The sequence below is a fragment of the Enhydra lutris genome, unplaced genomic scaffold (assembly GCF_002288905.1).
Source record: "Enhydra lutris kenyoni isolate GAN:26980312 unplaced genomic scaffold, ASM228890v2 scaffoldscaffold48, whole genome shotgun sequence".
NCBI lineage: Eukaryota > Metazoa > Chordata > Mammalia > Carnivora > Mustelidae > Enhydra > Enhydra lutris.
The window spans coordinates 8,017,552-8,089,640 of NW_019154132.1; the positions used below are offsets into that span (position 1 = coordinate 8,017,552).

General features: G+C 37.9%; 2 protein-coding genes across 2 annotated transcripts in view; both read right to left on the minus strand.

Annotated features, from left to right (window-relative positions):
- Positions 1-11,642: 11,642 nt before the first annotated feature.
- On the minus strand, positions 11,643-54,753 carry LOC111156702 (biogenesis of lysosomal organelles complex 1 subunit 5). Its single transcript, XM_022517738.1, has 5 exons — positions 54,628-54,753; positions 47,956-48,038; positions 33,718-33,847; positions 27,781-27,839; positions 11,643-13,166 (listed from the first exon to the last, which is right to left on the minus strand). The coding sequence occupies exons 1-5, from the start codon at positions 54,740-54,742 to the stop codon at positions 12,987-12,989; spliced, it is 567 nt and encodes a 188-aa protein (XP_022373446.1). The 5' UTR covers positions 54,743-54,753; the 3' UTR covers positions 11,643-12,986.
- A 12,531-nt stretch (positions 54,754-67,284) lies between these two features.
- Positions 67,285-72,089, minus strand: part of LOC111156750 (eukaryotic translation elongation factor 1 epsilon 1) — a 21,017-nt gene continuing 16,212 nt past the window's right edge. The window contains exon 4 of the mRNA XM_022517814.1: positions 67,285-67,919. Coding sequence (XP_022373522.1) covers positions 67,779-67,919 — 141 coding nt within the window. The 3' untranslated portion in view covers positions 67,285-67,778. The remainder of the gene's footprint in view (positions 67,920-72,089) is intronic.

Sequence of the window (72,089 nt, forward strand, 5' to 3'; positions counted from 1 at the left end):
GGTGGGTTTAAAAAACTATCATCGTCATCTGAGTATACTTACAGATGTGTGCGGAGTGTGCATGGTGGTGGTAGGGAAGGGTTTCTCTTCTGTCGTTTGGTTCTTATTTTCAATAAATCCTATTAAAAATTCCAAAATCTCTTGCGCACCAGATGAGAAACTGTGACTTCATTTGGAAGGGAGATAGATAACGTTCTGTTTTGAAATAGTAAGTATAACAATGGAAAGGCAAGCAGATTGGTGGGAGCCAGGAGTGGGGATAAAGAAGGATTTGACCTCAACTGTATTAGTCTCTCTCAGGAACTAAGGGATTCCTGCTTCCTCTGGTCCTACCGAGCAACATTACTTTCAGAGCAATAGCAAGAAGGGTTCATTCCAGGTCTCTCAAGTTGAAACTCTGGATACATTTCTCAAAAACAAAAAAATTAAATGTAGTGGCTTATAGCATTACATACTACTGGTACTACTATTGGTACCATGATATTTTGAGACATAATAATAGTTTTTGTGGGCTAGCTAAGAGCTTAATCACTAGGTACATCATTGTTTCCATCTAGAGATTCATTCCAAGTTCCAAACAGATGACCTAAATTTTAGAAAAATATTGGTTAATTGGGAGTGATCGTGTGTGTGTGTGTGTGTGTGTTTGTGTGTGTGTGTGTTTCAAAAAGGTAAGATTTCAAGTTTCTACTTTTGAAGTATATAGTTCACCTTAAAAGCTTTCCTAAGAGATATAGCAAATATTGTAAGTCTGGTGACAAGAGACCAGAAACCCGATGGTGTAGACTAAAAATAATGGAACACATTAATCTAGCCGATGTATTTCTTCATATTCAATCACTGGCAAAACACAAATGCAAATGGCAAGGATAATTCCAATCTCCCTTAACGAAACCCTTAACTAGCTTTGTAATACAAAGTTTCCCTTGTCTAATACACAGTCAGCATGTGTTCTCCGCATGGATATAAAACAGCATAAAACACATTCTTTGTCCTTGAACAATTTAGTCTTCTGGGAAAGGAAACAGGAAATCCTTAAAGAGGGGTAGCTGCTTAATAAAACACCAGCATACTTTCTCACTAATTATATAAAAGCAAAAGATCAAAAAGGTGAAGAGAAGACCGTTTAATATCTTTTTTACTTTCCTAAACTGTGGTGATGATATTCTCCAAAGCAGAAATTCGATTATTTGGGATAACAATTAAGAATGTATATGAAAAGGAAATATCTAAATCCGAAACTGTGCTAGTAATTGGCATACTATAAATAACACATAAACATATCTATATATAAATGTTAAAAATTCCCACTACCTTAAATTCCAAACCAAGATCATCTCTATCCCTACCCTGCCTAGACTAGGCATTGCTGTTTTCAACGACGTTCTCAAAAATCCAAGAGTAGGTTAGTAATTTTCTCTATCAATCAGTCATTCATCTGAATCTACTGAGTAACCTTCCAGTAACTTCTATAGTGCCACTTACTCTAATAATCTCATTAATTATAGGATAAACACAAAATACTCAATTGGAAATGATGTGATAATTTTCTAAGTGATGTCTTTAAGTCCCTGTATAAATTTAGTGATGGAAGCATGACTAAAACCTGTCTTTTGGCTCTCAAACCAGTATTCTTTCCAATTCCTAGTCTTCCCCATCCCTACCTTCAACATCGAAGAGTCTATAAATTATCATTTCAGTTTGCCAGGAATATTTCCATCTATGTTTTTGGTAAACAAGGGTGGAGACCGAGCTTCATTCACTTCTTAATCCTTGATACCTACAGAGGAATAGAGTGGCTTGAATATAGGTGCTCCATAAATGTTTACTGAACTAAATTGAACCAGAGATATTTTGCCATTCTCTTCATTTTCTATGTCCTAATCAATTCAAGTTTCATCTGTATTAATAATAGAATGACTGGGGCGCCTGGGTGGCTCAGTGAGTTAAGCCTCTGCCTTCGGCTCGGGTCATGATCTCAGGGTCCTGGGATCGAGCCCCACATTGGGCTCTCTGCTCAGTGGGGAGCCTGCTTCCCTCCAACCCCACCTGCCTGTCTGCCTACTTGTGATCTCTGTCTCTGTGTCAAATAAATAAATAAAATCTTAAAAGAAAATAACAATGACTCTGTGATTACAAATCGCAAAGATAGTTCCTACCTGGAAGTCACTTATTTTAATCATAAACTACTTGCTTGTATATAATGGTATGTGTGTGTACAGATACATATATACACACAAAAAATGGTCGTTGATCTATTAATATTATGGTCCTTGATATATTATTGTCTTTGTTTTTCTATTTTATCATTATATATGCACAACTTGATTATAAATTTCTTTAAGACTGAGTACTATGTTGACTGTATTTCTCTTGGAATAAAATCCAGGCACTGTACAATGCTCCAGTGAATAAATGTGCATTAAATCTACTTTGGCTTCCATACCAGGTGGGGGGCGGGGAGAACGTGCTGACAACCAGCTCTTCAATTTCTATTATTTTCTACCAACTACATATTTTGGTCTCTAAACACTCATTTAGAAATTATAACTCTACCTTACTTTGGAGGAAAGGACCAAGGGCTTCTCAAAATTCACTTGAAAACATTCCTGGGAATGCTGTTTCTTGATGTGGTTTTGGTTACACAGCTGCAACCTAATCATCTATGTACTACTCTATACTTCAGTAGAAAGTCCAAAATATCACCTGGGGTTTTTTTACTATATACTTTTACTGCTAATAAAACTCTCACATCAATAATATAATGAAAAAATCTGTATGACTGAGACAAGAAGAAAGGAAAAAATATATATAATTCTCACAAATAATCCTAACCCTCCTGAAATCCTGTATGTACCTTCCTACATTCTGGTATTTTTGTTCAGTGATGTAACTTAAATTATCTCTTATACATCTTTGTTCATAGATGGTATACACCCATCTACACAGAGCTCTTAGATGGAGGGGGGAAAATCTGTTACACAGTGACACCTGCTGGTTTTAGTTAGAAATTTGAAATTCCAAGTGAAGGACAGATTCCTTAGCATCAAAAGTTTGCTTAGTAGAATTAAACATTAATGTTTTCCATTTTATTAAATTATTTTTAAGAGAAATTTAATATGCAATTGAGGACATCTTTTAAATTTTGCGACAATGATTTCACTGTAGCTTTATAAACTATTTTCTTAAAAAATGTACATTTCCAAAAAAGCTGCTTAAGCCTTCATACTACATGACATTTTTTAAAAAGTGACTTGACTTGTGGCTTTCTTTTCAAATTCACTACAAATATATTTTAAGGGAATGCATTATTTAAACTCTAAAAACATTTACAAGATATTTTCTTTGTAGAACTGTAATTTTAGCAATATAAGCAGTTCCATAAAAGTTGAGAATTACATCTATGTAATAGAGAAACTTTGAAACACAATCTAGCTAACCTCATACATTGACTCTTTCCTCTCAGCTTTATTGAAATAACTGACATATAACATTACATTACTTTCAGGTGTACAATGTGATTTATGTATATATTGCAAAATGGTCACAGTAAGTTAATATCCACCACTTCACAGCTATAGAATTCTTTTCTTATGATGAGAACTTTTAAGATCTATTCTCTTAGCAACGTTCAAATTCACAATATAGTACGGTTTATTACAGTCACAGTGCTGTACATCTCATGACCTAATTTATTTTCTAACTGAAGGTGTGTGCCTTTTGACCTTCTTTGCTCATTTCACTCACTCCCCACCCCCACACCTCTGGCAACCACTGATCTGTTCAGTTTCTGGGAGTTTGATTTTTTTTTTTTAATTCTACATAAAGGTGAGATCATATAGTACTTGTCTTTCTCTAACTTATTTTACTTATAATGCTCTTAAGGCCCATCCATGTTTTCACAAATGACAAGATTACCTTCTTCTCTATGGCTACTTAATATTTCATTGTGTATATATAATCACATTTTCTTTTTCTATTCAACCATCGATGGATTTAGGTCAATTCCACATCTTGGTTGTGGCAAATACTGCAGTGAACATAGGGGTGCAGATATCTCTTCCAGATAGTGATAAGGTTTCTTTTATATACATACCCAGATGTGGAACTGCTGGATCCTCTGCTAGTTCAAGTTTGAATTTTTGGAGGAACCTCCATACTGTTTTCCACAGTGGCTGCACCAATTTACATTCCTACCATGAGTGCACGAGGGTTCCATTTTCTCCGTATCTTTGCCAACACTTGTTATTTCTTGTCTTTTTGATAGTAGTCACTCTAACAGGTATGACATAATGTCTCCCTGTGGTTTTGATCTGCATTTCTCTGATTAGAGATGTTCAACACCTCTTTATGCACCTGTGGGCCATTTGTATGACTTGTTTTAAAAGTTGTCTAATCAGTTCCTTTGACCACTTTTTATTGAATTTTTGCTTTTATGCTACTGAGTTTTACTTCTTTATATATTTTGAATATCAACCTCTTATCAGATACGACTTGCAAATATTTTCTCCCATTCCATAGTTTTCATTTTTTTGATGTACAGAAGCTTTTTAAAGTTTCACTTTTTGCCTTTGGTAGCAAATACAAAAAAAAAAAAATTAAAATAAAAAGTCAAAGATCTTTCCCCTGTGCCATCTTCCAGAGCTTTATGGTTACAGGTCATACACTCAAGTCTTTAATTCATTTTAATTTTTGTGTATGGTATAGTGATCTAGTTTCATTCTTTTTTTTTTTTTTCTAGTTTCATTCTTTTTTTTTCCAGTTTCATTCTTTTTTTTTCTAGTTTCATTCTTTTTTGCATGTGACTGTCCAGTTTTCCCAACACCATTTACTTAAGACACTATTCTTCCCCCATTGTATATTCCTGATTCTTTTGTCATAAATTAAATGACCACATACATATGGGCTTATGTCTGGGCTCTCTATTCTGTTCCACTGGTGTGTCCGTTTTTACACCAATGCCATACTGTTTTGATTACTATAGCCTTGTAACATACTCTGAAGTAACAAAGTGTGATGCTTCTAGCCTTGTTCTTCTTCCTCAACATTGCTTTAGCTACTCAGGGTCTTTTGTGGTTCCATACAAATTTTAGGATTATTCTAGTTCTGTGAAGAAATGCCATTGGAATTTTGTTAGGGACTAACACAACCTAGATAACACATGTAATCTGTAGTAATTGTATTGAATTTGGGTAGTACCGACATTTTTAAAAATTGTGTAAGTCTTCCAATCCTTCAGCATGGATTATCTTTCCATTTATGTCTTCTTCAATTTCTTTCAGCAACATCTGGTAGTTTTCAGTGTACAAATATTTTACATCTGGTTATATTTATTCCTAGGTATTTTATTCTTTTCCATGGCAATTGTAAATGGGATTGTTTTCTTAATTTCACTTTCTGATTTCTCTTACTTTTTTGTTAGTGTATAGAAACACAACTGATTCTTGTGTTGATTTTGCATCCTTTAACTTTATTGAACTTGTTGATTAGTGCTAACAGTTTTTGGTGAAATCTTCAGGGGTTTTCTATTTATCATGACATACGTAAAACTGTATATTTGCAGATAACAGTAACTTCTTTCATAGTTAAATTTTTCACCCATACATGGTGATTATTTGCTATGAGGGTTAAACTTCTCCAGGTCTGCCCAGTCTCAATCAAACTTGATTTTCTTTTTTTACACTTTAGGGAGGAAAACAATTAGTCCAAAGGAATAATGGGAACCTCATATTCTGTATTCGCTTTCATTTTTAAAAAGTATAGTACTGCCCATGTTGACTATGAAGTCGATTTGCTGGCCAGGAGGGTTAAATACATTGTAAAGGGCTTGTATTTCTTTTCCTTTAAGTGAAGGCTGGGCCATTTGCGCCTGGTGTGTGTGTTGACTGTTCTCAGCGACCTCAAATCATAGAGCGGTCTGTTCCTAATGGCATTTATCTCTGCCTTTTAACCTTGGCCACACTCATTATTTTCTATCCTGTGGCCCAGTCTGAAACAGTAGTAAATACCTTTAGTAATTCAGAATATTTTAGAGGACTGAAATACTGACTTACTAATCTTTGTAGTACATAAAACATTCTTAAAAAAAAAAAAAAACAACAACTATGTAATGGTAAATAAAAATTGGAGACATATACACTGTGGATTTTCATGACATTATTTATGGAATTTTTTTTCAAAAAAGATAAAAGAATTATCTAGCTAATGTGGCTGGTTCAATGTTAGGTGAACAAAACACTATATTCCTTGTATTTCTATCACTTTACTTTTTTCCCAAAGAACAAAGTGCATAAGGCTTTGTTACAAGGATGAAGTAAGATAAAATTACATATAAGGCACTTGAAAGTACAATATAAACTGTAAGCTATAGGCTGTGTTATACAAATGTGAGTATTGATTACTTACCTTAAATAAATTTTGATTATTTCTGCAGAGATTATTAGAATCTTGAATTTTTGTGAGGATCAGATGTTAGTGTGCTTATTAATTTATTGTTCTGTGCGGTACACCACCTGTGAAAATGTCAGTTTCTTTTTTTTTACAGAACATAAATATGAAAATATCAAAGGAAATACTGCTGTTTGTTAATTTTGCCAGATCAATCACAAGAGAGCACTGTTTTTAGCAGTTAAATTTTAAAAATGAGAGAAAGGAAGAGAAGGCCGTGATACGACTGATTTTGACCTTCCAATCATTCTGTGACCTTGAGTTGCACGTAAGTCAATAAAATATTAAGATCCGTATTTATTGGAGTTGAAAATTAATGAAATGATTATAAAACTTTTCTTAAGGGCTAAGAACAAAATACTAGAAAATATATTTTCTATAATGGTAGATTCAAATATTTTAACTAAAAGAATGTTTAAAATATTTTTCTGGTATTGTTCATCCTGAGATACAGACTTACAGCACCAAATGGCAAAGAAAAGAGCCTCTAGGGTACAGTTTCAGGAAAAGCAGTCATTATGCTAAATTCCAAAGCAATAAAACCCTCCACTTTTAATTTGTAATGGCAACCAGAACCTAATACATCAAAATACATGCATGGCAAGAAACAGTTCATAAAGTGAATGGAAGTGTTCAGATGGAAAGCCTATGTGTTCTGGGAGCAAAGAAGAGAACCTACAATGTATCTGGGAGGCATTTGTGACTCCTCCAGGTTTTCATGGCATTTCTGGTTTAATACCACAGATCTAGTACCTCTTATCTATATATCCATAATATTTACATATTCACAAACCACAGTATGTCCTAAAAAGAAAAGAATCCAAAATGAAGTATTCAGATAAAAGTGATATAGGTTCAGAACAAGACTATATTATTTGTCTTCAGTAGCTCACAGCCAGTAAAAATTAAGAATCCATCAGAAGTAATAATCAAATTAGTTCACAGATAATAAATAATCAAATGGACAATATTTGCCACAATAATTAAAACGGAAGGTATCACTTTTTATACCAGAATACGGACATTTCTTTCGGAGGTGAATTTTAATATAGTAAAATCAACGCATATTTGTCTAACATGCTATTTCTGGGGGTGCCTGGGTGGCTTGGTCATTAAGCCTCTGCCTTTGGCTCAGGTCATGATCCCAACGTCCTGGGATCGAGCCCCACATCGGGCTCCCTGCTCGGCAGGAAGCCCGCTTCTCCCTCTCCCACTCTCCCTGCTTGTGTTCCCTTTCTCTGTGTCTGTCAAATAAATACATAAAATCTTAAAAAAAAGTTATGCTATTTCTGTACAGAGAAATCTCACTAGCTACTGAATATCAAAAACCCTGGGGAAAAATTTTAACTTTTTTTTTCATTGCAATGTAAATAAATGGCAACAACTGAAGGCAGATAGGAAAGAGTGAAATTCCATACCAAAATTTAGACTGGGAACTGGTTAACTGCCCTAAAGACATTTCCCCATCCCTGTAGCCTAGAAGGGCCCCACCTTTAAGGAGCCACATCTACACAGGGGACAGGAGTTACACAGTTTGAGACTTGTGCATTAGTCTCCCCTGACGGGCATAACAAAATACTACAGATGGGGCAGCTTAAAAGAGATCCGGTATCTCATAGTTCTGGAGGCAGTGAGTCCACAATCACAATTCCAGAAAATTCAATTTCTGGTGAGGCTTGCAGAAGGCCAATTCTTGCTGTGTCCTCAGATGAACTTTTCTGTGTGTGCAAGTGGAGAGAGAGTGCTCTGTTGCCTCTTCCTCTTTATATAAGGATACCGTGTTATGGGATTAGGGCCCCACTTCATGTAACCTTAATTACCTTCTCAAAGGCGCTATCTCCAAATACAATCACATTGGGGGTTTGGGCTTCAACATATTAATTTGGTGGGACACAATTCAGTTCATAACAGGGACTCAGCTGGATGAACAGCAGGACTGATGAACCCCCCGAGGGTAGCACTCTCAATGAGTAAACTAGAAAGGACCTCAACGTGCCCTTCTTTACTCCAAGTAGATCTGTGAAGGGAAAAAAAGCCTCTTCTAGGAATGCCGACGCTCACATATGTTTGAGGATGAAGGTCTCACTACTTGTGAGTAAATGTATGTGCACGTGTGTATTCACGCACTGAAGGGCAGGTGAGACAGAGGAAGGAAACCCAAGATGAAAACGGAAGTGATCCAAGGTTGGTCATGCCCCAAGGAACGAACTGATAATTCAAGAAAAAAATACAAAAAACAGTATGTTCTCTATGGGAACATATTTTAAATAAAAATTCCCCAAAATAAAGTTTAAAAGAATACCAAGTCAACCAAAATCACTGATTTTACTAGAAAACAAATCACTGTACTTGTTTCAGACAACACTACAACAAATTGTAGATTTAGAGCCACAAAAAAGGAGAAAAATACAAAATTATATATATATAGTATGTAAATACATTTATATAGTGTAGCATGTAAATATATATATATTTACATATATATAGTATGTAAATACATTTAATATGTTTTAAGATAAGAAAAAGAGGAAACAATGTAGCTATAACAAATGACCAGGAATGTTTGAGAAAGAAACATACAATACTTTGGAAATGAAAAAAAAAAAAAAAAAGACTAATTAAAAACTCAATAGGTTATTTAAAAAAAAACTCTATAGGTTATAAATAGATTAGAGATGGTGAGAACACAAGAATTAGGGAGCAGAAAAACAGATTTAAAGAAACCATCCAGAATTCAACACACTGAAGAAGAGACAGAAAATATGAACCAAAGTGATACAAAGAACAGAGTGTGATGATTTCCCAAAGGAAAGAACAGAGAGAATGAGCAATACGCAATATTTAAAAGACATAATGATGGAAAATTTTCCAGAATTTATGAAAAGCACTAATTTTCAGGTTTAGGAAGCTCAATGAATGTGTACAGGATAATAAAAAGAAATTTAACAAAACAAAAAATACTGGAATTAAAACAAAACAAAAAGAAATCCACAGCTAGACACATTGTATTACAATGACTTTAATTGGGTTGGGTGAGCCTGGTGGTGGGTATTATGGAGGGCACGTATTGCATGGAGCACTGGGTGTGGTGCATAAACAATGAATTTTGGAACACTGAAAATAAAAATAAAATTAAATTAAAAAAAGAAAACACCAAAGATAAAAACTGTAAGCAATGTGAGAGAAGAGACAGATTAGCTTCAAAGGAATACTGATCAGACTACGACATGATTTCAGAAGCAATAATGGAAGCAAGAAGACAAGGAAAGAATATCACTAAATACTGAGAGAAAATAACCATCGATCCATCAATCTAGAATTACAGAGTCAGGCTATCTTTCAAGGATAGTAAAATGATAAACTGTGGCTAAGTCTAAACAAACACTGACTGCATACAGTAAAATAGCTATTTTTGGAGTTAAACTGAGATAAAGTAAAATTCTAATTTTACTTGATTTAAAATTCTAATTTTAGTTGAGTTAAATTTAGTTGATTGAGGAATCAAACTTTGTTCAACAGTTTCTGGCGTTTAGGAAGACAGTAATGATACTGACTTTAGAATTTGTTAACTATGCAGATTAAATTTTTTGGTAAGCACTAAATTTTTACCTTCTAAACTAGTAGAGGGAGAATAAACAGGAAAACAAAAAAATTATAATATAAGAAAGCAAAAAAAAAAAAAGGGCAGTGAGGAAACAGAAAAGGTAGGACAAAAAGCACGAAAGATGATATAAATGAATCCTAATACATTAATAGTTTCACCAAATTTAAATGGATTAGATAGAAAAAAATCCAGTTATAATTTTTAAGTTACAAATACTAACCAGCTGATGTGTGCAGCCTATATAAATTTTTTAAAAAACCCACATAATTAAAGCAATAAAAAAATGAAATAAAAACATTTCTAGAAATAGAGGCTATGACAACAAGAATCAATTCCAAGCTTGGAAGACAAAAAATTCCAAAGTTGTATGTACCTAACAACAAAGCTTCAAAATACAGAAAACAAAAACTGACAGAATTATAGGAAGAATTAGAAAACTCACCAGAGTATGAAATTTCAAAGTATCTCAGAATCTGAGGGATTACATAGAAGAAAAACAACAGTAAAACAGAGATCATCTGAACAACACAGTAAGTTTGGTCTAGTGGATACCCAAGAACTAGAAAACAGCATGTTCAAGTGCTAATGAAACACAGAAACTAAAAATATTTTAGGTCATAAGGCAAATAACAAATTTCAATATATCAATATAACGAAGTCTCTAACCACAAGCCAATTAAAGCATCAATCAACAAGAACAATTTAAAAATCTACAGGTTAAGAAATGAAAAAACATCCACAAATACGTTAAGTCAAAATAGAAATCATAATGAAAAATAGAAAATACTTAGACCTTAAAAACAAATACTTTTATAATACTTTAAAAGGGCAGAACGTTACTTCACTTGATCATTATAAAATAATCCTGTGAGCTACACAGAACTCATTTCATCTCTGCTCAACAGCATAAACAGAAATGTTGTAAATTATGTAATTACTAATTTTTAAATGTAAATAAAATATCTGTCAAAAGTGATTTGGAAACTGTGAAATTTAAGTGAAAATATTAAGGGGAAGGCAAACCAACTGTCTTTTTCACACACCATGTTGACTAGCTAACAAAGTTACAAAGAAAGAATTTACTATCTTCATGTTTACAGTTCAAAGAGCTTACCAACTCATTTGGGTTTAAGAAGTCCTTTAGATCCTTGTATAAAATATACACACTTAGACAGTATTTATTATCATATGAGAGGAGCAGACACTATCAGAAACCTTTGCTGTGCAACTGGAGCAGCCACATTAAGAGCACGTTTGCTCTCACACACACAGTCCTGATTTCTTGGTTACGGCATCTGTTCAAATGGTGCGTTGGCAATTAATAGCATTCCAAAAACTGCCTACAGTACAAAGGGAATTTTCATTTAAGGTTCCCCTCCCTTTTCACGTGTGGGCTATTTTTGGAAGGACGGTTTTATTTTTTTTCATCCACTGAAAGAGAATTAAGAAAATTCCAACATGCCTTAGTGTCAGCAAGTGCTCTTTTTAGTCCAGGTACCAGAGAATGATTGATGAACCTGTCAAGCCTACAGTAGCGGACAGAGAAAGTTGGCCGAAGTTCAGTGTTACTGAAAGAAATCTCAAATACTTATTTCATCTCCTCTATTAACTTTAATCACATTTTCAACATGCAACCAAGAATGAAGCTTTGACAGTAAGCCATAAATTTACACAAGCAAGCACTGTCGCTTCTCTGCAGTAGCAACACTGAGATAACACAAGAAAGTTGGGTATTTTCTTTCTTGTGCCTTTCTTTACAGGAGAGCAACAAAAAATATTTGAAAGATTTATCCATACCTTGAATTCATTTGCTATAAATCTCAGAAATTATTGCATTTAATTTTGCTAGGTTTATGGCAAATAAAAAATCAACTTAGTTTCTCAATTAGGCTGTTAAATGCAGATTTTTTTAAAGATCACAGTGATGACAGAATTGGTACATGTTTCATCATAATACACCTGCTTATGAGAACAGACGTTAAACACTAAAAAAGGATTTACATTTAACATGGATCATTTGCCATGTGGGCAAACACTTCTGGTTTATTCAGAGCCAGAATCTTTATATGGTTCCAGAGGGACTCCTTGGCCGATTTTGCTGATTACTCATTACACAGTTGAAACATGGATAGACATTATTTATCTTACAAAGCTTACCCACAGCAAAACAGACACAAAAATGAGGTAAATACTATGGATAAGATTATGGTTTTTGGAACGGCTAAACATCAAATATATTTTTGGTAAGCTTTTCCTTCTAAGTCTGTTTTAAAAGCTGAAAATATTAAGTGCTGGAAGGCCACTTAACAAGTGTGTTTTGTCATTCAGTGAAACACGTGGCATCATGCTGTCCTGTAAAACCTGCAACCCTTCCCAGTGGGCGGTTCAAAGACCAATGTGGCCATCGTTGCCTCGGTAGAGAAAAGATTTTGACTCTCACCTCTCTTAAATGGGATCTCTGCTTCAAAGACAGTTGTCTTTGTCCACATTACCCATGGAATAATACTGTATACATTCTTCCAATAGCCAAGGGCGTTATGACAGGTAGCTATTCTATCTGCCTTCTAAGCCACAATAACTAACCCAATATGGGAATGAATTAAATTATTTTTCTAAGTCTATACCTACAGTTCTCTGAGATAATCAACTGAAAAGACACCCAATGCTGATTAACAAAAAGCAAATTTATCCCATTTTTTTCCTCCTATCCTCCCCATTCAAATAGTCATATATAGGCACTTAAAACTGGAAAGTTGTGGCACTCTTCTTCTATTAGACACTTCATTAAGACTCCAATAGAACTTTCTTCTGATGTAAGAGTGCCACTGAATATATTGCTAAGCTTGAAGCAGAGGCTAAATGGTTTGGTGGGCACAGTTTTTTGGGGGGAAGTCAATGTTCTCTTACTAAATTGTCACTGTTGTGGTTAAAGTTCTTAAAAGGTTGAAAATTTCGCTAGGTCCTTCTCCATCTCGGCATACTGTTCTTTAAGCCTCTCCATGGCCTTTCTGTGTTCTTCATCCACTTCAGCCTGTCTGCTGTGTTGTTCTTTCATGAAATCTTCCCACTGGGTGATATGCTGTTTTTCACTAGCTATTAAATGGTCATTAAGAATCTGAGAAAAGAAATTTGAAAGTCACATGACATTTTCCAGACAATTATTCTTCTATGCACAAGAGACAAACATAACTTTAACTCTTGGTATTTGCCTTCTACAACAATCAGCTTGAAAGTCACAATGCTAAAACGGCACGGCAGTTTTAATGTCCAACAAGAACAGGACAAATCAGAAACATCTAAGGCTTCTCTTACTGTGAGTGAACTCGGATGGTAACCGTATTTCTGAAATTTCTAAAATGTCTAGTATCTTTAAGTGACAAAATCAAATACAATCCAAGTAAATTTTCATGTCTCTGTTTCTTCTCAAATTCCATTTAAGTGTATATAATTTTTAAATCAAGTGTAAAGAATATATGCCAAAAGAAATCATTATTATGAGAAACCAAGGTGCATGTCTTACCTAAAATATTTTTTCGATGCATTAAAAAAGATTTTAAATTTAAAAAAGCTTTGGGGGCACCTAGCTGGCTCAGTCAGTTAAGCATCCGCCTTTGGCTCAGGTCATGATTCCAGGGTCCTGGGATTGAGTTGGGCTCCCTGTGCAGCGGGGAGCCTGCTTCTCCCTCTGCCTCTGCCACTCCCCCCATTTGTGCTCTCTCTTTGTCAAATAAATTAACAAAAAATCTTTTAAAGAAAATTTTAAAAAGATTTTAAATCTAAAAAAGACCTAAGATGAAAAGATTATTAATCACTGGAAAAGAACTCATGACATTTCTTCTGGTTTAGTTCCATTCCTTAAAGTAAATAAACACCAAAAGCATCTGTGCAAATAAGTTAAGTTCTTGAGATGTTCCTTAATATTTCTACATGAAGATGAAAAAATTTTCTTTTGACTACCACAATAAAGATAAAACAATGTATAAGTGAAAAGGTGTAAGTTTAGTACAATTTTAACCATCTCTGAATACATACAACAAAGAGAAGCTAAATAGGAAAAGAGAGTTAGAAAAATAATTTTATCTCCCTGCCTTAAATGTTCTACATACATGTCTTTAGAAGTCTGGATACAGACTAAGTCCTATTAAGAAAAAAAAAAAAAAAAAAAAAAAAAAAAGGACAGATACAAACCATAAAAAGTTATAAAGCACCTAAAGCCATTATAAATTCCAGCACTCTAATGAAAACAGGACACCTGGCACACTCAGATACTGGTGCCCAGATGCTTGGTCACACCAAAGGGTAGCCAGTAGGGAAAAAAATGGGAACTGTGTTTTCATGCTGTCATCACATCCGTGCTGCTCCATTTTCTCTCTCATCTGAGATGATGATAAGCAGGATAAAAAGGTGGATAATCTGTTGTTCTCTAAGTATCTATGAATTGCATGTTTCTGCTACCTGTCCTGCGCATCTTATCTACTCCTAAAAACTACTGTTATAAAATGACATTATTTTCACTTTACACATGAAGATTAAGGTTTAAGGAAACTAAAGGTATTTCTCCACGGTCACTCAGCTATTAAGTTGAAGATTCAAACTTAGGTCTCTGTGATACCCAACCTATGACTTTTTTATCCGAAGTGCGAATTGGATCTTTCCAGAGGAAGGTTTACACAGGTAGAAAAAGTCTCCTTTACAGGACAAAAACAACTACTATAAGAACTTTTTCTTGCCAATCTGATCCGGTTTCTCTGCACAGAGGCTTTTCAAGTGAAACCAGGTTGGAGTGAGTCTGAAGTTTGCCTTAAAGTCAAACATTCCCCTAAAATATGTGCCCCAGACCAGGCACTACAGTGGTGGGGAGAGGGGTAGGGAGGGGTTTGCTGGTGGCAATAAAGTTAGGAAACAGGCTAAACAAAATTCAGAACTTTATTTTTTAACTTTTCAGCCTCATGGATTGTAATTCTCCAAAAGATGAATAAAACATGAAGAGTTCATTAAACTCTTTTCATGGAACTTTGGCAAAAATTATTATATTCTAAGAGAAAAGCCACAGTCAGACTAAAGATAGAAGAAAATGCATATAGACTTTCTCAAGATGGGATCCTGCTTTTAGCTGTAAACTATTTTTTAGTAAGTCAGAAAATACTAAACATGCATACTCAGATGTTGCTTAATAAGATTTTTCTTTTCTTTTTATTCTTTTAAGATATGCCATAATTGGCTCAGCCAACCCTGTGAGTTGGAACACAAGGCAACAGCCCTGATTCCACTTCCCACCAGAGAGCACTTTTTCCAGTGCAATTCAATGGAAAAATGATTTGGGAAGCATATAAACCTAACTTCAAATTCTGGTTCACTTGCTACCAGCTGCAGGACCCTAAGCAAGCTGAAGTTTAACTTTAAAATGAGGAAAATACTTTACATTCATAAATAAATATGAAGTCCAGAGGTAATACATGTCCAGTTCCTAGCTCACTGCCTGTGGAACTTAATTAAAATTAATATCACTATTATACAAATTATAAGCAAAACATCTAGAAGGAAAATCAAACCACTTTTTATCCTCCTCTTTTGTCCTTTAATTTTAATAATTTATTTTTTATTAGTTTTAATAAATTCAATAAATTATTTAATAATTTATTTTTAAAGATTTTATTTACTTGAGAGAAAGAGAGGGAGAAACCCTGCGTGCATGCATAGGTCCATGGGGGGCAGAGGGTAGAGGGAGAGGGAGAAGCAGGCCCGGGTTGAGCTGAGGGAGCCCAATGCCGGGCTCCATCCCAGGACCCTGGGATCATGACCTGAGCCAAAGGCAGATGCTTAACCAACTGAACCACCCAAGCATTCCTAGTTTTAGTAATCAAATTTCAGCAATGGATTCTTGTAATAATTTGAACAATACAGGCAACTCAAATAAAACTGAGTTTCCCCTTCCCATTCCTATACTCAATTTCAATCCTCCTTATCATTTGGCTCTAAGAAAGGACTTTAAGATGTCATTAAATACCAGTATGTCTATTTCATAGTTTCAGAATATTATGACTAAAAATATATATATCCAACTAGCTTCTTCACAGATAGATCACTCTTTGGCCTCACAGTTCAGGTAAAAAGAAGCTGAATGTGGCCTATGCTCTAATCTAGCTGAAATTTTAGTCTTGCTTTCTCATCAAGAACTTCTTGAAGTCACTCTTAGTTTTATCTCAGACTCTCACTTTTAATAAAAGAAAGTACTATGAGGGATGCCTGGGTGGCTCAGTGGGTTAAGCATCTGCCGTCAGCTCAGGTCCTGATCCCAGGGTCCTGGGATCAAGCTCCACCCAGCTCAGCGGGGAGTCTGCTTCTCCCTCTCCCTCCGGCTCTCCCTCTGCTTGTGCTCTCTCTCTCTCTAAGTGAATGAATGAATGAATCGATGAATAAAAAAAGTAAGTGCTATGCAATCTTGCATTCTTCTTACCAATCAGTAAAGAAAATTAAAGGACAGCTTCTACGTTCATGTACTGCCAATACCATACTCTTTACATAAATAAATAACGTCTGCCTAGCTGGAATAACATCTACTGAAACTTGGGGAGAACTATATGGTAAGTCTTTTTATTTTTTAAAAGATTTTATTTATTTATTTGACAGAGATCACAAGCAGGCAGAGAAGCAGGCAGAGAGAGAGAGAGGGAGAAGCAGGCTCCCTGCTGAGCAGAGAGCCCGATGTGGGGCTTGATCCCAGGACCCTGATATCATGACCTAAGACGAAGGCAGAGACTTAACCCACTGAGCCACCCAGACGCCCCTAGAGTAAGTCTTTTAATCCAACAAAAGAAAAAAAAAAGTCAAGTCCAATTACAAATACTGCAGTATTTTTGAAAAGCTTTTTTGATTCTGAATTAACTTACCTTATTTTACACACAATTCTAACCATGTTAATTAACTGGTTTCCAAAAGTACACCGTATTAAAAGTCACAAATTAGAAAAAAAATGCTGATAAATGAGATAGGAAGAAATGATAGGCATCAGCCTTATGGGGAGGGAGAACACAGATACAAAAACTTAGAACACACATAGTATTTGAGGGTATTTCCCAAAGAGAAAAACTCTCTAATTCTCTGAGGACATCCCCATATTCACCATCATGTAAAACTATTTTCAATAACTCCTAATTTCATAAAGAAATTTAGCCTATAATAATTTTTATGAAACCAGAAAAGTATGAAATATATTTTTTAAAGATTTCCTCCCAAAATAAAGTGATAAAAGTGGTGTGCCTGAAGAAGATAAAAACCTCAGCTGTGAGGTAAACTTGGCTAGATGGAATGTTCCATTTTCTAAGATTCCCATAAGGTTTTATTTTATGTAATAGCAGGAAAATTCCCAATTAGCTGTATGTTACATATCACCTAGGCAAAGAGTTAAAAAGTATTCTACAACAGGAGGGAAGGTTATCCTAGGGTCTAGCTATTCAAAATGCACGGAAATGCAGTCTGGCCAGTTGTAACTTCCCTAGAATAGGACAAGGAGCTGAGCAGCTGCTTAATCGAAAGCAGCACATGAGCCCCCTAACAGACTGTCACAATACTTCAACTCCGCTGAAGCCATTCTAACGCCAACGTGCGCCCCAGCTCATACATGAGGAGGTTACAGAAGCCACGGACTTAGCCCGAAATGCCAATGAATCTGGTCACAACTACAAAAAACTCTCAGAAATCAGGAAAAATCTTTTATAAATAACCACGCTAACTGCAGACCATCATCTCCTGGGCACATCACTTTCAGAAACAGCAATTCTGCTTTTATGTTCAAGAAATGGGGTTCTCATGAGAGACTATGGACTCTGAAAAACAATCTGAGGGGTTTGAAGGGGCGGGGGGTGGGAGGTTGGGGGAACCAGGTGGTGGGTATTAGAGAGGGCACGGATCGCATGGAGCACTGGGTGTGGTGCAAAAACAATGAATACTGTTACGCTGAAAAGAAATAAAAAATTAAAAAAAATTTAAATAGCCAAAAAAAAAAAAAAAAAAAAAAAAAGAAATGGGGTTCTATGTGAGATTTAGTCTGAAATAAGTGTTCCTTTAATTAAAATACATTTGAAAAACAATGATCCCATTTAACTCTAGTTATAGTCAAACAGCTTCATACAAGTCTGATAGGAAGTGATAGTTCCCTACATACACACCAAATCCTTTCTCTAGCATCCTTTTTCCCGGTATTATAAAGAGTTCAATGAGTACTAAAGATTATTTCCTGATGTTTGTACAAACGTATTTCTTTAATAACAACAAAATGAAGTCACATCACATAGGATGGTCTGCAGCTTTCTCTTTTCAGCAATGATACAATAGGTACCGGGCACAGCAACAGCAGGAGGGTGGGAGAGCTCTGCCCTGGGTGCAAGTAATAAGACGGTGTATTGTCTGTAGAGAATTTACATCAAGGACACAAACAAATGAAAGACTGTTTTTTTTTTTTTACCATCACCGGGCACTGACCATACTGAAAAATGTCGGTGATAAAATACTCTTAAACCAAAAATCTTTCTTTGGTCTAAAGCTCTACACAATTACTGAGGTTATTGTTGAATTTTAATAATGTGTTTCAAATTAACACTTTTTTATTATTTATCCTTTAATAAATTGTGTCTTTTACACTGAAGTGAATTTAGAGGACTTCCAGTTACAGAACCAGTCCTGGACAAAGACGAAGTCAGCTACACATGTTTATTTCCAAAGTAAATACCAAGTAGTCCAGAATCATTTCAGCTTTCTTTAGACACTAAGCCCCTCCAACCTCCGGGGAATTAAATATAACTACACTTAAACAATGACAGTAGAGCAAATGCAGGTAAGATCTGAATCAGTTCAAATCCATTATTCTATACTACCATTTTTTTGTACTTAAATTTGAGTATGTTTTTATTTAGACCTAAAATTTTTATACTATGGGGACACTGAGAGCCATCAGAACAACTGCCAAAGAATAAAGACAGTATTGCAATTTCTGGAATTCATTGTGATGTGATTTTTATGAAGCTCTTCCGGACTTATTCTTATGCTTAACACTTTTCTGAACTATTTATCTTATATTTATATTATATTATATTACATTAATTATTATTTATTATTAATTTATATTAAATTATATTACTATAAATATAAACATTATATTTATATTAATGTCAAAGAAATTTCAAAATTATAATAAAAACCATTTTAAATCAACTGTGAGTCAAACAGATTAATAAATCTGTCTATACTATTTAATTTGAATAGTCAAATATCAAATTCAATGAGATTAACCAATCTGCCTAAGAATCAAAAGCAAGCGGTAATATTATTACCATAACAGACAATATATAGGTGACGTTTTTTCTTTTTTTTTCCAAAAAATAATCAATGCACTTAAATTTATTACTTACTTTTTTCCTTTGGTGTTATAGTTCTTTTAAGTTTTTTATTTTTTTATTGGTGTGACTACATACATGAAGTTAAAAACAATACCATCTGCATTTTTGTTCTTGTCATTCATTATTCTTTAACATCTGGCTTATTATTAAACATAATTTTGTTGGGAGAAGTGTTAAAAGAAGGTCTATTCTTGGTGTCAAATATGGTATGTACGCTGCTCCTATACAGACATATTTCCATGGACACACACTTAGAATAACGTAGAATCAAGAGTAAAAATCCAGTTTTCTACTCTTTTTTGCTATATAACATTGTTTAAACCAAGTAATATATTAAATTATTAGTCTCAGGATTGGCAATGTTTTAAAAAATGACAGAAACTAACAAGTATTTCACATTCCAATTTCAAAAGTAATTAAGAGCTTCAAAAAACCTGAATACACCTGAATAGGTAGAGAAAAAGTATAGGCACACACTATTAACCACTCGGGGACTTATATGTGGGGCTCCTGCTAATTTTCAAAACAAAAGTGCAACTAACTTTAAAATAGTTTTTCCTCTTCTAGCAAGAGTTTATGAGAGCATGTGGTATTAAAAATCAAGTCATTTCAGAACCAGATAAGTTTACTGGTGAATTCTAGAGAATACTTAAAGAAGAATTAATACTAATCCTTCTCAAACTCTTCAAAAAATCTGAAGAGGTGGGAAGACTTCCCAACTCATTCTGTGAGGTCACCAATGTCCTGAGACGAAAGCCAGATAAAGACACTATAAGAAAAATGGGGTGCCTGGGTGGTTCAGTTGTTGGGCATCTGCTCTCAGCTCAGGTCATGATCCTAGGGTCCTAGGATTGAGCCCATCAGGCTCTCTGCTCGGCAAGAAGCCTGCTTCTCCCTCTCCCACTCCCCCTGCTTATGCTCTCTCTCTCACTGTGTTTCTCTCTGTCAAATAAATAAATGAATCTTTAAAAAAAAAAAGACACTATAAGAAAAAACAAGTGCAGATCAATATTCCTGATGAATACTGATATAAAATTCTCAATAAATTAGTGGCAAACTGAGTTCAAAAGCATATTAAAATAGTCACACACTATTTTGCTCTTGGAATGTAAGGATGGTTTAAAACACACGAAAATCAATGAAAAAATATACTACATCAACAGAATGAAGAGAAAAAAACCACACTAACCATTTCAATCTAACGCAGAAAACGTTATTAGTCAAAGTTCAAGACCGTTACATGGTAAAAACACTCCATAAACTAGTCATAGAAGGAAACTATCTCAACATAATAAAGGCCAATATGTGAAAAACTCACAGGTAGCATGGCAATGGCAAAAAACTGAAAGCTTTCCCTCTAATATCAGGAAGGAGACAACAAAATTTTGCTTCTGCCAATTCTCCTGAACATAGTATTAGAAGTCCTAGCCAGGGCAATTAGGAGAGAAAAAAAAAGGAGGCATCTAAATTGGAAAAGAGGTAAAATTATCTGTGCTTACAGAGAGCATAGTCTTATATGCAGAAAACCATAAGGTTCCACAAAAAAAAAAACCTCACTAGAATCAACAAATTCAGCAAATTTGCCAGATACAAAATAAAAACTCAAAAATCAATTGCATTTCTATATACTAACAATGAACAATTCAAAAAGGGTATTAAGAAAATTCTATTTACAGTAGCATTGAAAAGACTATTTGGGAATGAATTTAACCAAGGAGACTTGTACAAAAGACTTGTACACTGATAACTAGAAAACATTCCTAAAGAAGAAATTAAAGACATGTCAATGGAAAGTCACCTCATGTTCATGGATTGGAAGACTTAATATTGTTAAGATGTCAGTACTATCCAAAGTGATCTGCAGGGTGAGTGGAATCCCTATTAAATTCCCAATAACTTTTTTTACAGAAATAGAATACATCCTAAAAGTCATATGAAATCTCAAGTGACACCAAGTAGCCAAAACAATCCTGAAAAAAGAATAAAGTTGGAGGTCTCACACTGTCTTGACCATGTGTTCTACAGTTTTGATAACTGGGGCCTTGCTAACCCTGGAAAGAGAATCTCCCTCCCAGGGCTAGCTTATTCCTAGAGATAGGACTCATGACTCCTCTATGAGTGTACCTTTTATATGCAAGCCAACCAACTGAGAGTCCATACCCCAACCACCTTTACTGGGATCTCAGCCCCTGGGCCACTATCTACCTGCTCTAATCACACAAGGCCAGACAGCCCTTATCCCCTAGAGCCTGCTGAAATTGTTCAAATTAGCCAATCCTAAGTCTGCTAACACTGTCTCACATGTTCTTTCCTGCTGAAACCACAATAATATGAATGATAATAACCTGTCTCCCCGCCCCCCACCCCACCTCCTGACTAACCTTGGTACATCCTCATATGGTCCTGTGTGGTACAGCATGCAACCTTCGCTTGGGAACTATGATAATAAACAGTCTTTCCATGGCAGTCATCCCTTTATCAGTTGGTCTTACCATATCTGAATAATAATAAAACCTTCATTTTACAAAATACATTTGTTGATTTCAGAACTTACGACAAAGCTACTGTGGTCAAAACAGTGTCGTACTAGTATAATGAAAAACACACAGACCACTAGAACAGAAGTGTTAAGAAATAAACCCTTAGATAGATGGTCAAGTGATTTTTGATAAGAATGTCAAAAATCATTCAATAGGGAAAAGGCAATCCTTTCAACAAGTGGTGCTGGAAAACTGGGTATCTACATGCAACTAAAAATGAAAATGGACCTTTACCTTGCATCATATACAAAAATTAACTCAAAATAGGTCAAAGATCTAACGGTCAAGATCTAAAACTATAAAATTCTTAGAAGACAACAGGGGGAAAGCTTCATGACATTAGATTTAGCAATGATTTCTTGGCTATCACACCAAAAGCAGAGGCAACGAAAGTAAAAATAAATTGAACTTCATCAAAATTAAAAGCTTGTGTGCATCAAAGGACACTATCAACAGAGTGAAAGCCAACCCACAGAATAGAAGAAAGTATTTACACATCTCATGTACGATAAGGGGTTAATATCCAACATAAATTAACCAACTCCTACAACTCAATAACAACAAAAACAAAACCAAATAACCTGATTAAAAGATGGGCAAATGGCTTCAAGGAACATTTCTACAAAAAAGACATACAAATAGCCAATAAACAAAGGAAAAGATACTCATTAAAGTAATGATAATGATAATCATTAAAGAAATGCAAATCAAAACCACGATAAGATACTATCTCACACCCATTAGGACTGCTGCTACCAAAGAAACAGAAAATAACAAGTGTTGACAAGGATGCAGAGAAAATGGAACACTTGTGCACTGTGGATGGGAATACAGAGAGGTGTGACTACAGAAAACAGGATGGTCGTTCCTCAGAAAATTAAAAATTGAATTACCAATTCATCCAGTAGTTCCACTCTTGAGTGTATACCTAAAAGAACTGAAGGCAGGGGTTTGAACAAATAGGTGTACACTCAAGTTAATAGCAGTGTTATTCACAATAGTGGTAATGTGGGAGCAACAAAAGTATCCAAAGGCAAATGAATGGATACACAAAATATGGAATATACATATAATGGAGTCCTAGTCATTCTTAAAAAGGAATGAAATTCTGATACTGGCTATGACATAGGTGAACAAAGAAATAAGCCAGTGACAAAAGGATAAATGCTGTACTATTCCACTTAGCACAGGTACCTAGACTAGTCCAATTATAGGGACAGGCAGTGGAGTGCTGGTTGCCAGGAATAAAGGAAGTGGGAAAGGGCAGTTAGTGTTTAACAGGTAGAGTCTCAGTTGGGGTAGATGAAAGTTCTGGAAATGGATAGTAGTGATGGTTGTAGAGCAACGTGAATGTACTTAATGTCACAGAACTACACACTTAAAAACAGTTAAAATGGTAAATTTTATGTTATACGTATTTTACCACAACAAAAAAATTCTCATATCAGGTGTCAGAGGGTTCTTTCTAAATGGAATCAGTTGCATTCTTAAATGAGTGGATAAATGTGTTTTTAAAATAAAATTAGAAAATGCCAACTTTAAAAGAGAAGGAAGGGAAGTTTATAAATGAGCTACAACTGTGTACAGAGTATTTCGCTGTAATGATTTTTATTTTTCTCTGCAAGGAAGAAATAGTAATAGAACATTGACTTACATATATCTCATGAGAGATAAATTTAAAAAGAAGCCAACCTATGTCTAAGAACAGGTCTATAAGTGAAATGTAGGATACATAATAAAAACAAAATTTTGTATATATTATAGTCTAAGTCAGTGATTCTTAACTGGGGGGTGGGGTGGATTTAAACCATCATTTAATTTTCTCTTGTCCCTTAAATTTTTGGTTATCACAGCACAGGTTAGGGGGAAGGAAGTGCTATTGGCATGTGGTGGGTAAAAGCCATAGATGCTTCTAAACATCCTACCAACCTGCCACAACAAAGAATTATCTATTCTAAAGGTCACAGTGCAGAGGTTGAGACATCCTGGCCTACAGGGAAACTCTGAATAAGCCAACTAAGGCCTAAAAGGCCCTTTCAAACATCTGTCAGTATACACTGTCACTAATTTAACCTAGGCCTTATACCAAAAAATGAAAAAGAATCTACTGCACTAAGAAGTGTCAGAATGTGACAGCCATCAGAGAGGATTTTAAACAGACTACTGCATACTGATCTATTCCTTTGTACTGTCAAACTCCGTGACGAACAACGTATGTGCTATTTCGTTGCTCTCATGAAAAAATCGTGCAGGGGTGTAACTAAAATCAAGTGAGTATCTGTAGACAAGATGAATCAGAGGATTCTTATTTATTATTATCTCTAGTATGGTCGAATATGGCTTCAAAAGTCGACACGTGTGCATGAACCTAAGTTTAAACTGCTGATGGGTATTCACAGCGTGTTTCCCTTGATGGTATACTTTTAAGTCCGTGAATTTTCTAAACTAGCTGTATTTTCATTTCACTACTTCTAATGCTAGCTTCCAAAATGCAACTTTGTACTAGAGGGTAGTTTTCAAGACATATGTTAAACAACTGGGGAATGTGCATTTATTGTTCTTCTGAATGTACTTTTAGGTATCAATTGTGGGAAGTGTAATTTGGATGAATGACGTTTATCATAATTTACTTCCCACAGAATTCCACATATTGTCTTGACATAAAAGAATTAAAGATTAATGGCAATAGTCTATTTTATTCCATTACTACTCCCATCTTTCTTTGTTCTGAGAGCCATTCAAATATACAAAATGTAGCCAACAGTATAACCAAGGGCAACAATTAACACGAGGCTGTACGACCCAGCTAGAGGTCAGATTTGCTTTGTACACATTTGCTAGATGAAAATTTAAACTTGTCTGTATCTTTTATATATATGTAATCTGAAACCTCTGCCATGTCAGTTTCTGCAGAAATCAGATACAGCAGTATAGAAAAAGGGTCCTTAAAGATACATATTTCAAATGTTCTGCTAACTAGACAAGCACTAAAAAAGAAACAGAGACTAAAGGTTTATTGATCTGCAGAATATGAAGAATTATTACTTTTCTCTGAGCGTTGTCTGAGAAATGCATCTTTGTGTAACATTCAGCTGGTCAATTTTATTAAATTACCTTGAGAAAAGAAAATAATTGGAGTGGATTCTTACACATGTAGCTTCGTAAATGCCATGAGCATGGCACAGTTAGTGAAACACATTTCAGTACATTCTAAAATACTAATTTTTAATGTACATTCCACATTAAAAAATAGTTCAGTAACATTCTCCGACATAATACCTATAAGAAATATATGTAAGACTAACATAATCTAAGGCCTTTATTATTTCTTAAAGCCATTTTTATTCAAACCAAGGTACAGTATCTTAGTATCTTTTAATTTAAGAAATCGTGAATGCGTGGAATTCTCAAATGCTTCACCAACTGAAGAGACCACAGCAGGGCTCCTACCCACAGAGTGACTGCCTGCACCTTAAACAATAATTGAGCTGGCCGGGGGAAAATGGTGCCTTCCACTTGATGCAGTACAATTTGCAAAGCTGTTTCATGCAGATTACATACTACAATTTACCTGGTAAGGAGAAAAATCAATCTGTCAGGTAAGTGTAACTGGTATATATTTTGCAACTGAGGAGCTTGAAGCTCAAGGATTTGTGTAAGGGGATGAGGCGAGCCAACAAAGGGAACACTGGAAGTAGAGGACTCCAGGTATTTTCTCACCTAAGCTGGTCATTTTTCTACTTATACACTGTTAATACACCAAATGTGAAAAAATACCATGTGACAAGAGAAATTATTCCAATTAAATTTAATTTTAGGTTAGTTCTGCTTAAGAGTGGCAAGAATTGACATTTTATCACAATCATAACTGTTCTGACAATGTCTTAGGGAAGAAAGATCAATAATGTCTGAGCGCATATTTACGTGAATCTGCTTAAATCATATAATAACATGCTACACAGAACACTCTTTTTTTAAAATTTTTATTTTGAATAAATAAATAAATAAAAAGAATTGCTTATTTAAGCAACAGCCAGTATAGCCAGTGTGCTATCAAATAGCTTTTCTGCTTCTCAAAACCACAAATGCTGCTGGTGCCCTCCACCACAAATTGTTTAATATAGCATTCAAGATTCTCCACAATCATCTCCGGAAATAACCATTTAGATACTCTACATAGTGGCTGTGCGAGACTATGGACTTCTCACGTCTTTTGTCTTTGCTTACACTGTATCCCCTCATCCTACAATAGCTTTCTTCCCATCCTCCATCAACTGAATTCCTACTCACTGATTAAGGTTGGGCTCGAATGCCACCATGTTCCTACTACATTACTCCTTCTGCCAAGATCCTACAAAATTCTTTGTAACTTGAACACAGCTCTTACTTTATCCTACATCATACTAGTGTTAGTGGTTTGAGACTCCTCTTCTGGATTGTTAGTTCCTGAGTGTATGAACTGCCTTAAACTTTACAAACTAAAATCTTTCATCCCCAGTGGCACCCCACAGAGTAGAGAAACAAAAAATATCTGCTGTCCAGCCTGGGATGGTCCACATGAGCTCCTGTGCCTGCCTTTACAGTGCTCTCTGGACACTGTATGCACTACACCCTGACAGGTTTCCCAGTGGCTTTGCCTTGCCATTCTGTCAACATGCTCAGGGGCCCTGCTTTCTGACCCAGCCTGCCAGGCCCCTACTCCTCCTGGGCAGTCTTCACCTGCCTGAATGTCAAGTCCTTTCAGTAAGGTCTAACTCACCAAATTTTTGAATTTTTAAACTCTGTATTGATATTTAGAGTTAAACAGAGGCTGTGGAAACTTAAACTCTGGCAAGGTTTTTTCACTCGATTTTTATACAGTGCATATCTGAACACAACCCATTCCATAGAAATGGAGATAGTAACACTTGTTGATACATAAAATGCATTATATTCAGAATGATTTAGTATTTTCAACATTTCTTAAAAAGCCTATCTTTGTTAGTTTACAACAATGATTAAGTTATAAAAATACATAAATTGTAAGTGAAAACAGCAAAAAAACCCCCATAGGAACTTAAATTCTTGTGCTGTTTTTCCACATCTGAATGTACTTAAGATAGACTTTCAATAAGCAAAGCACTACTCAGCAAGTGATTCACATACTCATAGGACTATTCATTAAATAACTGACCCACAGGCATGAATCCTTCCTTTTCTAGAAGAAATATACATAACCTGCTCATCAATGTTTCATGCTTAAAAAAAAGATTTATATTTCTAATCTGGTGGGTATTTTTTGTCCTGTGTAAAAGTCTTATTCTCTGTTCTCAATCAGACAAATATTACTTTCAGGGAAAAGATGGTAATGTTGAGAAAGAAAAAAAAAAGAGGTCTACAATTTGAACTAGAAGAATATGGATGGTGCAATCATGTGTTCACACCTCCTCAACGTATCTTCAATGAATTAGTCATTTTTAAATCTTTTTAAATCACTGCATAAAGAAAACAAATTTGAAGGTTGTTTTTTTAAATCAAAAGCAACTGCTGGGGCACCTGGGTGGCTCAGTGGGTTAAAGCCCCTGCCTTTGGCTCAGGTCATGATCTCAGGGTCCTGGGATCGAGCCCCACATTGGACTCTGCTCAGCGGGGTGCCTGCTTCCCCGCCCCCCCCCCCCCGCCTGCCTCTCTGCCTACGTGTGATCTCTGTCCATCAAATAAATAAAATCTTAAAAAAAAAAAAAAAAAAAAGCAACTGATAACAATATGATGACAGTAAGTTATAGACCCCATTAGCCAAACGATCTACTTTTACCTTCCTTCGTTCCTGTTCCCTCTGTTGGAGTCTACAGACTGAGTCAGAAGCCGCTTGCACTGAAATAAAACAGACAATGGGTTTCAGTCAGCAGTCCTTATTCAAGACTTACCTGAAAAAAACAAAACAAAACACACCAAAATTTGGATTGTTTCAGATCTCATGAAGCTATACAAAAGAACTGATCCTATTTTGATCATGGTGAGGTGGCTAGAAGGGAAAAAAGAAGTTTTGCTAGTACATTAGGGATGCCGTCATTAGAACCACCATCATTCTTGAACCTTGAGGTACAAGCCAAGGGCATTTTAAGTACTAATTCCAATGACAAGTTGTCAACAATGACTACAGAATTCTCTAAAAAGATATAAAATGCCTGATAAATTTATCATTAGTCTGTCTCTACAGTGTCTCTTTGGTTTGTTCACCCTCCTTCCCCCTTTTCTCATACACGTGAACTTCTCTCTTGCAGGCAGTACCTGATACTTATAATGTTTCCACAACTTTCTGTTCTTGCTTCTCCTCTCTTATCTGTTAATTCATCCTCACTGCCACCACCACATTCAAATTTCTGTTTTCACTGAGTGATTTCCCTTTCCAATGGACAACTATTAGTAGTAATTATTAGACTTATTTATTAAGTATTACTATGTGCCCAGACCTATGCTAAGTACTTCCCATGTACTATTCCTTTTAACCCACTGAGCCACCCAGGCGCCCGTACTATTCCTTTTAAACCCACTTTCCTATCAGGAGAGGATCACTGTCCCATTTTACAGATTTCTGGCATCTGTTAAAAAAAACTGAGGTACAAAGAGGGGGTAATACGACTCGTAAGTACAGAAAGCAGGATTAAAATCAGACCCCTGCCTCTAAGGACTTGGCTCATACCCTCAACACTCTGCTCCTCTCATGATCTCATCAAGGAAACTGGTCTTCATCCAACAGTTTTTCAGACCTCTTCATTTACTCGATCCACTGTATTTCTGTACACAAACGTTTTCACTTATTTCACTGTTTCGCATGCAGGTTAATAGCAAGCCATAGTCAAAACTGGAGTTGAGCACTTAGTCACATAACTTGGCATGCCTGCTTGCTCATTGATTTACTTGTCTAACACTGAATGAGCACTTACTACGTGCCAGGTGCTGTGATTGCTGCTGTTCCTAATGCCTTAGCACCTTAGTTCCTCATCTGTAAATTAAACCTAACGACTAATAAGAGGACTTTGGAATTGACATTAAATGAGATAATACAGTAGCTACTAGACTCACAAATAATAACCGCATATTAATGTGCAGTTCTTCGCACAGTGTAAGTAGTTAAGGAGTGTTGTTACCACTATTTGTCTTCTTACTGTACTATCTCTACTGAAAATACTTTCCTCATTCCTTTCTTCTAATGAAAATGTTTTACTTGTCTTCAAAGAACAGTTCAAAGTTGACAGTTTTCATAATAAGGACCTTCCAGATTAATCCTTTCCCTATAAGGATTTTCTCTTATTTGAAATCCCTTTACCAGGTAGGTATGTATCTCACCACTTTATTTTGCAATTGCTTAAACAGAGTTTTGCCTAGTATTTCACAATTCTGCCTTCCTATCCTACTCAAACCTAGCCCCAAATAGCTCACAAGTTCCATAACAGGGAGGGACTGTGATTTCCCTTTCAGAAAAATGTTAGGTCCCTCCCTGTGAGAATATGGTAAAAGAGGAGGACTCTGCTTTTCAAAAGTAATGTTTTTATCAGTAACCATTTATTTTAGTTATATCAAAGACAATATTTTAGGACTGAAAATTATGTTCCCAATCATTGTTTGTTCTAAAAGAAAAGATGAAAACAAAACAAAATGGGAGCTGATTAGATCTGCCTTCTTTCTATGGCATATTAATATTACATCATTTTTCCCAAGCAGTGGCTCTATCATTTCCTGATTGGATTTTTTTCCCCCTGACTCCAAACATAACTTTTTAAAAAAATCCGTTTTGCGGTCTTTGGTTGCTTCTTCATTTTCCAATCATTCTGGGTTTAATGTAAAAGAAGAGTTAAAAGACCATAACACTATTCTGTCATTTGTTATGGTCTTTAAAATTTTAATTAGAAATTAATCAGATTTCTAATCAGACAAGTAAATCATCAGACAGAGGCAAACTTTTGTTCCTTATAGGGAATGTCTTTGGTCTCAGACAGAATGATCATTTTTAGAAATTTCAGTCCCTTCGAAGTAACTGATTTTTTAATTCTTTAGCCACACAATAATAAAGGCTTACTTTCTAATTTCATGAAATATGCTTTTCTAAAATACAAGAAACATCATGGGACTATACCAAACATTCCTTCTTCATGATTAGAGATCCCAAGGGGAAAAGGCCCATTATGCAAACCTTCCCATCACCTCCATATCACTTACTGGTTATACCTAATTCAGTAGGAAGCTGTTTCCCCTGTTGTCTCACTGTTTTAGGAGACCGCACCGATTTTAAAGCATCGAGAATGTGGCAGATTATTTTCTTTCAACCAAAAGATTTTTTGAAATTAGCACCACATACAGTAATTGTGCCACAGACAACAGTTAACAACATCCCAACTGATCTCACACAAGAGAAGCAAATACATTCTATCAAGGTGTGTGTATGTAAACTTCAAATACATACATAAGCAAATAATTTTGGTTTGGTAGCAGAAGATGTTGGCTGAATTCTCATTCATTCATTTCAATGAACACAATTACTTCATGACTACAATGTGTCACTGTTTTAAGTGTCAGGGTACTGCAGAGAACAGTCTCTGAGCTCATGGAACTTATGTGTTAGTTGGGGAGACAGACAACATATAGATACATACTGAGCACATTAGGACTTGGCTCATACGTTAGGTCGTGGTGGATATTCCGGAGAAAAACAAAGCCCAGTAAAGACGCCAGAGAATGCCAGAGTGATGGGCGTTATTACAAAGGAGCTAGGAGGGTCTCACTGTGGACACTTGAGTGGAGATCTACAGGAAACGACAATGTACAAAAACCTGACAAGAGTATTCCAGAGGGAACACTGAAGTGGGAGCACATCTGCACATACTAGGAGAAGAATAAGGAGGCCAGAGTAGCTAGAATGAAGTGTGGGAAAAGAAAACGGAAGAAAATAAAAGTCAGAGTGGGTCCACTCATGTAGAAACGTCCAGGCCACTCTAAGGATTTTTGCTTTTCTCTAAGCAAGGTGAGGAGATCCTGATATAGTAATGACAGGAGCCAAGTCACATTTTAAAAAGATCACTCACGCTCCTATGTGGAGAACAGATAACAGGGAAGAAAGACATGAGTTATGCGACTACTAGAACAATCTAGGTGAGAGGTCGTCATTGTGGCTTAGACCAGGGTGGTGGCAGTTAGGGACATGATGAGGGCGGTCAGGTTCTGGTCACGGTCTCAAAGTGAAGCCAAGAAAATATGTTAATAAAATACATGTGAGGGAATGAATGGGAAGGAGAATGGAAAAGGGAGAAGAGGAAGGAGATGGGGAGCAGAGGCAGTCAGTGAAGAAGAAAATACTGGTGAAAATTCTAACTGGTAAAGTGCTATAAATAATTGGTTAGTATTTTAAACTGCTGAATTCCTAAAGATTTCTAGGTAGAGACAGACTGAAGCAAAACGAGGCAAACTTAGTCCCCCACCTAACTCACAAGATAAATAAAACGTTAAGAAAAACAAAAGGTAAAAAATTCCATCATTTACCGAACAAGGGTGAATTATAGTTGTATATTGTAAACTCTGAAATATGGCAGCCAAGAACTGAGACTCCTAATCTCACTTTAATTACTTCATCCCCCAAAAGTTAGAAAAAGAAAATGAGTTGACAAAATTCTTAGAACTCTAATATGCTTACATTTGTACAGAAACAGACTTGGAGGGGAGAGAAACCACATAACATGTGAGAGACAGATAAGACAGATGAAGCACCTATTCGGAAAAGAAAACCTAAAACAACTTTCCACAGGTACTTTGTTATACAAAATAACAATATGAACTCATTAAAAGAGAGCAAACACACTGCATGAAATGAAAAATGAAATCACAGTGCTAAGGAAACAAAGCGAGAACTATCACAATATCATTACAGATCTAATCAATAGATCAGAAGGAACTGAACAGTCTACGACTAAATAAACAATCGGTAGCGCTGGAAGTGTAGGACAGAAATCAAATACTGCAAACCTTGATAAAGTTAAAATTTTCCAGTGATGGGCTGGGGAAGAGAGGCAGGAGGGGAAAGCGGCCTCCAACTCTCAAGGCATAAATTAATGCAGAAATAATAACAACGTGACTTTAACTGCTGAGTGTTTTTTAATAATTTTTGTTTTTCTAATTTTTTCTTTGCTCTTTAGTAACTACTATCTTTTATAGTAAAGAAATACTTAAAATAACCTAAAGGCTGCATCTTGATGACTTGATGGGCTGCTTTTTCCCTATCCTCCTAGAGCTCTCATTTACTTTTTGTGATTTTTAAGGAGCCACAGGTCAGTTTTTGTTCTAAAGCTTCTGGTCACCAAATCTGGAGACACTCTGCAAGGTGGGTGGCTACCCAGCCCAAAGCAGAAATACTTCCAAGCTGACGATTCCGTCATAGTTCTACATTCCAGTAATTCAAGACGTCCGCACCTTGCTGCTCCACAGTTCCTTAGTTCTGTGCAACACGTGGGACCACCCGCTTAAGGCCACACCTGCAGAATTCTGAGCGCACAGCTCTCCACCGTGCACAGGAAGAGATAAATGTGGCAGTTGTGTTAAGAGGCACAAAACAAAACCTAACTCATCCCTTGGCTTGTAAAATGCTACTTAGGTTGGAATATATTCCGGTATATTCCATATAAACTTGCTTGCATGATTTCATAAAACTCACAGATTTTTACCAAGTTTAACCCAATTTTTTTTTATATACTCAAAGTGTAGAAAAGGCAAGTTACAAGCACATCTCAAATGCATTCATAAGTATTCTCATTAATAATAATTCAAGTTTTACTGTTAGTATAACATCTAGAATGATTGTCAAGGTTAAGGAAATGACAGTACAAACACGGGACATCTGTAGTAAAATGCAAAAGCCTACAGTCAATTTTAGACGTTCTACTACTCCACTCAAAGAAACCAAACGTAATCTCGGGGTATTCACTGTCTCCAAGCTCCTAAAGGTATCAGACTACATAAGACTAACCTGGACTTGAATACAAAGACTTGCTTTCAGTTATCAACCAAATCTCCCTGCAGCTTTCCTTCATAGATCATTATGTTATTGGCTAGTTTTGTTTTTTCTTTTTTATTCCCCAGAAAGGTATTTTTTTCAGTTACCAGCATTATCTATCCCTGGACAAGCTGAATACTGTCAATATAGATCTAAGGAGAAGCCTTGAGTAAAAGCAGTTATTAATAAAACTTTTATGTCATTACTTGATATGTTTAATAAGGATTCTTTTTGAATATCTCTCCAAAGTATAACATTTTGCTCAATGAAAAATGTTATAAGATACAAATATTTATGACAGGATTTTTTTTTTTAAGTTAAAAACTCTAGTATCCTGTTTGAAAAAGAAGCTTCATTTCATAGCCTAGCTCCTAATTATCAAACTTCTTCTTATGGATTATTAAAAAAACAAAAAAGGTAAAATGTGTTCCAATAGTCTCACATCCTAAAAGGACTGGCTGTCTTGGGCACCCCAGATGCACACTTCTCACTTCGGAGATTGAGGTTCTCAATGTCAACGGCAACGTACATGAATCACGAGATAGTCAATGTTCTCTGTGGCAGGGCTTCCAATTTGTACGTTTTGGTTAAGAATTCTCTCTCTACCTATTATCAAAATACTGAAGGAAATACATTTTGGCATAGCATTCATTTGAAATAAAACAATATATATATTAAAAACAAAACAAAACAACAACAACGCTGGCTTACATCTCTGGAGAACGTGGTTTAAGTTGTCCTGCATGATTTCTCTACATTTGGGAAGAGTATGTTCGTTTGTTTCATGGATCATATTCTTCAAATTTTCAAGAACTCGCATTTCTCGAAGACCACGTTTTTCCTATTAAAAGAAAGTAAATTACTAATACATACTGTGTCTTAAATCTCAGTAATTACTTTCTGGGATTTCCAGCCAGGTTTCGGTTGTTATGCCATTACTTATTAATGAAATTTACACAGCTTTTTTCCAATTATTTGGCAATAAATGAGGTCACAACCTGGAGGCATTTTTTTATTTGAAATGCTTCAAAAGTTGCAATATGAGTAATATTTTTATAGCAACGTTTAAAACTGGGCAGGAGAAACACTAAATGAACAGAAAGAGGCCTAGACTGCCACATACTTCATTCTGTACAGTAAAGAAATTAGACACCCTTGATCTAATTTTAATTTTGCTGTTCTTACATCAAACACATAATAATAGCTCCCATTACTACGCTGTTTTTAAATCTCATTCCATTTTTCTCAAAAATTGTGCAGTAAAGGTAACAACATGTAGATACTCCTCTATACAGAGAAGAGTTAACATTGACCATTCTCTTTAGAAAGGCCTGCTTACAAGGTTGGCCTTTGGCCAGGGTCTGGGACCTGGCCCAGTAAATAGTTCCCTGCACTAGTATAAAACTTTCTATAAATGATAAGACATATCTTTTCTTCTGGGACTCTGGAATTTTGACACATGCCAGGCACAGACTGCCTACCTGAGCAATTGCCAATAAAATCCCTGGACTCCTAGACTCCGGTGAGTTTCTCCAGTAGGCATTTCACCTGTGTTGTCACAGCTCATTGCTGCGGAAATGCCGCACATCCTGTGTGACTCCACTGAAGACTCTTGGAAGCTTCTGCCTGGTTTCCTCCAAAATCTATGTCATGCACCTGTTCCCTTTGCTGATTTTGCTGTGTATCCTTCTGCCGTATTAAAGCCTACGCACCAGTATGACCATATGCTGAGGCTTATTGTCAATTACTGAAACTGGATGTGGCCTTGAGGACCCCAGACACACCCACACTTCAGAAAGTGACTTTAATACCACCCCCCATCACCACCACTTGAGGGTAGGCCAGACTTAATGACTTGCTTCCAAAGAACACAGTAGGGAAAGCAAAAAATACTGACTTCATAGTAAAGACAATGAAGGCTGACATCATCAGTGATGTCATGGTGATAACATGTACCCTCTGATGTAATGTGACAAGGGCACTTCTCCAAAACCCATAACCCAGCCAAATCTTAAGAAAAACATTAGACAAACCCAGATTGGGAGACATTCTACAGGCTAATGGCCAGTATTCAAGACTGTAAAAGTCATGAAAAACCAAGAAAGATAACTGTCACAGGCCGAAGAAGATGAAAAAGACAGTCGAGTAAATGCTATGTGGTACCCTGGATTAGGTTCCAGAATAAAAAGAGGACCGTAATAGAAAATCTGATGAAACCCAAATAAAGCCTAGTATTTCATCAATAGCAATGTATCAATGTTAGTTTCCTAGTTTTTTACCCATTATATAAGATATTAGTAGGGAGAGAAATTGAGTGAGGGATATATGAAAACTATTTATACTACCTTAGTAACTTCACTGTCAGTTTAAAATTAATACAAAATAAAAAGTTCATTTAAAAAAGAAGGGTAGTAAACTTGATTGTAGGGAAATAATAAGTTAATAGCATTGCTGAGGTTTTTATTTTGTTCTGAGCCACTCTTAGCTCTTCTTCATTTTGTTTTGAGCTGCTACGGAGCAGCTATGGCCAGATTTTTACTAATTTTTCCACAGTAAAAATGAAAAAGTTATACAAAGGTTGAGAAAGAATCAAAAGTGAATCCTGTACTTATCACCAATCAACAGTTCTCAACTCCTGGCTTTTTTTGGTTCCCTCTGTAACAATGCATACCTTCTCCTGCCCACAATTCTAGATTCTTTTGAAACAAATCCCAAACAGCACATCATTTCAACATCTTTAAAAGACAAAGATTCCTCTGTAAAAAAAAAGAAAAAAAGAAAAAAAAGTACCCGGGCGCCTGGGTGGCTCAGTTGATTAAGCCTTTGGCTCAGGTCATGATCCTGGAGTTCTGGGATCGAGTTCAGCACTGGGCTCCCTGCTTGTCAGGGATTCTGCTTCTCCCTCAGACCCTCCCTCTTCTCATGCTCTCTCTTTCTCATTTTCTCTCTCTCAAATAAATAAATAAAATCTTTTTTAAAAAAAGTTAAAAAAAAATACAGTAAGACCACCTCTCTGTCTCTTTCTCTCCTCACACTCACACACACACACACACACGTGCTCAATAATAATTCCTTAATACTATTAAATATCAAGGTGGTATTCCCATTTCCTCAAGTGTCTCATTAATGTTCTTTTTTATCCCTATTTAAACCAAAATCAAAGTAAAACTTATATATTGCAACTGATTAATATGTTTCTTAAATCTTCTTTTAATCTACAGATTTCCCCTCCATCATTTTTTTCTTTGCAATTTGTTGAAAAAAAAAAAAAAAAGTGAGTCATCTGCTCTGCAGTTTCCCACAGTCTGTTATTTGGCTGAATGAACCCCTGTGGTGTAATTTAACATATCCCTTTGTCTGTTCACTTTCCTGTAAATTAGTAGTTAGAACTAGAGGCTTGATCAGATTCAGGGTTTTGTTTTTTTGTTTGCAAGAGTATTTCAGAGGTGGGCTGTGTACTTTCAGCAGGATGTTGGTAGCATTCCGTCTTCGTTTATCAGCAGGAATACTTCTGGGAAAAAAAAATTTCCTCTCAACTATTTAGTTACTCTTAGGAATGCTTACATGTGAACAGCAAAATAAAGCACTTGATTATTTCCTCTTATTTAACAGTTAAAAATAATGATTTGGTTCCCTAGTATTCTCTAAAGGTTTCTGTTTGTTTCTACACATTCCTATGACTCACGGAATTAACAAATTTGAAGTTTTCAAGCCATTACAGTATTTTTCCTTACTGGTGGTCAAACTGTCCTATCTTTGTCCAGTGGGAGCCCAGTCAACTGGGTTCTGCAATGCTTTAGACAAAACCGTATGTTTTGGGGGCGCCCGGGGGGCTCAGTGGGTTAAGGCCTCTAACTTCAGCTCGGGTCGTGGTCCCAGAGTCCTGGGATGGAGCCCCACATCGGGCTCTCTGCTCGGCGGGGAGCCTGCTTCCCCCTCTCTCTCTGCCTGCCTCTCTGCCTACGTGTGATCTCTGTCTAATAAATAAATAAGATCTTAAAAAAATTGTATGGTCTTCAGCAGCCAATCTGCTTTCTGATACAACTGGGTGCTCCAGGCTCACCTTGTAGATTTCTGGACTCAGACTTGGAATCAGCAGGTCTCTAAACACCACAAATATTTAGGAATAGTATTTGAGAATGAACACTAGGGGCGGTCACTGCTACTGGGTCTGTCATTATTTCTAGGGCTTTCAGTGGACAAGGCTACCAAACAGGTTATGTGCTTTTAAAAGATCCATTTTAAGTTCATACTCATGAATTAAGAATAAGGTTTTTAATTACTGTTCTGTTACCCGTTTCTTTGCAGTCCTCGAAAACAGCAACAGGACTAAGCATTGGCTTTGTCACCGCTTCACTCAAATGACAATGACGGCACCAGCTTCAACAAAATGATCACTGCAAACAGCTTAAGGGTTGGTTTGCTGTTGCTGCTGCTGTTCTGAAGGGATCTTCCACTAAGAACGCACCATCAAACCGCCGTGTTTCAAAGTTACTGGCAACAGAATTGCTCTCTGCATGCCACGGCAACCATCCAGAAACACTGGTTTGTTTTTTGACGCTTTGCTTGATTTTTAGGATCTGTTCCTTAAAACTTAATTTTTTATGTAAAATACTTACATGTCTCCAAAGTTACACCTATAAAAATATATATATACATTCAAAAAAGTCTAGCTTCTATCCATGTCCTTTGCACTGTATTCCTAACTCTCTCCAAAGGTAATTATTTTAAAAACTTTATCCTACCACTCTTAAGTGTGTGGATATACATCCACATACATATGCGTATATACACATATACACACACAGGCATGTATGTGTATGTGGATGTATTTGATGTGAAAATGCTGGAGTTTGGAGTGAATGGTCAAGAAAGAATTCTTGAGGTGTCTTCAGGGCAAAAAGGTGTTTTTTTTAAAGCCTGGGGACAGGACCCGTGGGCAGAAACGGCTGCACTTGGGGTTGTGAGGATGATTGATTAGGGACAGTATAAGCCTCTAAGGAATTTGAGATCAGGCATGTTCAGGGGGGTATGGCCACAGACATCTTCCTTTAAGGAATTTGGAAGCACGGTTTCCAGGACCTTGAGGGACTAGCTGTTATGAGGTAAAGGTCATTTGCTACTGTTCAGAAAACCCTTAGTCATGCGACCCTTCAGACATTTACCAGGGGGCCACATGCTTGGAGGACTATTGCTAAAATACAGAGAGATATGGGGGTAGAGAAAAGGAAGTTTCCAAAGCAATTTTCGTATGTTAAAGAAGACTGAAAGGATCCTGGAGGTCGGGCTGGTATTAAGCTAAGACTGCATTTTGCTCTTAGCAAAGCGTAAACACAGAGGCAGTTGAGCTCTGAGAAGAAGGTCACTCTGTCTATCTCAAAGATTTGTCAATGGGCTGTAAGTTGTAAGGAAATTTAATTTTCTCTCTTTTGCCTTTATTCTCCCCAACGTATTTATTTATATGTATGTGTAAGTATATATATATTTCCAATTCCTTCCTTCTTAAATGGAAACATGACATACAGACTATTCTTATGTCACTCTCTGAGGGAAACTCATAAACGCACATACACAACAATACATAACCTTTTTCTGTGTGGTCATGTGATCTATTTGTTCTCTCTCTCTTTTGGCATCTCTTTCACTATTGAGAAGAACTCGGCATTTTTGTTCTCACGGGTGTGTTTATATTAATACTTTATATAATACCCTTGGGCTCCACTTTTTTGGTGACTGTCTACTAGTTCCCTACTATAAGCAGCATTAATATTAGGATCACCTCCTTCTCTAGCTTTCACAGTTCTTCAGGATCCAACGTGAAACAATGTCCTTTTACTCCCAGTTAATATTTATAAGGCAACAAGAGACGATATCCTACTTTTCATATACACTTCCCTTGGCCTCCAGTTTCTGCCAGACCACATCTGCACTATCAGAAAGCAGCCACTGCATGTTAAACTCTCTCCCTTACAACTACCATTCAGTCTTAGTTTTGTAAGTAAATATGTATTTAATGCTTACCAACTATTGTTAGGTAGAAGTCTTACCAACTATTTAGGTCATCTGAAACTCACTCTGTGGATTAGATAATAGGTTCCTCAGGAAAGGCTCATGTGAACAATATTTGCAGAGTCCTGCATGACCCAGCAACAGTGGATCTGTGGTCCCTATAGCTCAGGGTCAGTTAGGCTAGACATAAAATCCCCGGCTGTTCAAATCCATTGTCTTCTAGCGTAAGACAGATAAGTCTGTTAACAATCAGGTCTTCTTCCCCATTTTGTCTATACGCCCAAAGAAAAAAATGTTTCTATGAAATCCAACAGATTAATAAAATTTCTCACTATAGGCCCTTCTGGGTTAATTTTCCCTGACAGCAGTGTGCCCTTCCATAAAATTTCACTAGTATTTTATTTCAAGAAAGCATTCTTGAATTTTAGTTTTCACATTTGTTCTATTATATCACTTTGGCTTTCTTCTGTAGGGGCTGATTATCAGACATACACTGTATTGCATCTGCTGCATTTACTATCAAAAACTACTCCTTTCTCTTGAATTCTTCTTCTCTCTTTCACTATGTCTTAAATTTCAAACAAGGGCTATCCATTGTGTTTATTCACTCCTGAGTTCCTCCTAGTTTAGTTTTCATTCCTGAAATAATTTTTAAAATTTCCTTTTCTTGAATTTTTCACCTTAGCTTTTTTTTTTCCATTTTTGTTTTACCCAATCAATTTTGAGTTTTTCTGATTCTGATTCATACCATTTTTTCCTCACTTCTAATAGTTTTCTAATGCTTCCCAAGCTCATTTTAAATATTAGGGCATCTTTTTTTGTGGTCATACTTCATTGCCTTAAAGGACATTACTGTTATGGGATTTGACTCCTGCTTACTTTTAAGTGAAATTAGTTATCCTCTGTTTTTAGAAGGGAAGGGTGGTCAGGACAGCCTTTCAAATTTGGAAGTTCTAGAATCCCTTTCCTGCTGTTTCACAAAGTATTCAATCTCCTTTAGTTTCTCTGGGTGCAGGGCCTTGTTCTAGAAGGGTGTTTTGGTTTGTGAGTTTCAAACTCATAGGTGGCTTTAGCCTAAAGACTTTCCTGTGGTCTGTTACCACTCACTCAGAAATTAGAACCTGTGAAGTCCCCTCCGAAGGTTCTACCTTTTCCTCAGAATGGCCCTTCAAGCATTCCTGATAGTAATTTTGAGGTTTTCTAGCATTCAACGCTTCACAAGACCCTCAGGCGTTCTTCCATGTCTTCCTTCTGTTTCTGATTCCACAGAAACCTTTTAGCTGTTGGTGATTTGGTCTTCTGGTATTTGGGGAATATCTTGTCTTCTGGTTTTATTACAGATGTTGCTTGATTTTGCTATCCTAGCTGTTCTATCTCTATAGACAGACTGAAGCGAAAAATCAGACCAATTATGTCAAAGCTGCTGCCACCTTGCTCCCGATGGCACTGGAATCTGAATGAATCAAGACTACAGAGATTTTTGCATTCCTTATGGTACATTTTTTCTTTACCAAGATACAAAAAAGTGGTTCTCAATTCAAATACAAAGACAATGAAAAACAGAAATGGGAGTTCTGTAGTTCTATGCAAATTATAGGTCTTACTCTAGGGTCAATGGATGGGCTCTAGGATTCCAGAATGCCCTTGAAATTGTACTTAAATTGAATAAATATGTCCTCTACATATTCTTCTGGAAGAAAAAAATTCTCTAAGAACACCATGATGTACTAAAGTTAAGAAACACTATCAAAGTTAAAATAAAATATAAAGTTAAGAATCCCTATCAAAACACCAATAGCATATTTCAGAAATAGAACAAATAATACTGACATTTTCAAGGACCCACAAAAGAACCCAAATAGCCAACATAGTCTTGAGAAAGAAAAACAAAGCTAGAGGTATCATAATCCCAGGTTTCAAGATATACTACAAAGTTGTAGTAATCAAAACAGTACACAGAACTGGTACAAAAATCACACAAAGGTCAATGGAACAGAATAGAGAGCCCAGAAATAAACCCATGTTTATATGCTCAATTAAGCTATGACAAATGAGGCAAGAAAATACAATGACAGAAAGATAGTCTCTTCAATGAATGGTGCTGGGAAAACTACAGCCACACGCAAAAGAATAAAACTGGACCACTTTCTGACACTGTACACAAAAATAAACTCAAAATGGATTGAAGACCTAAATGTGAGGTCTGAAACCATAAAAATCCTATCAGAAAACACAGGCAATGATCTCTTTAATATTGGCCTTAGGCAAAAGCAACAAAAGCAAAAAGAAGCTATAGGATTACACCAAAGTAAAAAGCTTCTGCACAGCAAAGGAAACTTACCAATAAACTGAAAAGACAAGCTACTGAATGGGAGAAGACATTTGCAAATGATATATCTGACAAGGGATTACTATCCAAAATACATAAAGAACTTATATAATTCAAAACCAAAACCAAATAATCCAAATAAAACATGGGCAGAGGACCTGAATAGCTTTTTTTTTTTTTAAGAAGACATACAGACAGCCAACAGTACATGAAAAGATGCTCAACTTCACTCACCATCAGGGAGATGCAAATTAAAACGATAATGAGATATCACTTCACACCTGTCAGAATGGCTAGAATCAAAAAGACAAGAAACACCAAGTGTTGTCAAGGATATGGAAAAAGGAATCCTTGTGTAGTATTGGTGGGAATGCAAATTGGTACTGTGGAAAACAGTACGGAGGTTTATCGAAAAATTAAAAATAGAGGGGTGCCTAGGTGGCTCAGTCGTTGGGCGTCTGCCTTAGGCTCAGGTCATGATCTCGGGGTCCTGGGATCGAGCCCCGCATCTGGCTCCCTGCTTGGCAGGCAGCCTGCTTCTCCCTCTCCCACTCCCCCTGCTTCTGTTCCCTGTCTTGCTGTGTCTCTCTCTGCCAAATAAATAAATAAAATCTTAAAAAAAAAAATTAAAATAGAATCTACTACTGGGCATTTACCAAAAGAAAATGAAAACACCATTTTTGAAGACACAGCCACCCCTCTGTTTACTGCAGCATTATTTACAATAGCCAAGATATGGGAGCAACAGAAGTGTCCATTAATAGATGAATAGATACAGAAGATGTGAAATGTGCACGTGTGTGCATACACACACACACACACACACACACACACACACTCTGGACTATTACTCAGCCATAAAAAGAGATGAGATCTTGCCATCTGCAACAGGGATGAACTTAGCAGATACTATGCTCAGTGAAATAAGTCAGACAGAAAAGGACAGGGGTACCTGGGTGGCTCAGTTGGTTAAGCATCTGACTTTTGATTTCAGCTCAGGTCATGATCTCAGGGTGGTGAGACTGAGCACTGCATGGGGCTCTGAGCTCACTGGGGAGACTGCTTGAAGATTTTCTCCTTCTTCCTCTACCCCTTCCCCCCAAAATTAATCAATCAAAAAAAAAAAAAAAGGACAAATACCATATGATTTCACTTATATGTAGAATCTAAAAAAATAATACAAAGAGCAGAAATAAATCTATAAATACAGAAAACAAGGAGATGGTTGCCAGAGGGGAGGGTGGGGGGGGATGGGCAAAATGAGTGAAGAGGGTAACAAGTACAGGCTTCCACTTATGGAATGAGCAAGTCTCAGGGATAAAGGACACAGCACTGGGAGTATAGTCAATGATATTATAATGCATTGTATGGTGAAAATGGTAGCTATATCTGTGGTGAACACAGTATAACATATAGACTTGTTGAATTACTACCTGTAGACCTGCAACTAATGTAACATGTCAATTACACTTCAATAGAAATAAAAATTAAAAAAGAAGCACTTACTTAAAAGGTTATTTCTTCTAGCAGACAAACTGGTGGTCTTACATTGTAGAAAGGGAGTTTGTAGCCTCATTCATTCAAATAGGCTCAATGATAGTGTTATATAAGACAGGATGTTAGAAATTTTCTTTCAATCGCTAAACTCATCAGTCCCACAAGATTTAAAACCATATTGTGTGTATGTGTGTATATATATGTCTATCACATGCTATATGGGACAGACTTTATCCTGATATTTAATAATCTGACAGTCACTCTAATAATCTAACCAAAAATGAGAGATCAGGATGTCATGTGAAATTCTAGTTTGTCCTGCCTTTTAAGGAATTTTCTCTCCATTAATTCAACCCAACCCACATTCAAACTCATAGACACAATCCCTCCCGACTCTGTAATTGCTGTATTTATTTGAATCCTTTTTTTTTTTTTTTGGCCTCTAATTTTAATCATTTTCTCTATTTTTCCCCCTTAGGGGCTAACATCCATTTTTCTTTCTTAGCTCAAACACCAACCCCTCCATGAAAATTTTCCTCCCCCCTCTGCTGGCAGTTGCTTCTGGAGTTGTTTCCTCTTGCGATCTCAAGTGCTCTGTGCTTATTTTATAATAATTCCACCATTAAAACTCACTGTTTATATGTCTTTTTTTCCCCTAGACTGTAAACTTCCTGGAGGTAGACTGTTTCTTATTTATTTTTATCTATCTCCTTAACATTATTTCTGGATTCATTCTCCTCTTCCTATCAGTCCCCAAATACTATCTGGAATGGTAAATGTGCCTGTAAAGACTGCTTGCTATTTCCCATCTGCCTTCTTTTTTGTTACATGAAATGCAGATGTCGTGGTTAGAGCTCCCAAAGCCACCTTGAAAGCGTAAGGATAGGAGCAACACTCCAGGACATAGAAGGCAAAGTTAGAAGAAAAAGTTGACTCTAGCCCTGGATATTGAGAGAAAAATAAATACTTATTAAAAAGTCACCATTTTTCAGGTTACTAGTTTAGTTACTAGTAACTAAACACATTCCTTACTGATATACCTAGGTAATCAGTAACTATTCAATAAAGCATTCAAAGAATAAAATTTTCTAAAAAAAAATGAAATAAGCAACCAGAGGGGAAGAGGTGGGGGATGGGCAAAATGGGTGAAGGGGAGTGGGAGACACATGCTTCAGTTAACAAACTGAATAAACAGGTCATGGAGATAAAAGGTACAGCCCAGGGAATATAATTAATGGTACTGTGATAGCATTGTATGATGACAGAGGGAAACTACACTTGTGGGGAGCACAGCATAATGTATAGACTTGTTGAATCACTATGCTGTACACCTGAAATTGTGTGTCACCTATGATTCAATAACAAAAGTTTTTCCATTAAAAAAGAGACTTATGAAACTAAAAAAAAAGAAGAAAGAAAGGAAGAAAGAAAAGAAAGAAAGAAAGAAATTTGTATAGGACCATATACCCCAAAAGCACTCCAGCAAAGCTCACTAGCAGTTCCACATGGAGAGGCCATGACCTCTCCCCTGCAGCTAGAAAGATTATGGTCCAGCAGACAATGCCGCACCCACAGACCCTACTGAACTAATGCTCACTGAAAGGGCTCTACTGAGATCTCTGTGCACCAGAATCAACGACACAGAATCATGCAGAAAAGATCTGCATAAAGTCAGGAAAAGATAGTCAACTGTCCAGAAATACTAACAAGCACAAAAAGAGAGCTTAAATATGATAGAACTTCAATAATTTACGTAATGCTGCCACCGTGTGGCACTTGTTCCCCTCTTCTAGAAATAAAATTTTGTAAAGAAGAAGATGATTGTTCCCCCGCGCATTAGCTTTCTGAAACACAAAAACTATAAACAACTTTAGTTTGAAATACTAGCCGGGTTTTCTTAAGACGAACTACATTTAAATGCGAGAGAGATGAAAGTTCTACAAGTCCTGACAATTCTACTTCACCATTCCTCTCTGCCCAACCGTGCCATCTAGGGACAAGTTAGAGGATGTTATTGTCTGCCGCAAGATGCAAAAGAGCTATAAATTATGCAGGTATAAATTCAAATCAAAAGCCTCTAAAATCTTTCAGCTCTTTCCTTCTCACCTGAAGGGAAATGTCAGAACACGATACACAAAAAAAGTTAGTTGAACCTGATACACAGGAAAGTTTCCACACTACTCTAAACCCTCAGGAAGACCAACTAGGTTATCATGTAAAAATCCTGGATCAGGTATGTGGCAAGAAAAGGATTTGGGGCAGCTGGATGGCTTAGACGGTTGTGCATCCCACATCAGCTCAGGTCATGATCTCAGGGTCCTGAGATCAGCCTCCCCCACCCCCATCAGGTTCCACATAGGGCACTATGCTCACTGAAGGGTCTGCTTGTCCCCCTCCCTCTGTTGCTCTCTCCACCCCTCAAATTAAAAAAAAAAAAAAAAAGAAAGAAACTATTTAAAGGAGTTATGTTACACTTGGTTGAAGATAACCACTTAAACTTAGCTGACAAGATATTTTTGAGTCCTTCAGAGGTCAGTCTTTAATGACAATATGAGAATGCTTCATGAAGGATGGGTCTGTCTTCTTCATCAGGAGAGCACTGGTTCCTGACATTCTGTCTCACACAAAACAAGTGCTCGAGACACTTAAAGAATAGCTTGTTTCTATCACACCCGGTGTGATCATTTCCTTCTCTAGTAAACATTTTTCTAATATAAGATCATGTCAATTGCTTAGCAAATCACTATTTTCCCTAAAATGGAACTTATTCTTGTTCAAATTATTGCAAATTCTGAATTAGAACATTTTTATTTGACTCTATTTGCTACCATCTTTCTCTTAATACTAACAGTTAACAACATTCATCGAATATCTCTATGTCACGGATTTTTTAAAGATAGCATACCATTTAATTCTCACAAGAACTGTATGGTATATATTATTGCTCCCATTATTAAGTAGGTACCTTAAGCCTTAGTAAAGCAGGTAATCTTAGCTGGTAAGGAGGAGGGGCAGGATTTGAGCCCATGTTGTTTTTCCCCTCCTCAATATAGACTCCTTTCCTGACATAGGGCTCAGTCTCACAACCCTGAGATCATGACCTGAGACAAAATCAAGAGTCACACATTTAACTGACTGAGCCACCCAGGTACCCTGATTTAGGCATTTTTTAATACAATAGAGAATAAGGCATTTCTATACAATGGAGAGTCCTGACTCTTACGGTACCTCTATTCTAGTGAAGGAAGACAGGTAATTAATAAGTAACAAGGAAAATATCAGGTAGTTACAAGAGCTTATGGTAGGCAAAATTCTAAGATGGCCCTTAAGACCCCTACCCCACAGTGTACACACACCTTCTCCCAGTTATTCAATCAAGCCCTAATCGAGGTGCTACTGTATATATATATTCTACAGATTAAGGTCCCAAATCAATTGACTTTAAAAAGGGGAGATTCTCTTCAGTGGCCCTGACTTAATCAGTGAGTCCTTTACAGAGTCTAGGCTCTCCCTGGCAAGCACGAGAGGGAGGGACTCCATGTGAGTGAGACTGACTTATGGTTTTGTTTTTGTTTTTCTGGTTTAAGTAATGTGTACATCCAATGTGGGGAGTCACATGCTCTACCAACTTAGCCAACCAGGTGTCCCCAATTTATGGCTTTGAAGATGGAAGGGGCCACCTGTCAAAGAATGTGAGTGGCCCCTAGGAGTTCAGAGGGGCCCCTGGCTGAGACCAAATAATGAAATGGGAACTTCACTATACCAGGGAAAAGAATTGGACTCTGAGCTTCAAATAAGAACAATGTCTGATCAACACCTGATTTTGGCCTTGGAAGACTCTTAAATATAAAATCTAGCCATACCATGCCCAAAATTTATTCTCACCATGGAATTGGTAATAATCTTCATATAGCATGATAAGGGAATAATTTCTGGATAATATTCTGTGTGTCCCAGATTATCCAAATCCCACCACACAGTAATGATGATAAAGAGAGCTAGCAGTTATTTATTCCTAGATACTACGTAATATTCTCAAATACACACATACAGACACATGCATTGGGTGCACATGCATACCTTTGATCTTTACACCCACCCTGTGAATCAGGTGTTATGCAAATTTTAAGTAAGTCTGTTGAACCCAGAAATGGTATCTGAGCTGCAGTTGTGTCCCCCATCTGGAGTGCTCTGTGCCACAGGCTTTCTGTAGTTTTAAAGAATTTATGAAAAGGTTCTTTCCTTTTGGCAGGTTTAGACTTCCTGTCTGGTTAGGGTCTTATTTAAAAACAGCACCCCAACTCACACAGCATCATGACATTTGTGTGTGCAACAGCATTTACCATCTATCTGACAGCAGCTCGGGGCGTTACTGTCTAATGCACAATGAACCAATTATACACGTGCCAAACACCAGGAATATGAAACAGAATGGCAGGCTGGTGCTTCAGTATTGCTGGAGCACAGCATGAAATGGTGGGTGGCAGACGGTAAAACCAACAAGGTAGGGGCCAAGAGAAGGATGCTTGGACATCCTGTAGACAGCAAATATTATTAAAAGGTTTTAAAAACTGAAGTAACATCAGAGCACTCTGGCAGCATGGTAAAGACTGGATTTAACTGGGATGATGAAGCAGGAACACAAATCAGAAGGGATGGAGATACTGCAAATAATATCCAAAAGAAATGGTCACTGAAAGTGGGCCCTAACTGGTTAAGAACAGCCAAGGATGAGGCTCATGTTTTAATCTGAGTACTCTGGGTGTAGTATCAACATACAACTGAGAAAAAAAATATAGAATGAATCTGGGAGACCTACACCCATCAGTCTTTAAGACCTTTTTTTCACTATATCTCATTTAAAGATGAAGAAGACTGAGATCAACAGATATTCAATACTCCAGATAGGCACCAGCACTTGAACCCAAGTCTCCTGCTGCTTAGGCTTATGCTCCTTCCATGAATGGTAATGCCTCTGAATGAGTTTTTCTTTGCCTGTTTTATGACCACGCGAATGGAAATCAGAGATTTTAAAATCAGAGAAATCCCCTTCTGTATATGAACACACTAACAACTAGGGCAGTATTTTTACAAAATAAGTTTTAAATACTCACTTCAAATTCTTTCACAAAATAACGGGTTTCACCTTGAATAACTGGTCTGTGATCTAAAAGCCTTGAATGAATTTCTCCAAGGTCTGTAAAGACAAAATGAAATTCAGAGTTAATCCACACTGGGTGACGCAATTTCTAGGACCTCTAGTTTGTTTTGCTCTTCCCAATTCCCATGAATAGAGGTAGGTTAAAATCTAGTTTAGACTTGGAGTGAGAGGAAATCTCACCCACTGCCAGTAAACTGGCATAAGTACTTCTGAGAGCAATTTGGCAATACCTGATAAAGCTCAAGACATGTATACCCAGCAATTTCATGCCTGTGTGCACACCCCAGAGAAACTCCTACACAGATGAAAGACATTTACAAATGTTTACTACAGCATGACTGTAAGGTTGAAAGAAGAAAAAAAGTTAACAATGGAAACATACTTAGACAATGGAATACTAAAAATCAGCAGGTAAAAATGAATACACTAGGGGCGCCTGGGTGGCTCAGTGGGTTAAGCCGCTGCCTTCGGCTCGGGTCATGATCTCAGGGTCCTGGGATCGAGTCCCACATCGGGCTCTCTGCTCGGCGGGGAGCCTGCTTCCTCCTCTCTCTATGCCTGCCTCTCTGCCTGCTTGTGATCTCTCTCTGTCAAATAAATAAATAAAATCTTTAAAAAAAAAAAAAAAAAATGAATACACTACAGTTACATTTATTAACACGGATAAATCTCACAACTGTAACGCTCAACAAAAAAGCAAGTTCAGAAGGATAAAGCCATTGTATATATGCAGAAGACACTTCCTGTTGGGACACATACAGAAGCAATAATACTAGAAAGAAAGGCATGAAAATGATAAAGAGCAGGGTTCCTCAGTGGCTCAGTGGGTTAAAGCCTCTGCCTTTGGCTCAGGTCATGATCTCAGGGTCCTGGGATCAAGCCCCGCATCGGGCTCTCTGTTCAGCGAGGAGCCTGCTTCCCTTCCTATCTCTCTGCCTGACTCTGCCTACTTGTGATCTCTGTCAAATAAATAAATAAAATCTCAAAAAAAAAAAAAAAAGAGAATGATAAAGAGCAAAACCAAGACAGTGGTTACCTTTAGAGAGGAGGGAGAACAATGCAACTAGAGCAACATTCCCAGTGAGCTTTGAATGTTTATTTATTAAGATGGGTGGTGAGTGTGCATTATAGGTTTTTGTACTTTTTGGTACGTCTGAAAAAGTGAATTTTAAACTGTTTTTGGTTAAGTCATTCTACTCATCCTACTTTGTAACAACTATAAAATTAAAGAGGTAAACCTCAAACTTCCTGGAGGAAATTAGATCTCCAAATAAAAACATGTATCTTTCATGTTCATTTACTGGCATAGAATACATTAGGGGAAGTATGCTAAGTACAAAAATATAAAGAGAACTATTATTTCTGCTTAAGTCCTTCAATGGTTCATTACCCAGAACACTTCTGTAAGAAAATATAGGAGTACATTAAAAAAAAAAAAAAAAAGTTCTATGCTGAGTTAAGTTTGGGAAACATTAGATAAAATCAAGTTAGACACGTTCCTTCACCTCAGATCTTCTGGGAGCCTATAGTTTACTTATATGAACTATTAAAGCCCAAGTGAGGGCTACAGTATGCAGAAATGTGTGGACTTTATTTGGTAAGAGAACCTATGTGGCAGAGTATCTGTCCACATTTCAATAAATACCAGCGTCTCTGAAACGCAACTGGCTAACAGGCTGAAGTTCAATCCTCCTAATAGCCACACAGGGTCCTCCATGTCTGGCTCCAGCCTCTTCTCCCCACACGTTGGCAACTCTGAACTAGTTGCAGTTTTCCAAACATATCAAGCTCCTCATATGTCCATACTCCTCCATAGTCCATGCTCTGGAACCCTTCCCCAATCCCTGCTCTTCCTTCAAAACTGCTCAGATACCACACTTCCTTGAAATTTTCATTTGTTCTATTCAGGTTCCTCTAGGTTTCAAGGAGTGTCCCCACTTAATGCTCCCAAAGCACCTGGGGCAATTACTTCTATCATACTACTTACTGTATTGTCCTGAAACTGTATCTCTCTTCCAGTGAGTATCTCAGAGACCAAATTATTTATATCATCCACAGAAGACATACGGGTTAACATGTATCTTTCTATAGGACAGAAAAGGCACTAAGCTTTGCTGATTTGAATTGGGGAGCCTGATAGAATGAGAACTTACTTGGCCTTTGGAGAGAGAATTCAGTTTTCTTTAGAAGTAGATAATGATCACCTCTTAAACCTGACATTCTCCCAAAATTTCAGAGAGTAAAGATCTGGGGAGAAAATACACATGACCACAGAAATGAAGCCACTAACTAGTTTTGTTATAACATTATAACAACAAAGCAAGCACATTACAATGCAGGAGTCCCAAGGATTAGAAATTCTCCAAGTCTGATAGTGTAAATATAAGCTACAGATTTTCACATAAATTCAACCTTAACCTTACCACATGCAAAGCATTCTTTTGTTGTTTGATACATTCTTTTGTCTTCCAAGGGTTCATACTCTAATGTGGGAGCTGGAAAGATGCCGTTTTCACACAAAAGACAGAGATAAGCACTTTAACAGAAGATCAGTATGCTCTGTGGCTATGGAACAAGAAAAAACAGTGTACTGTATAGATCTCTCATTATCTAATAAAAGAAGTTTCTCCTCTGGCCCTGAATTTCCAGGCCTTTAGTGTAATATCATATGAAACAATTTACTGCAATTTTTTTCTGATAACATCCCCAGCATTACCAAACAGATGTTACTCTTCCTCGCTACTTCTCAGATCCATTCCCTTGTTTTCATCCCTGCTTGTCTCACTAGGACTATTTGAACAGTCACACCTCTCTGTAACCCATTCCACAGAGTTCTTGTCATTTGCAGTAGTGATGTTTACAAAGCTGCTTCAAACACTGAACTAGCACATATAGAACTACTGCTCCTAGAGGAAATACAGGCTTAGGTTCCTGCAGGCCTCTGGTCACATTTCTGTCAAACCAAAATGTCATTTGTATCACACGGGTTTGTTTACCAACATCCTTGTAAAACATACCAGTCTTGGCATTCCAAACATGGCCCTTCCAATATAACAATTTCTCCTGTATAACATTTACCAGTTATTTTTACCTGTATAACTTCCTTCACCTGCAAGTTGAACGTTTTTCACACTGTACCATGTCTGAAAGTGTGGCCAGCGTTTAACATTCTCCTGACCTTACCCAACTGACCGTGAATTTCTTTGGCTTTCAGTTTCACAACAATGCCGTCCACTACGCTCTCTCAGTCACCTCAGGAATCCACAAATATAGCTGCTATCCTATCACCACATCACACACTATAAATGATACTTTGGCACTCTCCAGAATGGCCTAACAAACAAATTGGTGAAGGTCTTTCCTTTTTCCGGATTGTTGACTGATTAACATTTACTAGCACCAAACAGCACTCTAACTGATATGTGAAAGAAACCTCTCTAACACAGCTCTCTTTCTCTGTAAGGCACACAGCTTTCTTGTACTGTAGGAAAACTCAGCACTATACACCTTGGAGATCATTCTAAAAAGCAAAATCCCCATCAAAAAGCACAAAAATGTGAAAAATATGGCACTAAATAAAAAGTAAAAAGGACACTTATGTGTAGTATAAAAGCTAACACAAAAAGCAGGGCATTGCCTTGCTCAGTCTCACCTATAATGTGCATGTAGGGAGATGCAAATTCGTCTCTATTCTATGCACCTGGGAAAAACCATGAAAGCACCATCAGTATTGAATCTGGAGTTACAAATTCATTTTAGCAATTAGGCAAATTCACAAACACCCACTCCACAAGATAAGGATCCACGGTCATCTGCCTGACTGCTTTATGTGAAATACAAATCAGGGCACCTGGGTGGCTCAGTGGGTTAAGCCTCTGCCTTCAGCTCAGGTCATGATCTCAGGGTCCTGGAATCAAGTCCCACATTGGGCTCTCTGCTCACTTTTCTCTCTCTCTGCCTACTTGTGATCTCTCTCTGTCAAATAAATAAATAAATAAAATCTTTAAAAAATAAAATAAAATAAAATAAAATAAAAATAAAACCACACAATTCTCACACTTACTGCTGGATGTCTTCCTATCATTCCCCCCCCAAAAAAAAAAAAAAAAAGGTGAGAAGTCTTCTATGATCTGATTTCCACCAAACTCCACCTCTCTCAGTCATACTGTAGCAATGTAGTTTCCCAAACCTGCCATGCTGTTTGAGGCCTCCACACCTTTGCACATGCTGTTCTAAACTCAATCCAAAGGAGCCTTGCTCTGTTTTCTTAACTGTTAACACTTGACTCTTTAAGACTCATATCAGACACTCAAGTGTATAGAAAGCCCTTCTTGTTTCCCAGTCCTTACCTCTTAACACCCAAACCATGGGCCAGAAACCCTTAAAGACCTAGGGTACAAGGACAGAAATCATTTATTTATGTTTCCCTTTCACTAGACTCTGGCAATAAAATTCAACAATGATATGTTTGCAACCAATGGTCTTCGCATGAGGATGAACTAAAAACAGATTTTCAGAATGCATAGAGAAAACGGTTCCATAAAAAAAGGCCAAGGAAATTCTACATACATTTGTAATTAAAACTCAATTTTCAATTAACTTGAAAAACTTTCTTTGAATTACCTTTAAAAAAAAATCTATGAAAATCTTTGAAAAACTATGCATCAAGAGATACAATCAACAGAGTGAAAAGGCAACCCATGGGATGGGAGAAAACATAAGCAAATCATCCATGAGCAAGGGGGTAAATATCCAGACTATACAGAGAACCCTGACAACAGCAAAAAATTACCTGATTGAAAAATGGGCAAAGGACTTGAACAGACATTTCTCCAAAGATATACAAATGGCCAATAAGCACATAAAAAGATGCTCAACATCACTGATCATTAGGAAAATGCAAATTAAAACGATAAGACAGGACTTCATACCCATTAGAAGGGCCACTGCCAAAGACACAGAATAGCACGTGTTGGTGGGGAAGTGGAGAACCTTTTGCACTCTGAGTGAGACTGTAAAATAGTGCAGCCACTATGCAAGACAGTATGGTAATTTCTCAAAAAATGAAAAACAGAATTATCACTTGATCCAGTGATTCCAGTTCTGGGTATACACTCAAAAGAACGGAAAGCAAGGGCTCACACAGGTATCTGCATATCAGTGGTCAAAGCAGCATTATTCACAGCAATAAAAGGCGGAAGCGACCCAAAGGTCCACCCAGAGATGAATGGATACATAAAATGTGGTCTATACATATGGTGAAATAATATTTAGCTTTTAAAAGGAAGGAAATTCTGACACACGCTACAACATGGATACACCGTGGGGATATTATACACAGTGAAATAAGCCAGTCACAAAAGGGCAAATACTGTATGATTTCATGTACATGAATTATCTAGAGTAGTCACATACAGAGTCAGAAAGTAGAACGGTGGTTGCCAGGGACTCGAGGGAAGGAGGGGATGCGGAGTTAATGATTCGTTGGTACCATGAGTTTCAGTTTGAGATGGATGATGGTGAGGGCTGCCCAACAATGTGGATGTCCTAATACCACTGAACTGTACACTTAAGAAAGGGTTAAGATAAATTTTATGTTACATGTATTTCACTGCAATTAAGAACACTTTTAAGTAGCAGTTCACTGAAGATAACATATGTAAACATTTATAATTTAGCCCTAACACTCACGCACCACTCCCACACTCCTAATCAGATTTAAGAGACAACCTGAAGTCTAGAAAAATAGCCACAGCCAATTGTGCTGGAACGGTCTACCATCCTGACAGATAAAGTTAAAATGAAATGGTCAGCAACTGAAGGATGTCATTCCCCTGATAGTGAAGGACTCTAGCATACTACGAGGGCTTCAACGCTGCAAGATGTTGGGACACGCGGGATCAGCATAGGGTTAAGAAAGGATAAGGATAAAAAATTAAAAAAAAAAAAAAAGTATGAGTATGAGAAAGTACAGAATCTGTCAAAGATCCTGCTACCAGAAAACAGGGTTGTTCTGAGCTTCGGGAAACAAGTACTCAGGTTCGTGAGAATCCAGGATGTAACCTTCTCCCAGAGCAAAGCAGACAAGACAAATGGACATCTGTATACGTGTATGGCGCTTTAATGTTTTAAGATGTTTTCATGTAAGTTATCTCATATATGTTTACTCCTCTCATGATCCAGGAGCAGAAAGGGGCAGAGTAAGTAAAGTGGACTACCCGAAGTCACCCAACTCCTAAGCGACCTGCAGCGGGGCGCAGGCCCTTCCCGACTCCCCAGCTCCACGCCTCCCTAAGCTTTATAGGACCGTCGTGAGGCAGCGTCCAAAGAAGCTCAGTGCTCAAAAGTCCCCGGCAAGGGAAAGGGGCGAAGGGGCGGGGCCCAAGACTCAGGTCCGCGGCTTTTTCGAAAAAGTAGGAGGGATTGGGTTGGTTGGTTGTTACTGGGATGCACCTGGCGTAGGAAACCAGGCAGGCTCTGGCCACCACTCCCCCAACCTCCCACGAACCCAAGGCCGCCCGGAAACTGGGGGTCGTCCTGGGGAGTGGCCCCGGATCAGAGGGTGCAGCTTGGGAGGTGGAGTGGCGCCGGGCTCCACCACAGCGATAGCCCCACCACTCCGTACCCTTGATAATGAGATGTGCTGGCGAGCCGGCGGTTCCCAGCGAATCCTTCTTCTTATCGCCGCCGCCCGGGGTGGCCTCACTACCCACAGCAGTCTCCGACACTCCGCCACTCATCGCGACCTGCTCCGCCCACCCGCCTCCGCGTTGCGCCTGCGCAGACCAGCGCTGCCCGCCTTCCGGGCGCGGATTTTGGGCGTCATCAAAGGGCGTAGGGAAAGCTGAGTCTACTTATCGCGCAGTTGCATTAGTGTAGCCAGAGATGGGGGCTTTAAGAAGCAGATGCCGCCATGCTAGGTTAGGGCAGATGTTGCCGGAATTGGAACGTCAACGTGAAATTCTGTTAATTTCTCCTTGAACTCGCTGGAATTTATTTTGGTTTAGAGAGGTTGGGAGAGAGGGGTTACAGTCTCAGGTTATTAATAGCGGTAGAAGTATATTATCTCTATTATTACCTGACACCAGTATTTTATAAAGCATTTTGACGTGCATTGCCACGTTTGGTCATCATAGCAGCTCGGGAAAACGGTTTTATCATTTCTAACAAATGAAGAAACAGGGTTAAAGGCTAAGTAACTTGCCCGAATCACTTAGGCTCATTCGTGCCCATGTGAAGAAAAAAAATGTGTTCTTGGTATTTGTATGTACAAAATTTCGACCGGTTGTTATATGGTCTAAGATAAAATACATGTAATTACGGAAGGGACCGGTTTGCTAGGCAGCTTTGAATTGTGGTCATGAAGTGTCAACTTTGGAGCTGTAGGTATCTAATGGCTGTGGTTTGTTAAACTTCATAAAGTTCATCTTGTAATCTCAACAAGTCCTTGTTTGTTCTAAGGACAATGTGCCGCTTTGCAGTGGCTCCTTCAACTCTTGTGTTCATCCAGTGGTTCTTTCTAAGAATCATCCAGTCTCCCCTTGTCCCTCTCTTTCTGTACACCTCTTACACTCCAGGGTCTTGCAGCCTAGTGCTGAAGAAGGAACATAACCCAACGTTTAGAATATGAAGTCTATAAATGATAGCATGCAGGAAGGTACAGTACACATGTGGGACACCTGGAAGTGGGAGGCGGCCAGGAAAGACTTACAGAGGAGGCACATATTTGTCCTCAGAATAGGAATGAAGAGGTATTAGTCAGGTTGAGTGAGGAGAAGATGGAAATTGGGGTTTTCTAGCAGAGGAAATAAGCCCAAAGGCAAAGATGCATAAAATAGATGAATTAATGCATGAAATGTACACTTGGTTAATTGCAAATTGTAGTCTCGCTTGTAACCTTTGTAACCTTTCTAGTCCCAATTTCATTTCCTTAGTTTTAGCATCAACCTCTAGAAAATGTAATTATTTTTAAAGCCCTTCATTTTTCTCCCCACTTCTAAGTACTTTTCTTGCTCAAGCTTTCTTCTGCACCTGCAAATTTCTGCACCTAAATTTCCTTTCTTGTGTCTTCTTAGTGTCTTTGAAATACTGAAAAACCTGAAAAGTCTCACTATAGTACAGGGAGGTTAATGCTTCTTCCACATTAGTGTGGCTGTTAAATATGCAGATTGTAGGTTCCACATTCAAAAATTCTGTTTCGGTAGTCCTGGGGTAGCAGCAATCTCTGCTTACCCAACTGCTGATACTTATAAGTGATAGAAGAAGAATTCTAGGTGCAGTAGTAGTTAAGACTTTGGAACTAGACAGAACTGGATTGAAGTTCTGGCTCTGCCACTTGCCTGCAGTTCCTTCACTGTAAAATGGCAATAAAATATCCGTTTGTGGGGCGCCTGGGTGGCTCAGTGGGTTAAGCCACTGCCTTCGGCTCAGGTCATGATCCCAGGGTCCTGGGATCGAGTCCCGCATCGGGCTCTCTGCTCAGCAGGGAGCCTGCTTCCCTCTCTCTCTCTCTCTGCCTGCCTCTGTCTACTGTGATCTCTCTCTGTCAAATAAATAAATAAAATCTTAAAAAAAAATATCCGTTTGTAAGGTTGTGATGATTAAAGAAGATAATGCCCATAAAGCCCTTAGTACAATGCTTGGTGCATAGCAAATGCCCAATACATGTTATTATGACTACTATAATTTCCTCTATCTCCTTTTAAAGCCCTGTATAAACTGTTCTCATTCTTCCAATCCACATTTATCACCCACCACTAAAAAAATCTTGTACTTTTTTAAAAAGATTTTTATTTATTTATTTGACAGACAAAGATCACAAGTAGGCAGAGAGGCAGGCAGAGAGAGAGGAGGAAACAGGCTCCCTGCTGAGCAGAAAGCCTGATGCGGGGCTTGATCCGAGGACCCTGAGATCATGACCTGAGCAGAAGGCAAAGGCTTTTTAACCCACTGAGCCACCCAGGTGCCCCAAATCTTGTACTTTTTTTTAGCACTCTACAATCTATAAAAGGCTGGCATATATCCTATGCCATGTCTCCTAATCTTCTCAGGAAGATTCTTGTGAATCTTCTCAGGAACCTCAACCTCTAGTTGAGGTAGCTATTAAAATACCCCCCCTTGATTAGTAATCTGAGGGTCAGAGGACATGGTAGAGTATCCAAAGATGACGACAGTGATTCCTTCCCTCCCTATGTACACATGCAACATGCTGCTTTTTCCATCAAGAGATGGAGTTTGTCCCCTCCCCACCCCGCCTTGAAACTGGACTGGCTTTGTTATAGCTTGGACAAATAGAACATGGTGGCAAAAATGTTGTGCTAGTGTTGGGCCTTGAAACACCTGGTAATTTTTACTTTTGTTCTCTTGTCGGGAAGTCCAGGCTGTCCTGCTGTAGTAAGGCCATCAGGTGGAGAAGCACTGGAAGATAAGACATCACATGTAGAGAGAGGCTATGTGGGGGAAAGCTGAGACAGCAAGCAGTCAGCACAAGACCCCAGATGTGTGAGGGGGTCCTTCTTGGCTCTTTTCATCCCAGCCATCAGCCTTTTTGAATGCAGTCCCGTGACCTGCAGTGGGCCTGATCAACACCACACAAAGTCAGAAAACTGCCTAATCTGACCATGGTATTGTGAGAAAGAATGAATTTTGTGGGGGAAATAATACATTGGTGAGAAATAGTAAAATTTTGAGAAATGATAAATAAATTTACTAAATGGTGTGTGTTTCAATTATGCCCACCTCTCCTAGATAGAATTTACGATGGGTTCCAGTAATCCACATGCTCCCATAAGACGGCATTGTAGCTATCAAATAGCAGAACAGTAGCTCTGGTCCTTAGCAATGTAGCAAAGCACAATCAGCTCGGGGGTCTTTCCACTGTGCCATGACTATGCCAGGCATATTGCTGCGGCTCCTTTTTAGACACTCCCTTCCTGCAATGCTTTCTTTGCCCCTTCTGCCTATTCAATTCAGTAAGGTTTATTATGTTTTATAATAAAGACTTGGGCTGATCTTTGTTCCTGGTTGCTTGGAGATAACCTCTAAATCTTTGGAATATCTCAAGTGACAGCAGTGTCTTTGTTATTCATGGTGGTCTGAGTTTATGCTAACCAGGTCACTCTCAAGGGCCCTTAGATGGCTTGGGGATGGGTGTTGGCCATGCTTGTAGACCAATGGGTGATTAGAGGGTTGGGACTTTGAGCCATATAATAACAGTCTGACCTCTGGGGAGTGGAGGGGGACTGGGAACTGAGTTCAATTACACGGTCAATAATTCAAGTATCCACACCTAAGTAATGAAACCCCCGTAAAAAACTGGACACAGAAGCTCCAGTGAGTTTCCCAGTTGATAATCTCCCACTGATGTATCTAGAAGGTGAGGTATATTGAGGATACAGAAACTTTGTGTTTGGGACCTTCCCAGATCTCACCCCATGCATGTACTCATTTGGTTGGTCCTGATTTGTATCCCTTGCAATAAAACTATAATCAGAAGTACAGTACTTTCCAGAGTTCTATGAACCATTCTAATGAATTACTGAACCCAAGAGGGTAGAGTGGGAACCTCCAAAATCTGTAGACCACTGGTCAGAAACATGGGTGGCTTGGAAGCCTGGAGTTTGCGCCTGGTGTCTAAAGGGAGGCTGGTCTTATAGGGAATGGTGTTCATTACCTGTGGGGTCTAAGCTAATTCCTGTAATCAGTGTTAGAATTGTGTTTCAACTGAACAAACACCTACACGGCACCCATGATATGCCAGGTAATGTTGTAAATGCTCTATACATAGTAATTCATTTAACCCTCACGTCAGTCCTTTGAAGTAGGTATTGTTATTATTATCCTCATCTTACAGATGAGGAGGCTGAGGCACAGAGAAGTTAAGTGACTGCCCAACTTTCATGCGGCAGAAACAGTCTTGGTCCCTGTGCATGTGTTTATGTGTAGATGGCGGGTGAGGAGAGAGTGGGGAAGGGAGATTGGGAAGGAGAGAAGAGAGAAGCCATTCTATTTATCACTATATGATTACTCTTCTACAATTCTGTTGCTTACAGTCTGCAGATACATGTTCTAGCTGTTTTATCTGTTCTGCATATCACTGACTTATGTTGTTCTCTGGGATGGTTAGGTCCATAGCAAGGAGTCAGAGAATAGCCCCATTGCACCGTGCGCTTCAGCAAGGATTAGGGCTGCTGAGAGCATGTCCTTGGACTCTATGTCATCCTGCCAAAAGTCTTGTGTTCTCTCTTGTTGTCTGTCAATGAGATTTTCTGTATTCTCAAATGAAACTTTGAAATAATGATAGATTATCACACAGTGATAATAGATTCCTTGCACACCTGACCTTGCTTGCCTCCAAGGGTAACATTTTGCAAATGGTAACCTCACAACCAGGATACTGACATTGATACAATCCAGGAATCTTATCTACCTTTCCCATTTTAATTGTATTCATGGTGTGTGTGTGCATGTGTGTATTTGACTCTATACAATTTTTTTAAAGATTGATTGATTGTGGGGGCAGAGGGAGAGCGAGAGAATCCCAAGCAGACTCTCTGCTGAGCACAGAGCCCCATGTGGGACTCAATTTCTACCCTGAGACCATGACCTGAGCTGAAACCAAGAGTTAGATGCTCAATGGACTTGATGCACCTGGCTCTGTTGCAATTTTATCACATGTATAGGTTTGTCTATCGATCATCTCAGTAAACATGTTGAACAGTTTCAAAGCCACAATGATCCCCATGGGGCCTTTTTGTAATCATACCTATTTTCTTCTCTATCCCCATCCCAACCCTATAATATATCCTCCATTTCTAAAATTCTGTCTTTTCAAAAAATATTACATTTATGGAATCATACACTAACTACTTCTGTGTTTTTAAGAACAGCTGTTCTCACCATCACATTACACCATACAAGATCATTTTCTAGAGACTCAATATCAGACACTTTTCAACCATGGAATTGTAAAGGGATTTTTCCAGCTCTTGTGCTTTTTGAGAGTTAAGACATCTAAGTCATGGAAATAATGTCAATTTAGTAGAAGTAAAGTTCTGACTTCAAGTTCTGCTTGAAAGTTCTGCTACATCCATATAGAAGCGTATGAAAATTAAAAAATAGAAATAAAATGAGCACTTAATTATAAACATACTGAAAATAAAACTGAAATTCATTCCTTGGTATAAGCCTATCAAGGATAAACATAACTGGGGGAAGGGACTTCCTAAATTTATTTTGCTTTTTATCATATCCGCTTCCTGAGATTTCCTCTGGCACATTTTCTGTTGACATTACTGTTTATTCCCTTTTGTTTCACCTATTTATGAAGCAGATGAAAAAAATTAAAAATGGAAGAAACTAATGAAAGCAAAGGAGAGGAAAAAATTGGAGGGTCTTTTTGGGGTAAGATGGTAAGTATCACTGCATATTAATCTCATGAAATTTCGGGAATGCACTGGGCACACTAGACTTGAGATTTAGGTAGAAGTAGCATGCTGTGCTTTGAGATCAGCTGTCTTCCAGGTGGCAGCCACTAGACAGTCCTGTCCTTAATCCTCTTGTTGCCCCTACAAATGCTTCTGTTTTAGGTACACCACTTGGAGAACATGAGGCATCCAACTGCAGAGTCTCCACGAAGAGCATCTGTGCTCCTGTGATGGGGCTGACTAGTCAAAACGTAGAGAGCTCCAACCCCCCACCCCCAATGGTCACACCTTCAGAAGATGTGACAAAAGTACCAGCTGTTGAGTGATATAGCTAGTCTATGACTGACTGTCACCCCAGCTTGGGACAGGGGTAGTACAATGGTCCTCATGGTACAGTCACCACATTGGACCTCTTGAATCACACAAACTCAGATTGGGGCCAAGCAACATGTGATTTGAGAAGTGCTAGGTGATTTACCACACATGCTAAAGTTCGAACCGCTGCTTTAGTGTGATGCCCGTTATGCATTCCCCAAACTTCTGACAAAGTTAGTCAACTGCAGAGTTCTTTTATCCAAGTGAACAGGGCTCAAGTTAAATTTTGAAAGCAGTCAGAAACTACGAAGCTGATGAGGCCAACCAGAGGGTTAAAAATCTCTAAGTGACTTGAAGATAAGGGTGTGTGTGTGTGTTGCAGAAGGTCAGGAACTGTGAGACAGTGGAGGAAGTATAGCCTACATTCCGTGAACAGACTGGTTCATGGACTGCACCAAAGAAACTTTGGAATTGGTAATCCAATGGCTGGAAGTTTGTGGTCTTGGCCAAAGCAAGCCTCTGGCCTTCTTGTTCAGAGCTATGCCTTGTCAAATTATTTGTGTGGCTACTGTATTTCAAGTTTAACTTGGACAGACAGGCCTGCCAGGCACAAATTTCTCAAGCAGATGATGTTGGGGGGGGACAAAAATTATCCACCGTGAGACCGTTAGGACAGATGACACTCAGCAGGAATGGCAAGCCAAATCTGTAGGATCCATAATACAATTGGCTAGCCCTAGGGACCCAGTCTCTTTGAAGTGGAAGAGACAGGACGCACGAACCATCACATTAACTCACCAGGCTGGAAAAGATGCAAAGCTTTCATCGTCCCCACAAAGAAAATATTCCTAAAGGAATCACGATAATGGAAGCAGAAATCCTTGAGACATAGCAAGATCTCAAATTCTCCTGACTTCCTGTCTACCTTCTTTGGGCCTCCCTCGTAAGTGAAAGATGAGTTTTGCTAGATCAGGTAGCAGTTGGAATTAGTTTTATTCACCAGCAGTATTGGGAATAAAGGCAGAGCCTGCAGGAATGTGGGCTCCAGCAACAAGTAATCATTATTGCAAAATCAAATTCCCCATCTCATCTCTGATATGCCTATATGTAACCCTAGAGCTGGGCTTCAAAGTGTTATAAATTCAGCATACAAGACATGGAGCAGTGGGATATAGAGCCCCTTGTGTATCTAAAAGCTCTGCCCAGCAAGAGAGATATATGATGGTAACTTTCTCCCCATTGCTTTTGCAATAAAATTCACCCAGAGCTCCAGGAAGTTAGGAATGTAATTCAGCTTCAATAAATCAAGACTAAAATTAAGATGGCCAGATATGTAGCAGCCTGCTCAGGTGTATGGAGAATTTGAAATTTAGTGCCCTGGTAATGGGTAGGAGCAGATTATCTAATTATGGAGAGAAAGAAGAAATATTGCTCTCTAGGGTAAAAAGCTAAATGCTCTAATCCATTAAACCTCACATCTCTGCCAAAGCTGGATTAATATTAAAGTTCATGTAACATCTGACTTTTTTTTGTTTAAAGGAATGAAGTCAAATGAAAAAAATATATAAATGAAAAAGCTATACTTCACAATATTCTAATTTGACTCCTTGTCAACAGGTTGCGTATTTGATCTTTCAGTGTGATGTACCTGTACCTGATTATAATAAAGTCCTATTCTTTCCCAACAATAGATCTGCTTAAATTTTTATCAACACATCCTGAGGCTTTTCTGGAAGGACTTTCAGCAGGGCTCTCTTGTGCTGCCCTGGCAGTAGGTGGTCTTGCCATTAATTCTGCCCCTACCTTCCCGCCTTCATCCCGCAGGAGACCTTATGTGCCTATCATTGTGCTTAACTATGGCTTCAGATTTCATTGGGCAGAGCCAATGGAGGACCCATGTTTAACAGGGATTAAAGTTGAGAATGTCCACATATCTGTTAAAAACCTCAGTCCAATAATCTTATTGCCGAATCTGGATGGGGAGGGAGTGGAGTTTTGACCAGAAAGCCAGGTCACAGATGGGTGATTGTGTCATCCCTGAAGTTATGTTACTTCTCCTACCATATTGCAACAGCAGCTACTTGAGATTTACAAACACACAACTTCATAAAATACTTCATGACATCTTGGATGCTTTGGATAGAATTGTGCTAAAGGCAAATGACCCTTTGATATTACCTCCAGCCCTATTATTTCTGTTTTAAAACCAGTGTTCAGGGGCACCTAGGCTCAGTGGGTTAAGCCTCTGCCTTCGGCTCAGGTCATGATCTCAGGGTTCTGGGATCGAGCCCCGCATCGGGTTCTCTGCTCAGCAGGGAGCCTGCTTTCCTCTCTCTCTCTCTCTCTGCCTGCCTCTCTGCCTACTTGTGATCTCTGTCCGTCAAATGAATAAACAAAAATCTTAAAAAAACAAAACAAAACCAGTGTTCATGGCAATGAATGAAAAATTCCTGGATTCTTGACTGAAGAATGTTCCTTCCTTCTCTATTTGAAATTTTTTATCTGTTCTTGAAAGTTGCACGTGGAATGAGGAGATAGGGCCATGTATCTGCTCAGGGCAGTCAAATCAACCCTGGTGTGTAATATGGTGGCAGATTATGTCCTCAGCCTCTGAAACTGTACACTTCCCATTCACTTCAGCCATGGTTTAACTGAGGTGTTGGTTTGCACGTGGGTTGTCTATGCCCCTAACCTAAGTCCTCAATTAACGTGAGATAACCTGAATGTGTAGAGCCTGGTACAGAGCCTGCAACATTGTAGGCATTCAGTAGATGGTATCTGATTGCTTTTATTTACTTTCAAGCAACACTGAGTGGCAGGAGCCTCCCAAACAAACTTTATGTGCCTGTTTCAGAAATTGGTCACAGACCATTGGATTATAAATGTGAGCTATAATGTCATTGTCATCCTCAGGGACAGGCAGTTTCTGACACACAGTAGGTTCTAAATAAATATTTGAGGGATTATTGAATGATCAGTGATGCAGACTTCTGAGCATCAGAAAGAAAATGGTTATAAAGGGGCATTCACAAATGCACAAAGATTGCCCCACTTTCTTTTAGAGTCATCTTACCTTTCTTTTAGAAAACAAAACAAAACAAAACAAAGAACAATGAATAGAATGCTGCCTGTTTTGAACAGCTTGAAAGATGTGAGGACCAGAGATTTTTAATTTGGTAAGTCATAAGACAAATTCATGTTTAACCAAAATCACGAGATGCTCTGCTCAACAGTCTTGTCGCAGATGGGCTCACGGTGCCTCAGGGACAGCAGAAGGGGACTTAAGAATGTTGAAGGATTTGAGTTTATAGAATTGTGTGTTTTGATTTTACAACCTTCCATTGCAGTTCTCTGATCACTTTCTGTGTGCTAGGCATCGTACCAAGTAATTTTTATACTTATATAATTTATTGCAAATTAAATCGTGAGACCATAAATTTTTATCTCTATTTTGTAAGAGGGATTTCATGTGCACTGACTTCCTCAAGGTCTCCTGATATATAGCGAGGCTAATGTAAGATTCCATTCCTTAATTTAGTGTATTCAGAGTGTGTAAGTATCTCATTTATTCCTGAAGTTATGTACTCATTTGTTTTATCCAATGCTTAGAGCAGCTTTTCTCCTAAGGTTGGTAATAACTAATTTCTCTAAACGATTTAAGGAGAACCTTACTGGCACATGGTAGTTTACTGGTTAAGTCTGAGCCAAACTCATGTCTGAATCCCAGCTCCTTGATACTGATTGTGTGATCCTGCCCAAGTTCCTTAACCAATCTGTGCCTCGGTTTCATTAATTGCAAAAAAAAGGGTAATAATTAAAGGAGTGAATTCACTCACAGTACTTAGAATGCTACCTGATACATATTAAATGCTCAATAAATGTTAGCTATTATTGTTATTAAAAGCACAATAGATTTTCCTGATAATTCATGAGTATTGCAGAATTCTAAAATAGCTTCTGAATCACGGAAATTGTGGTCAGTGAAAAGTATTTACTTTATTCTAATTCTTTGCAAACTGATGATCCATGGAGTATCAACAGTTTACTAATAAAAATTCTTTTACAAATTATTTGGTATTCAGAAGTTATTTTCCCATTTAAATACTACTTTTTGTGACAAAGATACCGAATGCCTATCTAGTATGCCATTTTTCCTTCATCATTGACAGAGCACCAATTTTATTCTGGATGACAATGTGTGGGCCAAAGAACTATGTTTCTGGCCTTCATCCCAGCTGGATGGCCAGAGATATAAACAGATAGTGCTGAAAAGGACTTCCAGGAAAGGCCCTTCGGTTGACTCAGCTGGGGAAAGTCTTTTTGCCCTTCCTCTCTTTCTCCTTCTCTGGGTTTTGATCACAGACCTGATGTCTGGAGCCCTGGTTGCCATCTTGGACTTTAAATTGAACTTGAGAAAAGAAACGACTTGTTCAGTACGGAGAAGCAGAAGGATGGGTGCTGGATGCCTAATACCAGTTGTGGACCATCTTCTTTCACATGAGAGGAAAACAAACCACTTTAATGTTACTTGGTTTTTCTGCCCCTTACAGCTGTACCTAATTGCAATTCACCTTTGTGCTTTCCTCGGTCACTGCAAAATGGACTTAGAATACTACAGTCCTTCAACATATGCTGAGCATCTGTTGTTGCATGCCAGGCATTGTTTTGGGGCTGAATATAATAAGGGAAGAGTCTCTGCCCTCAAGGAATTAACGGCCTCACAGAAGAGATAAATAATTATAATAGTACAATGATTTCAAGTGCCAGAATCAGGGGTAGGAGATGGGTTGGTCAGGATAGACCTGACTTTCAGGAGGCCATGACATAGTTGAGTATCAAGTGAGAAGGGAAGGGCATTTCTGGCACAGAAGTATCTGACGGAAATGACCCAAGATACACTGCAACACTTCTACAAGGAAATGAACCGTTTCTGTTTTAGGTGCCGAGAGCATTATCTAACTTTTGCTTATGGGAGCCAGGTCTTTACATTTCTGTCATACCGTCATCCTCTAAGAATCCAAGTTAGTGACAGGCAGTCTTGCCATATACCATATAATAGCAGTGGGTAATATCTGTGGAAGCAATGCTGGGCCCTTGTGTAAAGAACTGACTAGCAGATGCAAAGATACCTATACTCACAAGATAGACATGGGAAGAGAGCGCATTTGGCAAAGAGGTAGACAGGTGTTATCTTATCCTTTCCTTAAGCTGACTGGAGGAAACGGCTGGAAAGGAAAGGCTGGGTAGCCCATCTCTCGTCTATCCTGTCCTGCTTCCCCTCCCTTACCTCCCCCCCCCACCGCAGTCCTGGGAGCAGAGAGAGAAGTGTTAGAGGAAGGAGGAATTTGCAGCAGCGAAACATGACATGGAATGCTTGTAGCAGACCCTGCTGGGGTCTTTTATTTTTACATAAAAGTCATAGACTAGGTCTGCCTCTATGGCACACATACTAGCTTCCAAGACTAGACTCCTCTAGTCTCAGTGTGCAAATATAAGTTTACCGTTTCTAATTTAAAGGCTGTATTATAAAATTAAAAATGCTCCCAAGGGCAATGAAATGTGAGATCTAATCTGATAAAAACTGTCCCATCTATTACAGAAGAATCACCCACAGTTGGCCTCTTAAATCTGACTTAGTAACATGAAGGACAAAAATGGGGGGCGGTCTTAAGAAACTGTAGTGATAGACGTGGGCTTTATGTTAGGCTTTTTCCGATGTATTACCTCATTTAATCCTCCTAACTTAGAGTTAGCTTTATTTTTATAGATTAAGGAAATATGGCTAACTGATTTGCTCAAGGTCATATAGCTAGTAAGTGATAAAAGCAGAACTCAACCACAGGGCTGTCTATTTCCCAAATCTCTGTGTTCACTTGACCTTTGAATTGTATACTACTCAGATTCAGCACCAGCACCAAAATAGTATGAAACAGTAAAGCGCTAAAGGCTCTATTTTTTAAGAAGATTTTATTTATTTGAGAGAGAGACTGTGTGCAAGTAGGAGAGAGAGAGAGAATATGACAGAGCATGAGCTGGGATGAAGGGTGGAGGAAGAGGGAGAAGAGGACTCTGCTGAGCAGGGAGCCTGGCGTGGGGCTCCATCCCAGGGCGCAGGGATCATGACCTGAGCCAAAGGCAGACGCTTAACTGACTACGCCACCCAGGTGCCACTCAAAGGCTTTATTTTCCTTATTATTTGGAAATATCCCATATTTAGCTTTCAATAACTGATTACTTAATCAGCCAGCAAGTGTTAAAATGTATACATTTGTTAATAACACGTCTTTGTTTTTTACAGTGCTTCAGCAGCAGCTTTGAGTTGGCTTTTAGTTTAGAAAAATCTAGATCGCTGTCAAGTCTGAAGTTAGAAAGCAGTAATTTCCCCTCCTGTTTTTATTCCCTGCATATTCCACTGAGCCCAACAACAACAAAAGAACCATTAACTCCACTGAACAAGTCTTACTCCAGCTCCCTCCAGGGCACTTCAGTAGTTAGTTTCACCTCAATGAATACTGACTACAGGAAAGAAAGAAACAAAGAAGATTTTTTCAACCACATTTACTGGCTCACATAAATATTTGAAAACGAATCCATCTGTTTTCCCTTTCTGTGTCCCTGGCACAATTTATCACAGTTCTTATTACACAAATTACTGTAAATATCCATAAGGGGAAAATGAATTGTAAAATATGAGAAGGAGGCTGATAAATAGCCAAGTTTGTCAGCCACTTGAAAGGACTATTTTTTCCCTTAAGATTAAGCCACTGATTTGCAAGTTTTACTAAAATAAGTTTCATCTATTAAAAAAAGGTTAATTTGTAACTTGATCTCAACTCAAGTTTTGACAGTTGAATTTTTACATAAAAGTTGCAAAATTTCAACTAAAGAACAAATAAAACCTTCAGAAGTAAGTTTATTCCAACTTCAGCAAATAAAGAATGACTGCATATCCATTTACATTATTTCTCTGGTCCAGAATGATACACTTTCCATTTAAAATATTTGTGATCACGCTTCTGTGTGTCATGGACAGCTTCTAGTGGGCATTGGTATATAGTCTGTTCTTGATGAAGACAACAATGGACAGATGTTGCCTGATCCCTGGATAATGCTGAATGTGACAAAACCAGCGAGACACATTAAGATATTTCTCCTTTTCTTGAACTGTCAGGTCAACCTAAACAGAGATTAAAAACACACACAACACAGACATTGCATAAGAACAATTTTCAAAATCATTTGCGTAGAAGATAGAAAACTCAGGGAGAAAAACTCCAGTTCTCAAAAGCCAATATATTTAGATAGGAGTAAGAGTTTCAGCCACTTAGAAGAGTCATTTGTTTGATGCTTTTACGTTCAGTTCAACACCAGGCGTGCCTTTTAGGGAAGTCTCAAATTTTCAACAAACGCAAGAATTACATTAACCCAGCATCTGGAGGTCCAAGTGTTACAGAACTTGGGTTCCCTCGGTGCCCAAGGCTGCGCTGCTTCGAAGAATGAAGAGGTCCAGATGAAGACTGGTGGACAGCAAAGAAAATACTGAGGAAGAGTACGAAGTTCCTGGAGAGGAAGGGGGGCCTGAGTGGGCTGCCCTCAGAGTTTCTAAGTTTAGGGGTTTTTATGAACTCTTTTGCAGAACTTTCTTCAGCAATCAGGGCTTTGTTCAAGTACGTATGTCTATTAGGTTAATGTCCATGTGCTGATGGTCTTTTTTTTGCTGACATCTGGGAGCTCAGGTCTTAACTACCTCTTGCCTGTGATATTGACAAATACTTCTGTGGTTAATTGTCTTATTTTAGAACGTTTTGCAGAAGTCACTTCTGCAAAGGCTGCAAAGCAGAATGTTGGTATGATCCTGTCTAAGCTGCAAAACAGGATGTTAGTGCTGTTTTATCTTAGCTGTTCTGACTCCATATTTTCTTGTTCGGGACGCTGGCTCTGATCATCAAACTAACAGAAAGTTTTGTTTTTTACTTTTCGGAAAGGAAGATAGGAGAAAGGAAGACAATAGCTTTCAAAGGCTAAGACATTGGTTCTTTCTACAATATTTTTTAGCAAATCCAAAAGCAAGTTTTATTAGGCTTTAACATGCTTAACAAGGGAATACCATGTAAACTTGAAAAAAATATACACTTCCTTTCTATTAAACTCTGGGGAAAAACTGTATTCAAGGAGACAATGACCCACTTAATTTCAAGTGATTATTGCCAAACACAAGAAGGAAGGGCTATTTCCAGTGGCATGTGCCTCAGATGAACAAAAGACCTTCTCAATTTGGTCTGCTACAAAACTGAACTCTATCTCCAGTGAATGTAGTAGGTCACACAATTTCCTGTCAAGCTACAAGAATGCCCAGAGATGTGGTTAGAGAAAGATGAAAAAAAGAACAGTTGGTGCTGATCATTTCACTGGGCTCCAATTCCAGAGTAGGTGACTCAGAAACTTTTCTCTGAGACAAATCTTGGACTGGAATCATAAAGAGTTGTCAGATAAAGAGAGAGCCAATGGGGCAGTAACTACAGCTATGACCCATGTTTAAGAATAGGGTAGCTGGGGCACCTGGGTGGCTCAGTGGGTTAAGCCTCTGCCTTCGGCTCAGGTCATGATCTCAGGGTCCTGGGATCAGCCCCGCATCGAGCTCTCTGCTCGGCAGGGGGCCTGCTTCCTCCCTCTCTCTGCCTGCCTCTCTGCCTACTTGTGATCTCTGTCAAATAAATAAATAAATAAATCTTAAAAAAAAAAAAAGAATAGGGTAGCTGGCTCCTTTTCATGTTGTTAAATTAACATTTACTCAACTACTATTACAAGTGTCTGTAAAACGAACTGGCATATTCACACAAGAGGAAAAAAAAACCCTCCTGTGGTTCAAACATGTTAGCAGGCTGCTTGTTGGAAGGTACGTCTAGTGAGACAGACGTCTTGTGGCTGTTCAGAATTTAGCATATATTCATGTCTATAGGCAAATACTCTGCTATGTTACTGAGTCAACAACACTGAAGGGCAAATCACTCTAGTAGGCAAAGTGTATTGCAGAATACAAAACTGTATTAATAAAATTAAAAGCAGACACATAGTATTCTCTCAATAAATGTTTACTTGAACTCATATTCCCATTTCATATTTACTATGAGGTAATTTAAAAAGAAAATTGATACAAATCATCCTGCTTTCCTTTTTACCTTAGATATGAGGATATTATTCTATCAATATCTGATATCTGAACATTGTCTTTGGTAGCCTCTGATGTCCAACTCTGTTGGCTCAGTTTACCTAAATTATTAGTAGTGAGTCTCCTGCTTTTGCTACATAAAAAAAAGTTAAGTTTCAGATGTAGGTCCTTACTTATAAGCTGCTAAACAAATTATAAATATATACTCATCTTGTTTAAGGCGGTATAGGGTTACATCTAGTTATCAGAAATATGTTACTATAACTGCTTCACCTATAATATCGTTCATCTATGGCCTGGAGGTACAAAATTAACACATTACTCAAAAAAATTGGCCAAGAATGTCTTTTCTTAATATAAAAGGTACTTTTTATTAAAAGAGAATTCATGGCTTCACATATGAAGAATTATCTTATCCCTAAGAATTATCTTACTCCTAAGATTTATCTTACTCCTAAGAATTATCTTATTCCTGGTCTGTACACAGGAGGCAAATAAACAACCACTACAGAATAAACTAATTATCAGTTTATATTTCGAAAGGTAAAACATATTTTGTAAAAGAGCTGACATTTCATTCTTTTTCTAAATTGTTCCCATATGTGAACCTCATCACTGACTTCAAAAGAAGACACAAGATTTTTTAAAAATCTCAACAACTAGTAAACACAGTGACAAATCTAACAGGAAATGGGGGGTGAGTTTTCTTCATTCAAACATACATACATACGTACATACATATATTTGAAATCAACTTCAGCAAACCTCTTTTGCGAAAACAAGATACTACACACAACAAAATCAATATTCTCCAACTTAAAAATTTCACACTAAGTCTCTAGTGTAAGAATTATGAGTAGACTCATGGCACAAAGGAATTTGTCATTTTCTGTTTTTTTGGGGGTACAAAATAAATGTTAAGATTTTTTTATTTTAGAGAGAGAGCAAGTGAGTGGGGGGAGAGGAAGAGACTCTCCAGCAGGCTCCCCACTGAGCATGGAGTCAAATGCAGAGCTCTCTTCCACAACCATGAGATCATGGCCTGAGCTGAAAACAAGAGTCGGATGCTTAACTGACTGAGCCACCCAGGAGCCACGGTACAAAGTAAGTTTTATTCCAAGAGGTTCTAAAGCTTCTGCTAACATTTCCAATTTATTCCAATAATTTTTAACTAAATGATCTACTTCAGAGAATGTAAATCTGTTCATTTTCCCTCAGAAAAGTTAGCCAAAAATACACAAGAACTTTCCCAAAAGGTTCAGGTTACCACTTACCCTCTTTTTAGTTTAAACTTTGGAGCCTGTCCCATGAATCTGAGAAATTTATAACTGATCTCAATTTATCTCTGCCACATTTTTGGTAGACATTTTATTTCTGAATTTACTGTAAACAAACACAACACAGATCTCTCCCCTGCAAAGAAAAACCTTACAATTTTTTAGAACTTTTTAGATGGAATCTCCTGGGTCCTTTCATGTACAACATTGGTCTTCCAGCATCCCTCTCTAGTTGGCTAGTTTCTTTTCCTTTCTTACAGCAGGAAACACAATGTGACTTTTCAGTCACCACTTCCTGTTTCTTACTGGCCCACATGCCAGTGTGTCTATAGCGATGATGCTTGGCTCCTTCTACCTAATCATCTCTTTTTACTTATATTGGCTCCCTATATCTAGTCTGAACCTTCAAAGCCAAAGAGATGATATTCTTAGTCACCAATTTCCCACGGAGACATGTGAGCACCATGTTAAGTGACCCATTCCAGATCGGGGCGAGAGGCCGGTTTGCTACCTTCGGGACATTCTTTACGGTTGGTGCTCCTGGACTGCACTGAAGCTGTTTCTTGTACTTTTCCTTTCTTTCTAAAAGAACAACGTACCTCCACTGGTGTTCCTAACTTCAAAACAAATGTATTTTAGTTGATAACAATCTCATAGTCAAGCAGCACATAACGCTACAAAGGATTTCAATAATCTTGAGTAACAGTCTGTTCACAGGGATGGCTATCTATGAGTGCAATCACTTTAAGAAAGCAATGAGTCACTGGTAGGATAATAAACAGCCACACTAACTGGCAGGTTCACAAAGGAAGAACAACGTAATATTCCTCAAAGGGAATTAAGATAGACCAGATCTTATAATTAGAGTAACTTAGCCGCAACTAAAATTGGGCTCACAATG

What these genes read in the sequence shown, in the direction of transcription:
- LOC111156702 (XM_022517738.1), bottom strand. Translation starts at nt 54,742, where the DNA reads ATGAGTGGCGGAGTGTCGGAGACTGCTGTGGGTAGTGAGGCCACCCCG. An exon ending in AGCACATCTCATTATCAAGG is followed by an intron (nt 48,039 to 54,627) that starts GTACGGAGTGGT and finishes TTGTCTTTACAG; the next exon opens with ACCTTGGAGAAATTCATTCA. An exon ending in AAACCACGTTCTCCAGAGAT is followed by an intron (nt 27,840 to 33,717) that starts GTAAGCCAGCGT and finishes GTTTTATTTCAG; the next exon opens with TGCAAGCGGCTTCTGACTCA.